Raw genomic sequence first — 51,150 nt, 5'->3', positions numbered from 1 at the left:
TCCAGAGAGCAAAGTAAGTGCACTATATGCTTACCGCTGGCCAATCGAATGGCTCAGATCACACTGTCAGCGGTAACTTAAAAGAAAGCTACAGGAAAATTGATACTGAGATTTCAAAACCATGACTAGAAAGAGACTGTCAACAAATACAGCAAAGAGATGCTGTTTTTATGTGTGAGCTCATGTTTAAATTCTTACTCAGCACTGTCAACACTTTGTATTCAACACTTTTATAAATCATAAAATGTGGGTTCTTCCTATTTCCACTCAGAGCTACAACAAGCACTGCAGCAGTAATGAATGAGTAGGAAAGTGTATCTACAGGCTTGCTTTTGTCACAATTGTCGTAGTGGAGAGAAGACCAAGGCGCAGCGGGAATGTGGATACTCATCTTTCTTTAATGAAAAAAAACACGCAAAGCATGCACAGGGAAAACAATAAACAATACCCACGACGACAGGAACAGTTTGCAGGCATACAAACGCAGTGCAAAAAACAATTACCCAGAAACACACAGACAAACACACCCTACTAATATAGGACTCCCAATCAAAGGCCAAAACACAAAGACCTCTGCCACGCCCTAACCAAAACTAATACAATTACTCCCTCTGCTGGTCAGGACGTGACAGTACCCCCCCCCTAAAGGTGCAGACCCCGGAATGCACCTAAAAAAAAAGAAAACACAAAAAATCCCCAATACCCCAACAAAACCAATAAACAATATCCCCTAAACAATAAGGGAGGGAAGGGAGGGTGGCTGCCGTCAACGACGGCACTGTGCTACACCCTCCCTCCCCAACCCACCTATCCTGGAGGTGGCTCAGGTGCGGGACGTGGACCTCTCTCCACCTTCGGCGTCGCCCACTTCGGTGGCGCCGATAGCTGCGCCGGGCAGACGGGCCACTCGGGCTGACCCTGGCAGACGGACCGCTCTGGCTGGGCCGGAGGACAGGCGGGCCGCTCTGGCTGGGCCGGAGGACAGGCGGGCCGCTCGGGCTGGGCCGGAGGACAGGCGGGCCGCTCGGGCTGGGCCGGAGGACAGGCGGGCCGCTCTGGCGGCTCCGGGCAGTCGGGCCGCTCTGGCGGCTCCGGGCAGTCGGGCCGCTCTGGCGGCTCAGGGCAGTCGGGCCGCTCTGGCGGCTCCGGACTGGCGGGCAGCTCTGGCGACTCCTGACTGGCGGGCAGCTCTGGCGACTCCTGACTGGCGGGCAGCTCTGGCGACTCCTGACTGGCGGGCAGCTCTGGCGACTCCTGACTGGCGGGCAGCTATGGCGACTCCTGACTGGCGGGCAGCTCTGGCGACTCTTGACTGGCGGGCAGCTCTGGCGACTCTTGACTGGCGGGCAGCTCTGGCGACTCCTGACTGGCGGGCAGCTCTGGTGACTCCTGACTGGCGGGCAGCTCTGGCGACTCCTGACTGGCGGGCAGCTCTGGCGACTCTTGACTGGCGGGCAGCTCTGGCGACTCTTGACTGGCGGGCAGCTCTGGTGACTCTTGACTGGCGAGGCTGGGCTGACGCACTAGACGCCTGATGCGTGGGGTTGGCACCGGACGTGCCAGCCTGGAGACACGCACCTCTATGCTAGTGCGTATAGCGGGAAACACCGGACCGTAGAGGCGCACTGGCGGTCTTGAGCGCAGGGTTGGCATCACTCCTTCAGGCTCGATGCTTACTTCGCCCTGGCACATGCGGGGCGCTGGTACTGTGCCTACCGGCCTGAAAATCCCAGGCCTCACCACAGCCCCAACCCCAAAGCACGGGACCTGTCCAGTCTGTCTCTGCCCTACAAGGGTACGGGGAGCTGGCCTGGGGCTCCAATCTCGCCCCGCCAAACAGCCCTTGTGCCCCCCCCAAAAAAATTATTGGGGCTGCCTCTCGGATTCCCTTAGCTCCCTTAACTTGTCCTCCCAGAATCTTCGCTCCTTCTGCCAAGTCCATCCATCAACGCTGTTCTCCTGTGGCTCCCTCCTCCTCCGCTGCTTGGTCCTTTTGTGGTGGGTAATTCTGTCACATTTGTCGTAGTGGAGAGAAGACCAAGGCTCAGCGGGAATGTGGATACTCATCTTTCTTTAATGAAAAAAACACGCAAAGCATCCACAGGAAAAACAATAAACAATACTCATGACGACAGGAACAGTTTGCAGGCATACAAACGCAGTGCAAAAACAATTACCCACAAACACACAGACAAACATACCCTACTAATATAGGACTCCCGATCAAAGGCAACTCAACACACCTGCCTTCAATTGGGAGTCCCACCCCAATTAACTCTACATAGAAAACCAAAGCTAGACAGAACGTAGACACACATACCAAAACACAAAGACCTCTGCCACGCCCTGACCGAAACGAATACAATTACTCCCTCTGCTGGTCAGGACGTGACAGCTTTATTGTTATTATTAGCGTTGTGGGTCGTTTTTAATATTGGAAATATTTAGCTTTCTCTGTTCATAGGAGTAACAACATGAATTTGTGCATGAGGCAGAAATAATGCTGTGCGACTCGAGTTTCGCAAGTGCCACCCTTACGAAAAAAGACTGCAGTCAGAAGTGCAGTATAACATCCAAAATAACACAGTTTTTTTACTGCAGAAACTTTGCAGTGTAACGGCAGTTCAACTACTGCATCCAAAATACCACAGTCGACTGCAGTTAATGCAGTTTTACTGCAGTTTCAAAACTGCAATCTTTTTGTAAGGGCAGTGGAGTAAAGGTAAAGTGGAGGGATGTTGAGAAGCAAATCCTCAGTCTGCTGCTCTCTCCCATCGCTGAGACTGACCATCAGATGCATACACCATCAGCCCAGTAAAATAAAATAAAAAGCTAATTATATAAATGTGTGACCAGTAACCGAAAAGTTGCTGGATCGAATCCCCGAGCTGACAAGGTAAAAATCTGTTGTTCTGCCCACTGTTCCCCGGGTGCCGAAGACGTGGATGTCGATTAATGCAGCCCCCCGCACCTCTCTGATTCAGAGGGGTTGGGTTAAATGTGGAAGACACATTTCAGTTGAAGGCATTCAGTTGTACAACTGACTAGGTATCCCACTTTCCTTTTCAGTACTGTTTTAAATTGGTTAATGTTGCATAGGCTTACATTTTTTAAGTCATGTTAAAAAAAGTTGTAGATCTGAGTGGTAGATCTCGGCTTGCATTTTGACTCAAAGTGATCTTGACTCAGAAAAGGTTGGTGACCACAGTTCTAGAGTTTTCCCTTTTAACACTATCAACGTTTCCCTTTACTGTGGGGCAATTGTGATTGAATCAACGCAATATTATCCACTTTCAGCATACTGAAACAAAACAAACTATGCAAGAGATTTTGTTGTAGGCAGAACGCATCGGAGTAGGATTCTATTGCATTGACACACACTATTCAGCCCGTATTCTACACAGATTGGTGCGACATAAGCAATCAGAGCTGCAGTAGGTCTATATGCAAATAGACCATTGCATATAAGCCTACTGCATTGTCTATATTATATGGATCTGCATTGTCTATATTATATGGATCTGTGCCATTTACTTTGAACTGGACTGTGCTTACAACATGGACTGTGTTTACAGCACGAGCGGTTGTGAGTAGATGCACTTGTTTTGCGATCAAAGCGAGAGCTGCATGTAGCCACGTGTGCACACCTTGTTCATATAATTTGCTAGTCAGTGAGTTATTAGCCCTGTTATAGATCATTTGTAGTCAGCAATAGGGGAGTGATTTCTCCCTGCAAGAGCATAAAACGTATACATTTCTAGACATCTTTGAAAAGCAAGTCAGGTAAAGAGCTTTTTTTTGTCTTCAAGGGGCAGTGTTGTATTTTGAGAGAGGCTTGATTAAGCTAAGTAGCCATGGGTAGCATAATTTGTCTGATTGTCTGTAATAATGGTATGGGAATAACAATGCATTTTATTTTGTAAAGTGGTTTCTTGCTCAAACAACACAACAACATTTTTAGTCACCTCCTTGTCTGAAGGACAAGTGGATAAACAGGTTAATGTCAAGTCATGTGTAGCGTGGTTCGTTCTGCGTTGTGTACTTTTATTTAGGACACTGCCACAACTGGAATTCGGATGGTTGAATCATTTTTATTCGACCTGCACACGAAGAGACAACACACAATATGTTAGCCCTCGGTGCAGTCACAGCTCTCGGGCACCTTGCTAGTTGAAGGTCCGGCAAAAGAGAACAATAAAAGGGTACGTAAGTACGGATAACCCGCGATGGACCAAACCAAAATATACAAACTTTTACAAGTAGGTGTATTTACAATATAGATATCAAAAAAAAATTGTACACCGAAAAATAACATTAACTATGCTGCTGTAATTAAATAAAGAAAACACATTGAATTATTATTATTGTTATTAACTTATTAACATCCCCTCTTGACCTGGCCTACTTGAACTGTCCTTGTGTGCAACTTGGTGCATAATCTAGGGGAACAACATCACTCTACTACACATGCATGTTTCATGGAATGTAGGCCTACATTGAACACCACACATTGGCTGCAACTGTAGGCTGAATGATAGAACAGCTATTTCCATGTTAAAATGTTATGGAATGCATTCCTTCCATTGTTTTTGATGGTAGGCCACTCTGGTAGGCCTACATTATGATCAAATAGCGACAGTAGCCTACATGGCCACTGTTAAAACTGTAACTTAATTAAAGCGGGTAAAGCCTCAATGTTCACAGTAAACGCGTGTTGGAAGTTGCACAGAATTTTCACAATGTTCAAGTTTGCGCTCAGCAGACCTGAAATTTGCTCTGTGCCAAACATTTTGAGCGACCATTGAGTACTACTACTTTTACAGATCCACTGCCCAACCATGCAATTTATAAACTTGATCTCCACGGTAAAAAGCATATAGACATTATCTCCAAAATGTGCAAGATTGTTGCAATATTGAAATGAGATTTCCACTGTGTCCAATAGTAATGAATGTGTCAGGAGGAGACAGACAGGCTGCTTGTATCAGCCAGCTGAAATCATATATCAGCATCATTTTTATGGATATACAAAGAAATGCCAATAGAAAAACACGTCAAATGAAATGAAATGCAGCTAGTTTGCTGTCTTTCCATCTTCAGTCTGAAGTGATTGTGTTGTAGTTGGATAGCTAGCATGGGGGGAAGTTTTGTTTGCCATAACAAACTGCAAAGTTCTTGAACTATCAACCAGCGTTTGGTTAGTTTTGCTTTACATGGCAGTCTATATGAATTGAACTAATGACCAGAGAACGCATGGAATTCCAATGTTCGTGAATGTAGCGTCACGTTTTGTTAAATTGATGGTTCGGGAAAAAATCTTACTTTTTAATGCTGGTAACCCATTGTATAAAATAAATAATATACTCCAGTCCATGTGTTATGACATTTTTATCATGGCTTTGCCTCACGGCTATGACCACATCACAGCCATGATAAAAATGTCATAACACATGGGCTGTTATGTATTATTACTTAAATAGCCTACACTTTCCTCATTCTGAACTTCTAACACAAGTAGGACGGGTGTGGCTTCCTTATAATGACCGCAGAGCAGCCACACATGGATTTGACAGCTCAAACCACCAGCTACTGTATGTCACGTCCTGACCAGTAATAGGGGTTATTTGTTATTATAGTTTGGTCAGGATGTGGCAGGGGGTGTTTGTTTCATGTGGTTTGGGCTATGTATTTAGGTAGAGGGGTGTTTGGTTTATGTGGTTCGGGGTTTGTTAGTCTATGTTCTATGTTAGTATATTTTCTATGTTCTATCTAGTCTTTTGTATTTCTATGTGTAATTAATTGGGGTTGGACCTTCAATTGGAGGCAGATGGTTATTGTTGCCTCTGATTGAGGGTCCTATAATTAGGAGTTTGTTTTTCATGTTTTTTTTGGGGGGGGGAGATTGTGCTTGTTTAGCTGTGTGCCTGTCACGTCCTGACCAGTATAAGGGTTATTTGTTATTGTAGTTTGGTCAGGACGTGGCAAAGGGTATTTGTTTTATGTGGTTCAGGGTGGTGGTTTATTTAGTAGGGCGTTTGATTTATTATTTCCGGGTTTTTGGGTAATGTTCTATGTTTGTATTTCTATGTGGTCTCTGGTCTTTTGTATTTCTATGTCTGGTTTATTGGGGTTGGACTCTCAATTGGAGGCAGGTGTTTTCTCGTTGCCTCTGATTGGGAGTCCTATATATGTGTATGTGTTTGGTTTAGTGTTTGTGGGAGATTGTTTCTTGTTTTGCATGTGTGAGCCTGACAAGACTGTTTTGTTGTTCGTGAGTTCTTCGTTTTGTTGTTTTTGGTGTTCTCTTTATTTAAAATAAATGATAAGATGAGCATCCACATTCCTGCTGCGTTTTGGTCCTCTATCCCCGACGACAACCGTTACAGTGCCTGACAAGACTGTCCAGGTCGTTTGTGTCTTGTATACGTTTATTGTGTTTTTCCTTCTTCACCAAATAAAAAGAAGATGAGTATATATTTTCCCGCTGCGTCTTGGTCTTTACCCTACGACACCCGTGACAGAATCTCCCACCAACCACGGACCAAGCAGCGGAGAAGGGAGCAGCAACAGTGCCCAGTAGAATCATGGACATGGGAGGAAATTCTGGACGGGGCTGGACCTTGGCACCAAGCTGGGGAATATCGTCGCCCACTGGAGGAGATAGAGGCAGCCAAGGCAGAGAGGCGCTGGTATGAAGCTGTGTACGCGCCGATGGGGAAGCACGAGAGGCACCCCCAATAAAAAAAAATTGGGGGGGCACACGGGTAGTTTGGCTGGGCCAAGGGTGAGCCCTAAGCCAGCTCCCCGTGCTTATTATGGGAAGCAACTGGAGGGGAGAGCGCCGGAGTATGCGGAAGTGCGCACGATCTCGCCTATGCGCACGCACAGTCTGGTGCGAGCGATCCCAGCCCCTCGCAAGTGCCGTGCTAGAGTAGGCATCCAGCCTGGAAGGAGGATGCCTGCACAACGCATCTGGCCACCAGTGCGCCTCCTAGGCCCAGGCTACCCTACGCCTACTCTACGCACGGCAACCATCAGACCTCTCCACAGCTCAGTTAGCCCTGTACCAGCACTCCGCATGTGCAGGGCTGCTATTTCCATCCAGCCAGGACGGGTTGTGCATGAGGTACGCTCCAGACCTCCAGTGCTTACCCATTTCCCGGTGTATCCAGTTCCTGCTGCTCGTGCTGACCCTGAGGTGTGTAGTCTGGCGTCTCCTAAACCAGCACCACGCACCAGGCTTCCAGTGCGTCAGCCCAGTCCAACTCGTCCTGTTCCTGCTCCCCGCACTAGCCCTGAGGTGCGTGTCCCCAGTCTGGTACCTCCACTACCAGCCCCACGCATTAGGCTTCCAGTGCATCAGCCCAGTCCAGAGTGTCCGGCAACAGTACCTCGTCCAGAGTGTCCGGCAACAGTACCTCGTCCAGAGTGTCCGGCAACAGTACCTCGTCCAGAGTGTCCGGCAACAGTACCTCGTCCAGAGTGTCCGGCAACAGTACCTCGTCCAGAGTGTCCGGCAACAGTACCTCGTCCAGAGTGTCCGGCAACAGTACCTCGTCCAGAGTGTCCGGCAACAGTACCTCGTCCAGAGTGTCCGGCAACAGTGTCTAGTCTGGCACCGAGTGAGACGGCCTACTGTCCGGCACCGAGTGAGACGGCCTACTGTCCGGCACCGAGTGAGACGGCCTACTGTCCGGCACCGAGTTAGACGGCCTACTGTCCGGCACCGAGTGAGACGGCCTACAGTCCGGCACCGAGTGAGTCGGCCTACAGTCCGGCACCGAGTGAGTCGGCCTACAGTCCGGCACCGAGTGAGTCGGCCTACAGTCCAGAGCTCCCAGAGCCCAGTCCAGGGTCTTCAGTGACTGGCCTCAGGCAGAGGTATGCAGTGGGGGTGGTTTGGTCCGGTAGGGGATTAAGGCCTGAGCCTAAGCCACCTCCACTGTAGGAGGTTTGGGGAGGGGGGGGTGTAGCACAGGAGCCGTCGGTGACGGCAGCCACCCTCCCTTCCCTCCCTTTAGATTTGGGATTTATTTTTGGGGGGTTATTTTTGGTTATTTGTGTGAGGTGCATCCGGGATCTGCACCTTTGTGGGGGGGGGGTACTGTCACGTCCTGTTTTTTATTATAGTTTGGTCAGGACGTGGCAGGGGGTGTTTGTTTCATGTGGTTTGGGCTATGTATTTAGGTAGAGGGGTGTTTGGTTTATGTGGTTCGGGGTTTGTTAGTCTATGTTAGTATATTTTCTATGTTCTATCTAGTCTTTTGTATTTCTATGTGTAGTTAATTGGGGTTGGACCTTCAATTGGAGGCAGCTGGTTATTGTTGCCTCTGAGGGTCCTATAATTAGGAGTTTGTTTTTCATGGGTTTTTGTGGGAGATTGTGCTTGTTTAGCTGTGTGCCTGACAAGACTGTCCAGTTCATTTGTGTCTTGTATACGTTTATTGTGTTTTTCCTTCTTCACCAAATAAAAAGAAGATGAGTATGTATTTTCCTGCTGCGTCTTGGTCTTTACCCTACGACACCCGTGACACTGTATGTGGAGCCTATGGAACGCCGTTTGGGTCTTTGCGTGTCAAAAAAGATACACATCAAATAACACTATTTGACCGTTAAATAAGCTTTTAATTTGACACGTCAAATAACACAGTTATATTATAGAATGTTGTGTGTATGGAAGGCCAAAAGGTTCAAATCGTGTCACCCGTAACACGTCTTAACACTTGTAATTATCATTTTTCACTTGCTTTTTTCAAGTGTCAAACGTCATTTTTTGTACACGTGTTCTTTACCCCTGTCCATTGTGCATTTACAGGTGATTAGAACGCTTGTTATTGTCATTTTTACACGCGTTCATTAAACCTATTCAGTGTGCATTTACAGGTGATTATAACGCTTGTCTGTCTAGAGTCTCGCTCCAGAGACTGGGGGGTCCGACCCCCGCCCGTAGCCACTTCATCCAGCCAGCTCCCTGTCCCAAGGAGAAGGGGGGAGAGGGCTCAGTCAGGGCCACCAGGGGACGCCACTACATTCAGCCAGCTCCCTGCAAGGGCTGGGGCAACCCAGGGGGCGCTACTTCATCCAGCCAGCTCCCTGTTCCAGCTATAGAGAGAAATAGTAATGGCGTATTTTTGTAGGTATTAACTCCGCCATGGTTCATTCGACAGCCTATAGGGTAATAAATGGGTTTTTTGTAGTTTTTCTGTATTATTGCCAAAAAGGACTTATTTGGTAAATGCAGGCTTATTAAATGTTATATGTTTTGTTCTATGAGATAATCTTCATCAGCTAATGTCACATTTTGTGATTTTTTTTTTAAGCATTTATGCACGTAAAGCATTCATAATTGATAAAGGTCATGTTAAATGACTGATATTATCTCCTAGAAGGAAACTTATAAGATCTCCTAAGCCCATCTTAACCTGACCTTATTTTTTGCATTTTGTCATATTTCTACCATTATTACATTTACATTTGAGTAATTTAGCAGATGCTCTGGTAATATTTTACTAAATACATATACTGGGACATCTTTTAGCATTTTCCTCACAGTAACACTTTCAGTCTTTATTAGTCCTATTACACCTATTACACCTATTACACAATTATTTATATCGGTGGGTCCCCAGCGGGGTGGTTGAGCTAACGTGGGCTAATGTGATTAGCATGAGGTTGTAAGTAACAAGAAAATTTCCCAGGACATAAACATATCTGATATGGGCAGAAAGCTTAAATTCTTGTTAATCTAACAGCACTGTCCAATTTACAGTAGCTATTACAGTGAAAGAATGCCATGATATTGTTTGAGGAGAGTGCATAGTTATGAACTTGAAAATGTATTAATAAACCAATTAGGCACATTTCACCAGTCTTGATACAACATTTTGAACAGAAATGTAATGGTTCATTGAATTAGTCTAAATCTTTGCACATACACTGCTGCCATCTAGTGGCCAGAATATATATTGCACTTAGACTCCTAAGTGACATAATGGCCTTTCTCTTGCATTTAAAAGATGATGGAACAAAAAAAATGCATGTTTTTTCTTTGCATTATCTTTTACCAGATCTAATGTGTTATATTCTCATACATTCATTTCACATTTCCACAAACTTCAAAGTGTTTCCCTTCAAATGGTATCAAGAATATGCATATCCTTCCTTCAGGTCCTGAGCTACAGGCAGTTAGATTTGGGTATGTCATTTTAGGTGAACATTTTAAAAAAGGGTCCTTAAGAGGTTATTAATTTATGCCCTGAAAAATCTATTCAGTTCCTCCACATTTAAATAAATGTCGGCCAACTTGAAAACAGGCTGTTGTGACTGATTTTACATTAAATCTATGATGACTCTATGAAACTTTTCCAACGTGTCACGTTCTGACCTGTAAAGGTGTTATTTGTTAGTGTTTAGTTTGGTCAGGACGTGGCAGGGGGTATTTGTTTTATGTGATTCAGGGTGGTTGTGTGTATGTGTCCATGTAGAGAGGGGTATTTGATTTATTAGTCCAGGGTTTTGGTTATTGTTCCATGTTAGTTTATTTCTATGTTCTGTCTAGTCTTTTATAATTCTATGTTTAGTTAATTGGTGTTGGGGCCTTCAGTTGGAGGCAGCTGTCTATCGTTGCCTCTGATTGAAGGTCCTATAATTAGGGGTGTGTTTGTATTGTGGATTGTGGGTAGTTGTATTCTGTTTTGTGTTCTTCACCTGACAGAACTGTTAGTGTCGTTTTTGTAATTGTATACGTGTTTCATTTTGTTTCACCTTCAGTATTAAAAAAAAGATGAGTATACACTTCCATGTTGCGTCTTGGTCCTCCCCACACGACAATCGTTACACAATGGGGCTCCTTGTTCTGTGGGAAGTTTGGTGTAGTTATCATCTGTGGTACGATGCGATAATAAAGCACATCCCAGAGCTGCCCAACCTGTCTCATCAATATACCCCAAAATGCATACAGTGGGGGGAAAAAGTATTTGATCCCTTGCTGATTTTGTACGTTTGCCCACTTATAAAGAAATGATCAGTCTATCATTTTAATGGTAGGTTTATTTGAACAGTGAGAGACAGAATAACAACAAAAAAATCCAGAAAAACGCATGTCAAAAATGTTATAAAATGATTTGCATACAAAACTATATTGCATATCCTCAATCCTGTTGGTCCAAATAACCAATGCCATTTAGCTACCTCCTATAAGTGGTTATCATACCAAAACATAACCCACAGACATGGACCTTAATGAAAATTGTCATTAGACTTTGCCACAACAAAGTAGGAAAATGTGTGAAATGTGGCCCTCTGGGCCATGTACATCATTGTGTAATCCATATTTGGCTCGTGTTTTTTATGCAATTTTTATTGTTAACTCAGTGTTTGTTTTTACTGTGAGCAATAAAACCAAATTCTGTTGTCATTGATATCAGAAAAGTGTCAAACTGACTGACTGACTGCACTACACAGACTCCCTTTGATGACAAACAAATGCCATTCTAGAGCTCAATGCCACGAATACAGTTGATCTTTTTAATTTCTATACATCAACAATTTTGCCTCTGAAGTAACAAGATATGAGTCCATGTGAAAATAAATCCCTTCCATAATTTATTCATTATTTTATAAAACAATGTTCCTCCAGCCTTCATCTTGAATAGTGATGTCCTACTAATTCTAATGACACTCTAAAACAAACAGAATCCACTAGATGGTGGTGTTTTGACTAAAGTACCTACTTTTCCAAAACCCCATCTGATTCTTAGATTAATGTATTAATAGTCACTACCCTTTCCAAGACACAAAGCCTGGATGAAAATATTGTTTTTACAAAGGAATTAATAAACTGTTGAGGAAGCTGCAGTGGAGGAAGAAAAAAAAGCCCATTTATTCTGTAACAGAGTAATAAATCAAATCAGGCTTTATTTATATTGCACATTTCAGACATGAATGTAACACAATGCACTACACAGGAAAAAAACTATTTACTACACAAGAAACATAAGAGGATAAAAAACAAAAGAATAACAATTTAAAACTAAAGATTAAAAAAGCACCCTAAGGTAAATGCACCCCTGTCCAGTGTGTATTTACAGCTGATTAGAACGCTTATGGGCACTTTTACACGCGTTCATTACACCTGTTCAGTGTTCATTTACATGTGATTAAAACGTGTTTTATGGTCTTTTTAACACGCGTTCATTACACCTGTTCAGCCTATTGGGTAAGGAATGGACTTTTTGGAGTTGTTTCTGGATAATTGCCGAAAACAACTTATTTGGTAGCTAATGTCACATTTTGTGATTTCAAATAAATATTTACGTATTGAAAAAAAGCACATAAAGGCTTCATAATTCCTAAAGGTATTTTCTTACTTTAATTAGCTATCTATAATTTTTCCTTGTCTGAAGTATCAAGTTCTAAGTCCATGTGAAAAAAAATGTCCACCAGATATTGTTTTGAGAAAAGTACCTACTTTTCCAAAACCCCATTTGTTTGATAAATAAATTAAAGCAATACTAGTCACTATACTTTCCAAACCACAAAGGCTGAATTAAAATGTTTTCTAAAAAGGAATTTATAAACTGTTAAGGAGGCAGCGGAGGAAGGACCAGGGTGCCACATTTGAGAGAAATAAGCTTTTTTGTGCGTATGGAAAATGTCTGACATCTTTTATTTCAGCTCATGAAACATGAGACCAACACTTTACATGCAAACTGAGACGTCACAGCTCAAATTGGTAATCAATGTTTTGAGAATAGCTGGCTAGCCGTCTGTCCAGTACATAACATGCAAATATCTAATGTCATCTTAAGGCTACCTCTGCACCGTTTCTTTTGTCATTGATAGGCTGTACATTTACCTACTTATTCCCTGACATTGTCCAAGTTCTGATTTCTCATTAATTCTCCCTTCCTCCTCCAATGTATTCCATATTGTCCACTTCCTCACTAGACAGTAGCAACAAACTATTAAAAAACGGTGCTGATTTCATCAACATTTAAAAAAAGGTAGTAGACATTTCCACGATCATAGTCTAGCTCAAAAGGAATGAGACTGTTTCAGTATGTAAAAAGTAACAGTACAAAACACATTATTTTAGCAAACATAAAATAATAAGTGAGTTTTGACTGAACAGATATTTAATAAACATTTCAAAACAATACATTATACTATAGACCTGCTAAATTACTCACATCCAGGTAAAATACATTAGAAACAGAATAAACTAAAACAATTCTGTATTATTTCTGATGTAACAATTATTCATGAAGCAAACATTTTATGACTTGTTGAAGGCTGTCTGTTTTCCTCCCCCTCCTTCATCCATGTTGCTCGTTCAACATAGCATTTGGAGATTCCTGTGAACATCAACAGTCATAAACATGTCATTCTGAACAGCAACATCTTCCTAATAAGAATTTAGACTAGTTGACAATTCAACAGAATTCAGTCTTGTTCATGTTGATGATCGATACAACATGAGAAAGATAGCAAGCCATGGTATATCAGACCGTATACCACGGGTATGAGTCAATATTACTTATTTACTGTGGTAATAGCAACAGCAATTATTTTGAATAGCAATAAGGCACCTTGGGGGTTTGTGGTATATGGCCAATATACCACGGCTAAGGGCTGTATCCATGCACTGCGTGTTGCATTGTGCTAAGAACAGCCCTTAGCCGTGGCATATTGTTGATATACAACAAACCCCTGAGGTGCCTTATTGCTTAAATATAACACATACAGATTATGAGCATGTGAGGTTTCAAATAATAATGTTACTACTACTAGCTTGCCCTCTCCCTGCTTTTCCTGAACATGTTTATCTGATATAGCTGGTTGTTGTTCTAGCTTGCTCTTCCAAAGCAGGCTTTTCTCCTCCTCGCTCGTCTTCATATGCTTGACTACATGATCATCATGTTGTGGCTGTAACATGGACATTGCATTAGAACAACAACTAGATACACTCTTCGAAAAAAGGGTTCTTCAGCTGTCCCCATAGTATAACCCTTTTTGGTTCGAGGTAGAACCCTTTTGGGTTGGTTCTACTTGGAACCAACAAGGGTTCTTCAAAAAGTTATCCTATGGGGACAGCGGAATATCTTTTTAAGTTCTAGACAGCACCTTTTTTTCTAATAGTGTAACTTTATCAGATAGACATTTTCAGGAAAAGCAGCTAATTTAGCAAGCCAATAAAATGTCTATCATATATAAGTAGCTAGTCATTCTTGTTCAATAGGCTTTCCTCCGATCTCATCACTGGTCTGCAGATGCTTGAGTACTTGACATTTCCTGGACATTGCATAAGAACAACAATAACTAACAACTTTATCAGACAGACATTTTCAGGAAAAGCAGCTCATTTAGCAAGCCAATAAAATACATATTGCATTGGTTCAACCTTGAAATATAGCTACTCAAGATAGAGATCTTACCTTTTTATCTTTGTAGCAGTTTGCTCTCACCTCGTCTAGGCACTGCAACAGCCAGATCTTATTCCCCATTCTCTATTGTCTATATTCTGCAGGGAGCTAGCCTGTTCTAAAACATTAGCTAAATTGGCCAACTTTAGCACACAAATCTCAGCTTGCTAACTAGCAAAGCCAACCAATTACACAACAAATAATAACAAAGTAAACAATTATTTTCTAAACTAATATTAGTCTCAACCAAATGACAAGTACAAAGAACTGTTGCTCTGTTCCACAACGTAACAACCATTAGTTACAGGTTAGACAGAAGACTATTGCTAGCTAACTAGCCATGCTATTTCAATGAACATTTTGTAGTTGTAATGCTATGTGGAAAAATTAGTTTTAATTTCTTCCTCCATTTTTCTCACCAACGCCTTGCTGTAGCGTTTACGTTCTGTAAATGTAATTGACTAATTGTAACAATTTGATCCACATTTACAAACATCTCCCTCCCTGAGTAAGCGATTCATCGCAACAGGCCAGAAGTCGAAAAAAGTCAAACCCATGGAAATTGAGGTGGGAGGGGCTTACAATGTGGTACTTTCATAAGCATGAAACGTACCAGTTACTACACAGGCATTCAGAACGTGTGCAGTGGCACAATTTCATGCGTCTGAAAGTACAATATTCAAAACGTTCCAATCACCCGTAAATACACACTGAACAGGTGTAATGAACGTGTGTAAAAATGCCCATAACAAGCTTTCAAATCAAGACGATTTGAAACTCTTGGCCTTCTCCATACTGGACAGGTGGAAAATCACGTGTACATAAAAGTGACATTTGACACTTGAAAAAAGCAAGTGAAAAATGATAATTACAAGTGTTAAGACAATTTGAACCTTTTGGCCTTTCATATGTGTGCTCTGTATTCGCACGTGCAAGCCAAGCGCCACCACTATCAGTAGCACTGTCAAAGCTGTACAAAAAAGTAAGCAAAACACCGGCCACGAACGATGTGTTTACAATACCGCGTTGGTAATAAGGCCTTATTTGTTCGACCGCAACTTCTGGGGTACCTAGCTAGCAACAATTCAACCAGCCTGAAAACAATGACCAGTAGAAACTGCAGTCATTTTCATTATTCTTAGCAATGATTTAGGAATCCTTGTGGTAACCAGATGATCCCAATAATTTACGTAGCCTAGTTAACGATGCCCCCTCTGGTATGTTCTATTTTGCGAAGTGTCTGGGACTCGTTGTTTCCCTGTTTACTACTCAAATATATTTTACTTATTAATTCAAAGAAGAAATGAACTGCAATACACTGGTCTCAAATATATTAGCACAACTAGGCTACACAGAACCATCGCGGACCCACGGTAAAATGAGAGGCTTTTTAGCCTATTAAAACGAGTCCCAGTCCAACACTGGGGCGCGGCTTACGGAGCGCTCTATGAAGTAAGTGTCGTATTCCACCAGGTCGAGTTATCTTATTACACCGGACCCAAACCCGGATAAGAAGTGTGCCAACAAGTCAATCTGTCAAGGCAACGTTCATTTGCAAGATTGCAGAGTATATGCATTTAACGGCTTTTTGTTTTTGTGTAGATATCTGATCCAAATGATGAAGTAGCTAGCTAGCGACATAACGTTAACATAGTTGAGATCTAACTTGCCCTGATCATTACTCTCTGTCCCATTAGTTACATTACATTGCACATAAATCATTGGAAGAAGATTATTTTCTGTATGGGAGTGTTTTTGTTAAGAGCTCATCGCTCGGTCTGAACATTAACACGCATCGTTTTATATTTACTAAATGAAGTATTAAATAAAAAGTAACACTACAATTGCATAACAATAACGAGACTATATACAGGGTGTACCGAGTCAAGGTGCGGGGCGAAGGTACAGGTTAGTCAATGTAAATTGTACATGTAGGTAGGGGTAAAGTGAGTGTGCATAGATTTTAAATAGCGAGTAGCAGCAGTCTTTTATAGCTTGGGGGTAGAAGCTGTTAAGGAGCCTTTTGGACCTAAACTTGGCGCTCCGGTACCGCTTGACGTGCGGTAGCAGAGCGAACAGTCACGCTTAGATGGAGTTTTGGCTGCCAGAACCAGTCTACCTCTGAAAATAACATACGGTACCTAAATGAGTAGCGCTCGTCTCGTTAAGAGTCCACCTTGGGCTACTAAGTTAGCTAACTAGCCTGGTCTCTGTACACTGATATAGCTAGCTAGCCTTGTAGCTTGTGAAGAAATCATTGATGCAAGATCCTTGCCAAATTATGATCGTATGATCTTGCATCTCTGGAAAGAAACACTGATCTGAATTGCATGTAAGTGTTACAGCTGTGTTCATAGCTAGCTTCATTTGCCTTACCTGGTAACCTGGCCAATTATGTCACCATTCAATCATGTCTCTAGTAGACGTCACGTTCTGAAAAATCACTTTGTAATTATTTCGATCTTTCTTTCCACAGACAGACGTCAGAACATTCTAGGGTTGCTTCTCCTACTTAGGATGAGGTGTGTGACCCTAACAATTTAAGAGATCCAGCACTGAAACTTGTTGCACTGTGTGTTTACCGAGGAGACCTGTGGCAATGGAATCTCTACCACCAGAAAAATCAAAACTAGCCTGTCAAGTTCAGAATCCAGGGCAGATGCTTTGGAGCAGAATTTTGCTGGGATCCCTGCTTGTCTTCAGTTGCCTGGTAGCTTCTGTGTCATCTGAGGATTACTATAAGTTACTGAAGGTGTCCAGAGAAGCCACAACCAGAGAGATACGACAAGCCTTCAAAAAGCTGGCCCTGACCATGCATCCAGATAAAAACCCAGTGAGTAGCCTTCCCTATATCACACTGTAACGACCCTGGGTTTATAAGCGCGGATATCGACTCTGCCGTCGAGCTTTTGCGGCACAGTCGATAGCGTGCTGGACTTCGGGCTAGAAGGTCGAGGGTGCGAGACCTGCTCCCTGCTTGTTTCATTACATTGGTGTCAGAAGTGATCGGACCTTGCATCCACGATAGTGCGTGTGCTTGGCCGGTGAGCGCCTTCCTATAAGACGTTGAGTCGCAAGCTAGCGTAGGGATCTGCTCTTTGAAAGGAGGGAGTAGTGTAATGACCCTGGGCTTATAAATTCGGATATCGGCTCTGCCGCTCGATTATGCTTTTGCGGCACAGTCGATAGCGCGCTGGACTTCGGGCTAGAAGGTCGAGGGTTTAAGACCTGCTCCCTGCCTGTTTCATTACAATATATTAAATGATCAAAGTTTATTGGTCACGTACACAGATTTGCAGATGTGCATTCAAAAAGTATTCAGACCTTCACCTTTTCCATGTTTTGTACCGTTACAGCCTTATTCTACAATTAATACATTTTTCCCCCTCATCAATCTACACACAATCAAAGCAAATTGTATTTGTCACATACGTCGAATACAACAGGTGTAGACCATACAGTGAAATCCTTACTTACGAGCCCTTAACCAACAATGCAGTTTTAAGAAAAATAAGTTTTAAGTAAAACATTTATTAAAGAGCAGCAGTAAAATAACAGTAAGTAGGCTATATACAGGGGGTACCGTTAGAGTCAATGTGCGGGTGCACAGGTTAGTCGAGGTAATATGTACATGAAGGTAGAGTTATTAAAGTGATTATGCATAGATAATAACCAGAGTAGCAGCAACGTAAAGTTGGGGAGGGGGACGATGACGACAATGCAAATAGTCTGGGTAGCCATTTCATTAGCTGTTCAGGAGTCTTATGGCTTGGGGGCAGAAGCTGTTAAGAAGCCTTTTGGACCTAGACTTGGCGCTCTGCTACCGCTGCTACCGCTTGCTGTGCGGGGCCTTTCTCTGACACCGCCTGGTATAGAGCTCCTGGATGGCAGGAAGCTTGGCCCCAGTGATGTACTGGGCCGTACCCACTACCCTCTGTAGTGCCTTGCAGTCGGAGGCCGAGCAGTTGCCATACCAGGCAGTGACGCAACCAGTCAGGATGCTCTCGATGGTGCAGCTGTAGAACATTTTGAGCATCTGAGGACCCTTGCAAAATCTTTTCAGTCTCCTGAGGGGGAATAGGCTTTGTCGTTCCCTCTTCATGACTGTCTTGGTGTGTTTGGATCATGGTAGTTTGATGTGGACACCAATGAACTTGACTCAACCTGTTCCACTATAGTCCCGTCGATGAGAATGGGTGTGTGCTCGGTCCTCCTTTTCCTGTAGTCCACAATACTTACATAAGTATTCAATACCCCATAATGACAAAGGGAAAACATGTTTTTAGATTTTAGATTTTTAGAGAAGAATGGGACAAACTCCCCAAATACAGGGTTACCAAGCTTGTAGCATCATACCCATGAAGACTCAAGGCTGTAATCGCTGCAAAAGGTGCTTCAACAGTATTGAGTAAAGGGTGTGAATACTTATGTAAATGTGATATTTCTATATATAAATTAATTAGCAAACTTCTAAAAAAACAAACATTTTTTGCTTTGTCATTATGGAGTATTGTGTGTAGATTGAGGAGGGGGGGGAAAAAATCAATTTTAGAATAAGCCTGTAACCTAACTGTGGAAAAAGTCAAGGGGTCTGAATACTTCCTGAAGGCACTGTCTATCATAGAATACTGGTGATTTCCTAGCCTGGTCCCATATGTTTGCTGTCTTTCCAACTCCTATGATCATTGCCACGCCAAAACAGCACAAACGCATCTGGGACCAGGCTAGTGATTTTTCCACGAAGTCCAGAACGTGATTTATGTTCTCATTTTCCAGCATGATGAAACTGCCCACGACAAGTTCCTGAAAGTAACCCGGGCATATGAAGTTCTGAAGGATGACGATCTGAGAAAGAAGTATGACAAGTATGGCGAGAAGGGTCTGCAGGACGAGCAGCAGGGAGGAGGACGATATGAGAGCTGGAACTACTATAGAAATGAATTTGGTAAATGGTGTTTAAAGTAGTCTAAGAATGTAAACAATGACAAGATCTATGAAGAAAAGGCTACAGCTAACAACATGCAAATTGGTCAGTCATTTCCATCGGGACGTTGGTGTGACTTATCATCTTACGGTCTTTTTTTTTCTGCAGGTATCTACGATGACGACCTAGAGATTGTCACTTTAGATAGGGGAGACTTCGGTAAGTGATGTCACACTATTCCAAACCTTCAGAGCCAACTTTCCTTATTGTGGTATGTTTTGTTGCTGTGGTATTGACTGGATAGTTACTATCATAGATGCAGCAGTGAACTCTGGGGAACTCTGGTTTGTCAACTTCTACTTCCCTCGTTGTCATCACTGTCACGAGCTGGCTCCCATGGTAATACTTTCCTCACTCTAAAGGTGCAATCTGCAATATTTACTACTATTCACTGGTTTTCCTATACTTATTTAGCGTCCATTGAACAGTAGTAGATATTGCAGATTGTAAGTTTTTTTGTAAATTCTCTTTATTCATCCTTTGATAATTGTTATCCATGTTTAATATTTCAACATGATGTTATGTTACTTATTGTGTTTTGTGTGTGTCCGCAGTGGAGGGAGTTTGCTAAGGAGATGGATGGAGTGATCAGGATAGGAGCAGTGAACTGCGGAGACAACAACAGACTGTGTCGCAGCAAAGGCATCAACAGCTACCCCAGCCTCTACATTTACAAGGCTGGAATGGTAGGAGGAACATCATTGCTTCCTTTAGGATGGCTCTTTCCTGTATCACTTAGCCTGGTTAAACCAGACTGACTGCTGCGCTCACCATTGTTTGGGCGCATCATTCTATGTGGTTTAACCTCTAAACGTGGGGTCGTTCAACTAAGCTAACATATGGACTTGTTATAAGATGGTCATACCATGGATCATTTAGCTATTTCATTTTGAATTTATAAAAATGAACAAATGTGATATTGAATTCGGCCTTTACTGCTATAGCCAATAGAAACACATTGAATAACGCCTTCATAAATGGAAAACAGTCAAAAATAAGTCCTAAGGAATAAGGTATTTAAGTGTGTCTTATATCTAGGAGATATAAGAAAGCTCAGAAAATGTGTGTTTTTTGGGCACATTTAACTAATTTCTTTGTCACAAAACGAACTCCATACTTCCATAAACATTTTTACACTGGTGCTGGGTTACCTTCAGACGAGTCCAGTGACACTTGTGGGGCTCATAGAGAAAAACGGAGAGAAGAATCCCATCTTTCCATAGTGGTCATACGGTTCTTACGCTACAGACGTTTTCGTTAGACTGATTTTCAGGGCGTCTCATGGTCTGACAAACACTGCTGTAGCTTGGCCAGAAGCGGAAGGCTGACATAGGCAGATGCGGTGGATTGAGACAGACCATGCAAAAAAAAACATATCTGTAGCTTAAACTGACAGATTTTGATGGTTTTTGTTACGTTACTTAGATTGACACGCAGGTGTGTCCGTAGACTCTTAAAGTGGTTTAACCAGGCTACATATCACCGATCATGGTGTTAGGAACAACACTCTAAAACTGACCACTTTCTGTCTTCTAATAGAATCCAGAGAAATACTTTGGAGATAGGTCCAAGGAGAGTTTGAATAAGTTTGGCATGCAGTTTGTGAAGAGCAGAGTTACAGAGCTGTGGCAAGGCAATGTCTTCACTGAGATTGAGGCAGCGTTTTCATCGGGAGTTGGATGGCTGATCACCTTCTGTTCTGACTCAGGAGGTAAACCACAGGCTGTTAAAGGGAAACTTTGGGATTTTGGCAATGAAGCGCTTTATCTACTTCCCCAGAGTCAGATTAACTCGATACCATTTTTATATCTCTACGTGCCGTTTGAAGAAAGTTGCTAACTCGTGTTAGTGCAATGACTGGAAGTCTATGGGAACAGCTAGCATAGCTGTTCCTGTAGACTTCGTCATTGCACTAAAGCTAGTTATCATTGGCTCGCAAAACTGCCTCTAACTTTCTTCAAACTGGATGCAGAGACAAATTGTATCCATGAGTTAATTTGACTCTGAAGTAGATAAACGGCCTCTTTGCCTGCATCCCTTTAAGGGTTATGTTCAGATGCTTTGTCATGTTTACAAATAAACAGTCGGAATTGGTGAAACCAATATCTCACAAATGAACTTGGTATGACTGCTTTTCTATATAGTTAAAATACTGTCTGTTTTGATATCTGTTCATAGACTGTCTAGAGTCACAGACGAGGCAAAAATTAGCAGGAATGTTGGTAAGTCCTCATTGAACCCATGCTGTATGTTTACCTTCCCATGAACATACTTTATTATTTTGACTTATGTCTCTTCTCTCGTGTCCTGATCAGGAGGGTTTAGTGAATGTGGGCTGGATGGACTGCTCTACACAGCCTGAGTTGTGTGACAGCTTTGAGGTGACCACCAGCACAACAGCCTTCTTCCCCCCCGGCAGGTCATTGAAGAGCAAGGGCAGCATGCTGGTAAGAGAGGCCCATGCTTTTGTTTTTACTGTGCGCAAACAAAACTAGGTACGCTATGAAATGTATTTGTAAGTGAGCTGGAGAATCCTAGGATGGGTTTATGAAGAATCCTCACCATCGCTAAGATAATTTATGAAAATGTTCTATCGAGATGCTATGATTGAATCGTAACTGTTGTGAAAGCACAGTTTTACAATAAACATTGGTTTCATCACAACAGTTTCTGCAGAGTTTGGACACCAGAGAGATCTATGGAGAGGTGATGCAGTGTCTGCCTGACCTGGTGGCTCTTACTAAGGACACCTTTAAGGTGCAGTAATAATACATCTAATGTACAGTAAAAATTGTCATGGGGGGGGTGGTTGTTAGGTCTTAGTGCTGTGCCTGTGTAGTCCAATCTGTGAGAGGCAGACTCGGCCACAGTTGTCACATTTGTAGGCTGGCTCGGATGTTTGAGTTGTGCCCTGTTCTTTTTTTCCTTTTTTGTAATAATAAGCCTACATACTAATTAGTTGCAGATATTTGATATGAAATAATCTATTCTCTGACATGATTTCAGTTGGTAACATGCCTGTAGTGGTGAAGCTGAAATATTTAGGAAGAATAGTTATTCTATTGTTCCATTCTACTGTGTTCTATTCTACATGTGTCTCCAGAGTAAACTGGCCCATCGGTGGCTGGTCAGTTTTTCCTTTGGACAGAAGACCACAGCGTCTCATGAGTATAAGAAGCTCAAGGCTCTTCTGAAGGGGGCCCACATACATGTAAGGTGTAGCTTGGAATCTACACTGAATATCGCTCTATCGTTTCACTATTGATTCACGTCACTGTTTGTCTGGATACTTTGTTTAAAACGGATGGTACTTTGTGCTTTTTCTCAGGTGGGAAAGGTGGACTGCCTTACTGAGTCAGAACTGTGTGGCTCCCTCTACATTCAAAAGCCCTGCATCGCGGTCTTTAAAGGCCTTGGGATTCATGACTTTGAGATACACCATGGTAAGTCCATGTTTTATTCAAATACGTGAAGTTTGTATTTTTCTAATTCACTTGGCATACCTTTTCACCCATTGTACAGTATACACCTATGTACATTTATTTATTGTGGTTTTTATCAAGTGCTTGCTGAGTAATATTTCCAATGTATTCATTATAAATGGCAAATAAACTTGCAACACTGTTTCTGCTCTTCCAGGGAAGGATGTGCTATATAACATTGTAGCGTTTGCTAAGGAGAGTGTCAGCGCCCATGTCACCACTCTCAGACCAGAGAACTTCCCCAGTGATGGAAAGGAGCCCTGGATAGTTGACTTCTTTGCTCCTGTAAGTATCAGCCTAATGTTAGTGACTAATACTGTACTTGCTTATCAATGTTCACAGTTGACTACATGTTTGAAAAGATAGGTGTGGCTATACTAAAATAATAATCGGTTGGTGACTAACATTAATCCCTGAAAGTAAACAGACATTGTGTAAATTGGACTAGAGCCAGTTGATTTGGCAGATCCATTGGATTTGGTCCATTAATAAATACTAACACTGTTTCCTTGTAGTGGTGTCCGCCCTGTCGGGCTCTCCTCCCTGAGCTGAGGAAAGCCTCGATCCAGCTGTTTGGTCAGATGAAGTTTGGAACACTGGACTGTACCGTGCACGAGGGCCTTTGCAGCGTGGTGAGTGTCTGGAGAACATACCAAACGTGAACCCAAAACCAAGAGATGTGGTATTCTTCTGTATATTTCATGATATAGGCCTAGATGTATCAAATCAAATGTATTGGTCACATACACATGGTTAGCAGATGTTAATGCGAGTGTAGCAAAATGCTTGTGCTTCTAGTTCCGACAGTGCAGTAATAAATAACAACTACCCAGGGGCGAAAATCTGATATCAACTTTGGAGGGGACAATTACATGAAATGTTCTCAAGAGCAATTCCTGAGGGGGACACCAAAAGTAATGCTGTAACACATAGCCTACGTTGTAATATGGTAAATGTATCTTGAGGAACCAAAGAAACAAGGTGTTTGCCGTACTCCTAACTACCGGTAGGTACCCAAAACTACACAACTAATCACAACAGCAATACCATTGCCTTTAACAAATCTTAGTTCAGTCACCAGTTTAAGTTGAGAGTGGGGGTATCCATGGCATTTTCTAATTATGTTCCTATTTTACAAGTCAAAAAAAATTGAGAACCTTTCATAATGTTGCCAAACAAAGACTCAACAAACTTACCTGAGACTCCCTGTCTCTGCCAGTCTGTCCCTGCATATCTGTCCCCAGCTCTGCTGTCTGTGTGCCATCTGTTGCCTGCTCTGCCTAATGACATCATTGTGAAACATTTCCATTAGAATTTCATTTCTTTCTTATGAACATTTTATCAACTAGTCTTTGAGATATTAGGCTACTAGGGTTCTTACTTTGCGTTTTGGTGTACTGAAAAATACTCTGATGTCCGTCTTTTTTCTGCCATTTTTCTACCTGGCTGGCTACACACACACACACACACACACACACACACACACACACAGTGTGCAGGTTATTTACAGTAGGAGATGGGCTTCTACCATCTTCTATCATTCTATATGGGCTTCGATCTAAAAGGTAGCTAGCAAATGTGAAACGGATTGCAGTGACAAGAGTTGACAGCTGTATGAGTTCACCATTTACACAACATATGCTGCAACCTTTTGTCATTTTAATCGTTTGTTTCATATTGGCTAGCTTCCAACAATAGCTGAATTTGCAAAGCTAGCGAGCACCAATTCCGTTTCAGTGGTGTTTGCTATAATCTTTGCTACCCGGGTTAAATAAAGGTGAAATAAAATAAATAAATAAAAGTTCCCTTGCGACAATTTAGCTTTTGCAACGAGACCATTAAATATATTTAAGACAATGGTAGAACAGAGTGTAGTTCTGTTCAGTTTGGACTTCAGTTTATCACTAACCTTATCACAGGGACTTTGAAGCACTAATTTACAGTAGATACGAACCCTCTGTTACCTTGCCAACTAAGGAACTGGCAGTGGATCAAACCATTGTGAGGCAAAGGGTGGGGGGGCGCAATCTTTTGAAACTTAAAAACGAGCTATTAAGTGTCTATAATCAGCACAATTGCTTTCATTGCATATTAGTAATATTATTTAAATTACATGTTATGTTTACAGTGATATATTGGGGGGGACAAATCATATTGTTCCCAGGATGGGGGGGGTCGTGTCCCCCCGTCCCCCCTGGGATTTCCGCCCCTGCAACTACCTAATACACACATCTAAAGGGATGGAATAAGAATATGTACATATAAATATATGGATGAGCGATGGCCGAGCAGCATAGGCAAGGTGCAATATATGGTATAAGGTACAGTATATACATATGAGATGCGTAATGTAAGATATGTTAACATTATTAAAGTGGCATTGGTTAAAGTGACCAGTGATCCATTTATTAAAAGTGGCCAGTGATTTGAGTCTATGTAGGCAGCAGGCTCTCTGTGTTAGTGATGGCTGTTTAACAGTCTGATGGCCTTGAGATAGAAGCTGTTTTTCAGTCTCTCGGTCCCAGCTTTGATGCACCTGTACTGACCTCGCCTTCTGGATGGTAACGTGGTGAACAGGCTGTTGCTCGGGTGGTTGTTGTCCTTGATGATCTTTTTGGCCTTCCTGTGACATCGGGTGGTGTAGGTGTCTTGGAAGGCAGGCAGTTTGCCCCCGGTGATGCGTGGTGCAAACCGAACCACCCTCTGGAGAGTCTTGCGGTTGAGGGCGGTGCAGTTGCCGTACCAGGCGGTGATACAGCCCGACAGGTTGCTCTCAATTGTTCATCTGTAAAAGTTTGTCAGGGTTTTCGGTGACAAGCCAAATTTCTTCAGCATCCTGAGGTTGAAGAGGTGCTGTTGCGCCTTCACCACACTATCTGAAATGGTCCACTCACACAGTTTGTCAGTGATGTGTAGGCCGAGGAACTTAACTTTCAACCTTCTCCACTGTGGTACCGTGAATGTGGATATGGGGGTGGTCCCTCTGCTGTTTCCTGAAGTCCACGTTCATCTCCTTCATTTTGTTGCTGTTGAGTGAGGTTGTTTTCATGACACCACACACACCAAGTGCCCTCACCTCCTCCCTGTAGGCTGTCTTGTCGTTGTTGGTAATCAAGCCTACTACTGTTGTCTGCAAACTTGATGATTGAGTTTGAGGCGTGCATGGCCACGCAGTCATGGGTGAACAGGGAGTACAGGAGGGGGCTGAGCACGCACCCTTGTGGGGCGCCAGTGTTGAGGGTCAGCAAAGTGGAGATGTTGTTTCACCACCTGGGGGTGGCCCATCAAAGTCCAGGACCCAATTGCACACGGTGGGGTTGAGACCCAGGGCCTCTAGCTTAATGATGAGCTTGGAGGGTAATATGGTTTTGAATGCTGAGCTGTAGTCAATTGACAGCATTCTTACATAGGTACTCCTCTTGTCCAGATTGGATAGGGCATTGTGATGGCGATTGCATCATCTGTGGACCTGTTCAGTATGCAAATTGAAGTGGGTCTAGGGTGGCAGGTAAGGTGACGGTAATATGATCCTTGACTAGTCTCTCAAAGCACTTCATGATGACAGAAGTAAGTGCTATGGGGCAGTAGTCATTTAGTTCAGTTGTTTGCATTCTTGGGTACAGGAACAATGGTGGCCATCTTGAAGCATGTGGGGACAGCAGACTGGCATGGGGAGCGATTGAATATGTCCGTAAACACACCAGCCAGCTGGTCTGCGCATGCTCTGAGGACACGGCTAGGGATGCCGTCTGGGCCAGCAGCCTTCCAAGGGTTAACACGTTTAAATGTCTTACTCGCGTCGGCCACGGAGAAGGAGGAGGCGGCGCAGTCCTTGTTAGTGGGCCGTGTGGTTGGCACTTTATTTTCCTCAAAGCGGTCAAAGAAGGTGTTTAGTTTGTCAGGAGCAAGACGGTGTCCGTGACGTGGCTGGTTTTCTTTTTGTAGTCCGTGATTGCCTGTAGACCCTGCCACAAGTCTCGTAAAGGTTACTTTTCAACTTTGCCTACTCCTGAGCATTCCTACTACTTAGAAAAACGTAATATTTTTAATGTGGGGCTATGACAGTCCATTGCAAATTAGTCTGACGTAATCACTCTTATATCTCCACCACTAATGAGGTGGGTGTGCATTTCGCATCGGAGCTTCTCAAAGTCAGGGGGCTTGGTTGACAGTGTGCACCTCTGCTGTCCCATCCAACCTGGATCAATATTTGGTTTTAATGCAGATGAGGGTACTGAATCCAGCTTCACACAGATATGAGCTGGCGAAGGGTAGCCTACCTTGAGTTTATAGTGCTTTTAAGACCACTGGGAACCCAGAAAAATATGAGGTCAAATCATGACGTCAGTGATCTTTAGGTCGGAGTTGTAGAAAGAGACCTGAGTTCCTGAATTGGAATTCCGAGTTGGAGGATCGTTCAAATTAGAGGTCGACCGTTTAAGATTTTTCAACGGCGATACCAATTAATCGGCCGTTTTAATTATTATTATTTTTTAGATAGATATCTACATCTCAGCAAAAAAAGAAGAAGAAAAAAAGAAACTGTCAACTGCGTTTAGTTTCAGCAAACTTAACATGTGTAAATATTTGTATGAACATAACAAGATTCAACTGAGACATAAACTGAACAAGTTCCACAGACATGTGACTAACAGAAATGGAATAATGTGTCCCTGAACAAGGGGGGGGTCAAAAATCTAAATTAACAGTCTATCTGGCATGGCCACCAGCTGCATGAAGTACTGCAGTGTATCATCTCCTCATGGACTGCACCAGATTTGGCAGTTCTTGCTGTGATATGTTACCCCGCTCTTCCACCAAGGCACCTGCAAGTTCCCAGACATTTCTTGGGGGAATGGCCCTAGCACTCACCCTCCGATCCAACAGGTCCAAGATGTGCTCAATGGGATTGAGATCCGGGCTCTTCGCTGGTCATGGCAGAACACTGACATTCCAGTCTTTCAGGAAATCACGCACATAACGAGCAGTATGGCTGGTGGCATTGTCATGCTGGAGGGTCATGTCAGGATGAGCCTGCAGGAAGGGTACCACATGAGGGAGGAGGATGTCTTCCCTGTAACGCACAGCGTTGAGATTGCCTGCAATGACAATAAGCTCAGTCCGATGATGCTGTGACACACTGCCCCAGACCATAATGGACCCTCCACCTCCAAATCGATCCCGCTCCAGAGTACAGGCCGCTGTATAACGCTCATTCCTTTGATGATAAACGTGAATCCGACCATCACCCCTGGTGAGACAAAACCGCGACTCGTCAGTGAAGAGCACTTTTTGCCAGTCCTGTCTGGTCCAGCGACGGTGGGTTTGTGCCCATAGGCGACGTTGCCGGTGATGTCTGGTGAGGACCTGCCTTACAACAGGCATACGAGCCCTAATTCCAGCCGCTCTCAGCCTATTGCAGACCGTCTGAGCACTGATGGAGGGATTGTGCGTTCGTGGTGTAACTTGGGCAGTTGTTGTTTGCATCCTGTACCTGTCCCGCAGGTGTGATGTTCGGATGTACCGATCCTGTGCAGGTGTTACACATTTTGCATTTACATTTTAGTAATTTAGCAGACGCTCTTATCCAGAGCGACTTACAGTAGTGAATGCATACATTTCATACATTTGTCTCCGTACCACGTGGCATACACGTGGTATGCCACTGCGAGGACGTTCAGCTGTCCGTCCTGTCTCCCTGTAGCGCTGTCTTAAGCGTCTCACAGTACGGACATTGTGATTTATTGCCCTGGCCACATCTGCAGTCCCCATGCCTCCTTGCAGCATGCCTAAGGCATGTTCACATTAGATGAGCAGGGACCCTGGGCATCTTTCTTTTGGTGTTTTTCAGAGTCCGTAGAAAGGCCTCTTTAGTGTCCTAAGTTTTCATAACATTGACCTTAATTGCCTACCGTCTGTAAGCTGTTAGTGTCTTAACGACCGCTGCACAGGTGCATGTTCATTAATTGTTCATGGTTCATTGAATAAGCATGGGAAACAGTGTTTAAACCATTTACATTGAAAATGCGTCAAATTCCAAATAACTTCACAGATCATCTTTGAAAGAGAGGGTGCTGAAAAAGGGACGTTTCTTTTTTTGCTGTAATGACAATTACAACGATACTGAATGAACACTTATATTAACTTAATACAATCTATTTAGTCTCAAATAAATAATGAAACATGCTGAATTTGGTTTAAATAATGCAAAAACATAGTGTTGGATTAGAAAGTAAAAGTGCAATATGTGCCATGTAAAAAAGCTAATGTTTAAGTTCCTTGCTCAGAACATGAGAACATATGAAAGCTGGTGGTTCAATATTCCCAGTTCTTCAATATTCCCACTTAAGAAGTTTTAGGTTGTAGTTATTACAGGAATTATGACGCGTCGACTTTTTCTCTCTATACCATTTGTATTTCATATACCTTTGACTGTTGGATGTTCTAATAGCACTTTAGTATTGCCAGCCTAATCTCAGGAGTTGATAGGCTTGAAGTCATAAACAGCGCTGTGAAGCAAGCATTGCTAAGAGCTGCTGGCAAACACAGTAAAGTTTGAGTGAATGCTTATGATCCTGCTGCCGCCTTCCACTGCTCAGTCAGACTGCTCTTTCAAATCAGACTTAATTATAATAAACACAGAAATACGAGCCGTTGATCATTAATATGGTCAAATCCGGAAACTATAATTTTGAAAACAAAACGTTTATTCTTTCCGTGAAATACGGAACCGTTCCATATTTTATTGAATGGGCAGCAACCCTAAGTCTAAACATTGCTGTTACATTGCACAACCTTCAATGTTATGTCATAATGGAAAATTAGTTCGCAACGAGCCAGGCGGCCCAAACTGTTGCATATACCCTGACTCTGCATGCAATGAACGCGAGAAGTGACACAATTTCCCTAGTTTAATATTGCCTGCTAACATGAATTTATTTTTAACTAAATATGCAGGTTTTAAAAAATGTACGTCTGTGTATTGATTTTAAGAAGGGCATTGATGTTTATGGTTAGGCACATTTGTGCAATGATTGTGTTTTTTTCGCGTAAGAGCTTTTGTTAAATCATCCCCCGTTTGGCAAAGTAGGCTGTGATTCGATGATAAATTAACAGGCACTGCATTGATTATATGCAACGCAGGACAAGCTAGTTAACTACACATGGTTGACGATATTACTAGGTTAACTAGTGATTATGTGAAGATTGTTTTTTATAAGATAAGTTTCATGCTAGCTAGCAACTTACCTTGGCTCCTTGCTGCACTCCCGTTTCTTGGTGGAATGCAATGTAATCGGCGTCCAAAAAATGCTGATTACCAATTGATATGAAAACTTGAAATCGGCCCTAATTAAGTGGCCATGCCGATTTTTAATCAGTCGACCTCTAGTTCAAATCGTTTCTTTTCAGAGTTCCCAGTTGTCTTGAATGCACTGATGTTGGAGATTTCAGAGTTCCCAGTTGTTTTGAACACTGCATTAATGTTCAGAGTGAGACGGCAGGGTATTCCTTTTGAGTCAGGAACCAAAACTCCTCTGTAGTGGATGTTCTTTTTATGGGCTCCTAATCAAATGTGTATATATATATATTTTTTGCATTGCTTTTAACTCATTTTGTACATAATGTTGCTGCTACTGTCTCTTACGACCGAAAAGAGCTTCTGGACATCAGAACAACGATTACTCACCTCAAACTAGATTTAATTGTTTCTTTAATGAGTCCGGCGCAAAGGATCTATTGCTTTGTCAAGACAAGGGCCAAATCCCCATCATCAGCGTAAAGAGAAGGGGGAGGAGGGCTGGGTGCCTTGTAAGAATTCGCAGACGAGAAGGTAAACCACCACTACCTTCAGGATTATTGGCCAATGTGCAGTCACTGGAAAACAAACTGGACCATCTACGATTTTAAGACTATATACAACGGGACATTAATAACTCTTATGTTTCACCGAGACGTGGCTGAACGACGACAGAGTTTTAAAATTTTTATTTCACTTTTATTTAACCTCTTGAGGATACCCTAGGATAGGGGGCGCCACAGCGCATTTTGAAAAAAAATCGTTCCCATTTTCAACGGCCTACTAATTAAACTCAGAAGATAGGGCATGCATATACTTATTATATATGGATAGAAAACACTCTAAAGTTTCTAAAACTGTTTGAATGGTGTCTGTGAGTATAACAGAACTCAAATGGCAGTCAAAACCCCGAGACCGATTGAAACAAGAAGTGGAATTCTGAATTGTGGACTTGACTTCTCATCTTTCCTTATTAATCACACCGTTAACCATGGTTCAGTGAGCACTTCCTATTGCTTCCACTAGATGTCGCCAGTCCTTTCACAGTGGTTTGAGCCTTATAGAGTCAAAACTCAGTGAATGACACGAGTTTGAAATTGGTCACAGGGGATGGGCCATCACCATTATGACGCCTGGCGGCCATGTCTGCCCCCACCTTTGGAAACGGTTTTAAAGGCCATGACATCATCCCCCTCGAATCTTATTGGCTCTCTTGGTGTTAGAGGCCCTGAAGATTTATTTTATACAACGTTTGACATGTTTGAACGAACCTACATGCGCGAGGATTGCTTTCATTATGAACTTCAGAGCTGCGCTTGGAGAGAGCCATAGGACGCGCTACCAACATCAGGCTAATGGAACGTGAAGTATGGACTTTTTGACCGAAAATACATCTGTTGTGGACCTGGGATGCTTTCTGATGAAGACAACTAAAGGTAGGCGATTATTGACAATATTATAGAAGATGAGATGGTTCATGCTGTTGCGTCCAAGATGGCGCCGAGCTCTGTATATTTGCTCATTTTCTGAGTATCTCATCTCCTTTTATCGCAAAGTGTGATTACCCAGTAAAGTTAATTTAAAATCTGGTATGACGGGTGTTCTCAAGAGATATTCATCTATAAATGTTAGATTGACAATATACATTTAAAAAATCGTTATAGTATAGCAATTTATTGAAACGTAGCATTGTTTACCGGGACGCTTTTGAGGGGAAATTAGGTAGTCAACGTCAGACAGAGATGTAAAATGCTGTTTTTATATATAAATATGACCTTTATTGAACAAAAGAATGCATGCATTGTATAACATGATGTCCTAGGGGTGCCATCTGATGAAGTTTGTAAAAGGTTAGTGCTACATTTAGCTGTTTATTGATTATATGTGATGCAAGTGGTTGGTCGGAAAATGGCTATGAAGCTGCTTTTTACGATGGACTCATCTAATATAATCTAATGATTTGCTTTTCCTGTAAAACCTTTTTGAAATCGGACGACGTGGGTCGATTCAGGAGAGGTGTATCTATAAAAAAAAAAAATATATATATATATTTTTTTTTTAAAATTATGATATTTTTTTAATGCTAATTGGCGATATGATTTTTCGCTGGATTTTGATCCCGCTAACGGGATAGGCCAGGTAGGCCAGTTGAGAACAAGTTCTCATTTACAACTGCGACCTGGCCAAGATAAAGCAAAGCAGTGTGACAACAACAGTTACACATGGGATTAACAAACGTACAGTCAATAACACAATATAAAAATGAAAAATCTATATACAGTGTGTGCAAATGTAGTAAGATCAGGGAGGTAAGGCAATAAATATGCCATAGTGGCGAAATAGAGGCTAACTGAAAATAGAGTTTTTCTTTAGTTTTACAATTTTCTACATTGTAGAATAATAGTGACGACATCAGCTATGAAATAAAACATATGGAATCATGTAGTAACCAAAAAAGTGTGTAACAAATCAAAATTATGAGATTCTTCAAAGTAGCCACCTTTTGCCTTGACAGCTTTGCACACTCTTGGCATTCTCTCAACCAGCTTCACCTGGAATGCTTTTCCAACAGTCTTGAAGGAGTTCCCACATATGCTGAGCACTTGTTGGCTGCTTTTCCTTCATTCTGTGGCCCAACTCATCCAAACTCAACTATCTCAATTGGGTTGAGGTCGGGTGATTGTGGAGGCCAGGTAATCTGATGCAGCACTCAATCACTCTCCTTCTTGGTCAAATATCCCTTACACGACCTGGAGGTGTGTGGATCATTGTCCTGTTGAAAAACAAATGATAGTCCCACTAAGCGCAAACCAGATGGGATGGTGTATCGCTGCAGAATGCCGTGATAGCCATGCTGGTTAAGTGTGCCTTGAATTCTAAATAAAGCACCCCCACACCATCACACCTCCATGCTTCATAGTGGAACCACACATGCAGAGATCATCCGTTCACCTACTCTGCGTCTCACAAAGACGACGGATGGAACCAAAAATCTCCAATTTGGACTCGTCAAACCAAAGGACAGATTTCCACCGGTTTAATGTCTATTGCTCGTGTTTCTTGGCCCAAATAAGTATTTTCTTCTATTTGGTGTCCTTTAATGGTGTTTTCTTTGCAGCAATTTGAACATGAAGGCCTCATTCACGCAGTCTCCTCTGAACACTTGACGTTGATGTCTGTTATTTGAACTCTGAAGCATTTATTTGGGCTGCAATTTGAGGTGCAGTTAACTCTAATGCACTTATCCTCTGCAGCAAAAGGTAACTCTAGGTCTTCCTTTCCTGTGGCGGTCCTCGTGAGAGCCAGTTTCATCATAGCGCTTGATGATTTTTACGACTGCACTTAAAGAAACTTTCAAAGTTCTTGAAATGTTCCGAATTGACCGACCTTCATGTCTTAAAGTAATGATGGACTGTCGTTTCTCTTTTACATATTTGAGTTGTTCAAGTCCATATTATGGCAAGGTCTTTTACCAAATAGGGCCATCTTCTGTATACCACCCCTACCTTGTCACTACACAACTGATTGGCGCAAACCCATTAAGGAAAGAAATTCCGCAAACTAACTTTTAACAAGGCACACCTGTTAATTGAAATGAATTCCAGGGGACTACCTCAGGAAGCTAGTTGAGAGAATGCCAAGTGTGCAAAGCTGTCAAGTCAAAGGGTGGCTACTTTGAAGAATTTCAAATATATTTTGATTTGTTTTAACACTTTTGGGTTACTACATGATTCCATATGTGTTATTTCATTGTTTTGTTGTCTAAAATGTAGACAATAGTAAAAAATAAACACCAGTAGGTGTCAACTTTTGACTGGTACTGTACGTCTGTTAAGATGAGGTGGTGGGTGTCTCTATTTGTCAATAAGGTGCGTGATGTCTAATATTAAAGTAGTCTCGCGGTATTGCTCGTGTAACCGATGTGAAATGGCTAGTTAGCGGTGGTGTGCGCTAATAGCATTTCAATCAGTGACGTCACTCGCTCTGAGACTTGAAGTAGGGTTCCCCCCTGCATTGCAAGGGCCGCGGCTTTTGTGGCGCGATGGGTAACGATGCTTTGTGGGGTGTTGATGTGTGCAAGGGTCCCTGGTTCGAGCCCAGGTTGGGACAAAGAGAGGGACGGAACCTACACTGTTACATTGATGCTGTTGACCCGGATCATTGGTTGCTGCGGAAAAGGAGGTCAAAGGGGGGGTGAGTGTAACCGATGTGAAATGGCTAGTTAGGTAGCGGTGGTGCGCGCTAATAGCGTTTCAATCAGTGACGTCACTCGCTCTGAGACTTGAAGTAGGGTTTCCCCTTGTGTTGCAAGGGCCGCGGCTTTTGTGGCGCGATGGGTAACGATGCTTCGTGGGTGTCAGTTGTTGATGTGTGCAAGGGTCCCTGGTTCGAGCCCGGGTTGGGGCGAAGAGAGGGACGGAACCTACACTGTTACACTCGCATGAGGTAGAATACCTCATGATGAGCAGTAGACCACACTATCTACCAAGAGTTTATCTATATTATTCATAGCCGTCTATTTACCACCACAAACCGATGCCGGCACTAAGACTGCGCTCAACGAGCTGTAAGGCCATAAGCAAACAAGAAAATGCTCATCCAGATGCAGCGCTCCTAATGGCTAGGCATTTTAATGCAGGGAAACTCATCTGTTTTACCTCATTTCTACCAGCATGTCTCCTGTGCAACTAGAGGCTAACTCGAGATCACATTTACTCCACACACTCATACAAAGCTCTCCCTTGCCCTCCATTTTGCAAATCTGACCATAACTCCATCCTCTTAATTCCCGTTTACAAGCAAAAACTCAAACACGAAGTTCCAGTGATGCGCTCAATACGTAAGTGGTTCGATTAAAGCAGACGCTAAGCTACTGGACTGTTTTGTTAGCACAGATTGGAATACACTATGTATACAAAAGTATATGGACACTCTTTCAAATTAGTGGATTTGGCAATTTCAGTCACATGCGTTGCATGGCTGGGTCCCCATTTTTATGCAATCTCCACAGACAAACATTGGCAGTAAAATGGCCATACTGAAGAGCTCAGTCACTTTCAACGTGGCATCGTCATAGGATGCCACCTTTCCAACAAGTCAGTTTGTCAAATTTCTGCCTTGCTAGAGCTGCCCCGGTCAACTGTAAGTGCTGTTCTTGTGAAGTGGTAAGGTCTCGGAGCAACAACGGCTCAGCTGCGACGTGGTAGGCCACACAAGCTCACAGAACAGGACTGCCGAGTGATGTAGCGCTTAAAAATCATCTGTCCTCGGTTGCAACACTCACTACTGAGTTCCAAACTGCCTCTGGAAGCAACATCAGCACAATAACTGTTTGTCAGGAGCTTCATGAAATGGGTTTCCATGGCCGAGCAGTCGCACACAAGCCGAAGATCACCATGCGCAATGCCAAGTGTCGGCTGGAGCGGTGTAAAGCTATTGGACTTTGGAGCAGTGGAAACATGTTCTCTGGAGTGAGGAATCACGCTTCACCATCTGGCAGTCTGACGGATGAATCTGGGTTTGGCGGATGCCAGGAGAATGCTACCTGCCCGACTGCATAGTGGAGGAATAATGGTCTGGGGCTGTTTTTCATGGCTAGGCCCCTTTGTGGCAACAGTTGGGGGAAGGCCCTTTTCTGCTTCAGCATGACCCCTTGCACAAAACGAGGTCCATACAGAAATAGTTTGAGATCGGTGTGGAAGAACTTGACTAGCTTACACAGCGCCCTGATCTCAACCCCATCGTACACCTTTGGGATGAATTGGAATGCCGACTGCGAGCCAGGCATAAACACCCAACATCAGTGCCCGACCTCGCTAATGCTCTTGTGGCTGAATGGAAGCCAGTCCCCGCAGCAGTGTTCCAACATCTAGTGGAAAGCCTTCCAGAAGAGTGGAGGGACGCTTATAAGAAATCCCGCTACGTCTTCCAACGAACCATCAAATGGGCAAAGCGGCAATGCAGGACTAAGCTCGAATCCTACTACACCGGCTCTGACGATCGTCAGAGGGGCAAACCCAGCCACGAGCTGCCCAGTGACCTACCCGACGAGCTAAATACCTTCGATGCTCGCTTCAAGGCAAGCAACACAACCATGCATGAGAGCACCAGCTGTTCCAGACGACTGTGGGATCACACGCTCTGTAGCCGATGTGAGAAACTGTTTTAAAAAGGTCTAACATTCACAAGGCCGCCAAACGGATTAACAAGACACGTACTCGGAGCATGCGCTGACCAACTAGCAAGTGTCTTCACTCACATTTTCAACGTCTCCCTGACCCAGTCTGTAATACCCACATGTTTCAAGCAGACCACCATAGTCCCCGTGCCCAAGAACACCAAGGTAACCTGTCTAAATGCATATTGCCCTGTATCACTCACATTTGTAGCCATGAAATGCTTTGAAAGGCTGGTCATGTTGCCCATCAACACCCACCATTATTCCAGACAACATGGACCCACTCCAGTTTGCATACCGCCCTGAGAATGCTGTTCATTGACTACAGATCAGCGTTCAACGCCAAGCTCATCACTAAGCTAAGAACCCTGGGATTAAACACATCCCTCGGCAATTGGATACTGAACTTTCTGACGGGCTGCCCCTCCGGTGGTTTGGGTAGGTAACACATCTACCACGCTGACCCTCAACACGGGGGCCCCTCAGGGGTGCGTGCTTAGCCCCCTTCTGTACTCCCTGTTCACCTACGTCTATGTGGCCCGACTCTTAACACATCATAAAGTTTGCTGATCGTGGTAGGCCTGATCAGACAATGATGCAGCCTACAGGGAAGAGGTCAGAGACCTGGCAGTGTCATTCTAGGACAAAAAACCCACCCTCAACAAGACAAAGTAGCTGATCGTGGACTACAGGAAACGGAGGGCCGAGCACGCCTCCAATCACATCAACGGGGCTGTAGTGGAGATGGTCGAGAACTTCCAAGTTCCTCGGCATCCACATCACTAAGGACCTGGTCCAAATACACTAAGTCATTAAGAGGGCATGACCCCCCCCCCCAAAAAAAAAACGTTCTACAGCCACAAGCAAGGCACTACAAAGGGTAGTGCGGTCAACCCAGTACATCATGGATGGCCGAGCTCCCTGCCATCCAGGACCTCTATACCAGGCGGTGTCAGAGGAAGGCCCTAAAAATTGTAAGACTCCAGCCACCCAAGTCAGTCTGTTCTCTCTGCTACCGCACGGCAAGTGATACAGGAGCACCAAGTCGAGGACCAAAAGGCTCCTGAACAGCTTCTACCGCTAATTAAGCAGCAACCCAGACTGTATGCCTTTCACCCCCTGCCTACACGTACATATTACCCGACTCAATCACCCCAACTACCTCGTACACCAATACATCACCTGGTAACGGTACTCCTTGTATAGGCCTTCTTATTGTTTCTATTTCTTTATCTAGTTACTTTTTAACTGCATTGTTGGGAAAGGGCTCATAAGTAATCATTTCACAGTGAAGTCTACACTTGTTGTATTCAGCGCATGTGACATTTTATGATTGAACTAAATAATATTTGTTTCTTTCAATGAACTTAGTATGACTTACACATATCGGCAAAGCCTTTGTCTTACTGCTTTCCACTGGGCTGTATGGCATACAGGCGTAGTAGGGCTATCATTCCTCTGGCTGTGTGGCGTATAGCTGTGCTAGGGCCATGATTCCAGCCCTGTCGTGTGTGTGTGTGTGTGTGTGTGTGTGTGTGGTGAGACACTGCAGGGCCTGTATCATGTCCTATCTAGTGATTTAATTTAATCCTTAGTCCTGTCTCTCCGCTGCAGCCCTTCAGCCTCTAAGTGATAACGTACAGATGGCAGTCAGTGCTTTTACATTTTAGTCATTTAGCAGATGCTCTTATCCAGATTGACTTACAGGAACAATTAGGGTTAAGTGCCTTACTCGAGGGCACATCGACAGATTTTTCACATAGTTGACTCAGTGTATCCAACCAGAGACCTTTCGGTTACTGGCCCAACGCTCATAAACACTAGGCTACCTGCCACCCCTATTAGTGTGAAGGACTGTGGGAACCCACTGCAGCGGAACCTGGTTAGGATAATTGAACAGTAAACGACTGAGAGACGGCCGGGTGTCGGCTTGTCCACCAATCACCACCCACTGGGGATTAAAACCTGGGACTACTACCCATCCAGACAATATCTGCTATCTGCCTGACATGGATGTAATATTGAATCATTGGTCTAAATCAGTAGCAGCAATGCCAATTCAGTATCCACAGGGATGTGACTTCTCCTGATTTTTAATCTGACATCCTCCATTGATATTTTGAAACTGGCCTTTCCCCTAGCCAAACTCGAGATGTTCGAGATTATTATTATTATATATATTTTTTTTAATACCTTTTTATTTAACTAGGCAAGTCAGATCATATCCCTGTGTATCAGCCAAATGTAAATGTGTTTCTGGTTATGCTGGATAACTAAAAGTAGCAGTAGCTACTACAGTAATGTAACGTATGTCCTATGTTCCTGTTTTCAGTATAATATCCATGCCTACCCGACCACGGTCATCTTTAACAAGTCCTCCATCCATGAGTACGAGGGACATCACTCTGCTGATGGAATCCTGGAGTTCATACAGGTGAGAAGTTACAATTAGCCTAGTTTGCAGTATGGTGCAGTCTCCTTGCGAGCCAGTGCTTATAGCACCAGAGAGGTTTAAAACGAAGACTCAATATATGGTTACTGTACCACTCAATGTATTTTTTATTTAACCTTTATTTAACTAGGCAAGTCAGTTAAGAACAAATTCTTATTTACAATGATGGCCTACACCGGCCAAACCCGGACGACGCTGGGCCAACTGTGCGCCACCCATTGGGACTCCCAATCACGGCCGGTTGTGATACCCTGGTTCAAATCCAGGCTGTGTCTGTAGTGACTCCTCAAACACTGGAATGCCTTGTCTTAGACCGCTGTGCCACTCGGGAGCCCAATTGACAAATCTTCTGAATTTTCAGCCCCTTTATACAATAGAGCCCTACTTTAGTGACACCTGATTCTCCCCCTTTTTCCAGGACTTGGTCAACCCCACGGTGGTGACCATGGACCAAGACAGCTTTGCAGAGCTGGTAAAGAGGAGGAAACACAGTGAGACCTGGATGGTGGATTTCTATGCCCCATGGTGTGGGCCCTGTCAGGCCTTGCTGCCTGAGTGGAGGAGGATGGCACGGGTAGGTACTGGTTCTATAGGGCAGGAGGCCCTGGGCAGTAGGATGGTGGATTACTATTGTTACAACCTGGCTCAAGATTGTAACAATGGGAAACCACAAACTGAGTAAAGGAATAACAAAATGAATTTATTACATAGATAAAGTAAACACACTCACAACAATAATCAGATGAGGCATGACAGTCAGTAAATTAGGTGTCAACTCCCAAAGCCACAATGAAACAACCAAAGGTATGCATGGAGAGAGGAATCTCTTGCTGAATGAGGAAACAGTGGCTTTATGCTACACCTGAGCTTTCACAGGTGTGCCCCATCAGCACTGATGACCCTCCCAGCTCCACCCACCTCTCCTACTCCACCCACCAATCTCCTGCAGGAAGTAAGCGCAGCAAAACCCAGTAGATGCTCCATGGTGTGGGCCCTGCCAGGCCCTGCTGCCTGAGTGGAGAAGGGTAGCTTGGATAGCTGGTAAGTAGGAGGCAGTAGGTTGTAGACAGGCTGGAGAGTAGGCTGTTGGCAGGAGGGAGTAGAGTAGGTACTTAGGTAGAAGGATGGTAGACGTCTATGCTCCCTGGTGTGGCTGGGTAGAGGAGGGCACAGGTAGGTAGTGGTTTGTAGGGTGGGTAAGGGTGGCACGAGTAGATATTTCGTAGTAGAGATTGGGGCTAGGCAATGGCCACTGGGCAGTAATCAGTAGGATGGTGGACCTTCTATGCCCCCTGGTATGGTCCCTGTCGTGCTGCCTGAGTGCCTGAGGAGAATGGCACGGATAGGTAGTGGACTGTAGGGTAGTAAGCTGTAGGCAGTAGCGAGTACTGGTATATCTACCCTGCTGCCAGAGTGGCGAATGGCACGGGTAGGTACAGTAGGCCCAGCAACAGAGCTTCCACTCATGTGTTCTCTGGATATCGGGTGCCTTGAATCTAGCAAAGATGTATAGAGATATGTGGTATGAGCATTATCACATTTAATTCTACGGTGGGTAGGTGTCATCAACAAATCCAACTAAATGCATTTGTCTCCAAGATTTTCTAAATTGTCGTCCACTATAGTGAAATAATTAGTATTCTGTCTGCTGATGTCTCCTCAGGCGCTCAATGGTATGATAAAGGTGGGGACGGTGGACTGTCAGAAACACCACTCCTTCTGCCAGGGAGAGGGGGTCAGAGGCTACCCTGAGATACGCCTCTACCCACAGAACGCCAACCGACGAGACGTATACCAGTATGTACCTTACTGTCCTTTCACAAGCGTTTCAGAGATGCTTGATTCAGACCCTAGTCTTACAGTTCCTGATCAAATTTTATTGGTCATATACACATTGTTAGCAGATGTTAATGCGAGTGTAGAGAAATGCTTATGCTTCTAGTTCCGACCTTGCAGTAATATCTAACACGTAATCTAACAACTTCACAACAGCTACCTTATACACACAAGTGTAAAGGAATGAATATGTACATATAAATATATGGATGAGCGATGGCTGTGCTGCATAGGCAAGATGCAGTAGATGGTATAGAGTACAGTATATACAGGTGAAGTCGGAAGTTTACATACACTTAGGTTGGAGTCATTAAAACTCGTTTTTCAACCACTCCACAAATTTCTTGTTATCAAACTATAGTTTTGGCAAGTCGGTTAGGACATCTACTTTGTGCATGACACAAGTCATTTTTCCAACAATTGTTTACAGACAGATTATTTCACTTATAATTCACTGTATCACAATTCCAGTGGGTCAGAAGTTTACATACGCTAAGTTGACTGTGCCTTTAAACAACTTGGAAAATTCCAGAAAATGATGTCATGGCTTTTGATAGGCTAATTTGACATCCATTTGAGTCAATTGGAGGTGTACCTGTGGCTGTATTTCAAGGACTACCTTCAAACTCAGTGCCTCTTTGCTTGATATCAAGGGTAAATCAAAAGAAATCAGAAAAAAATGGTGGACCTCCACAAGTCTGGTTCATCCTTGAGAGCAATTTCCAAACGCCTGAAGGTTCATCAGTACAAACAATAGTACGCAAGTATAAACACAATGGGACCACGCAGCCGTCCTACCGCTCAAGAAGGAGACACATTCTGTCTCCTAGAGATGAACTTACTTTGCTGCGAAAAGTGCAAATCAATCCCAGAACAACAGCAAAGGACCTTGTGAAGATGCTGGAGGAAACGGGTACAAAGTATCTATATCCACAGTAAAACGAGTCCTATATCAATTTAACCTGAAAGGCCGTTCAACAAGGAAGAAGCCACTACTCCAAAACTACCATTAAAAAGCCAGACTACGGTTTGCAACTGTACATGAGGACAAAGATCGTACTTTTTGGAGAAATGTCCTCTGGTCTGATGAATATATTGGATATATTGAAGCAACATCTCAAGACATCAGTCAGGAAGTTAAAGCTTGGTAGCAAATGGGTCTTCCAAATGGACAATGACCCCAAGCATACTTCCAAAGTTGTGGCAAAATGGCTTAAGGACAACAAGGTATTGGAGTAAGTCAAGGTAAGTAAAGGTATTGGAGTGGCCATCACAAAGCCCTGACCTCAATCCCATGAATTTGTGGGCAGAACTGAAAAGGTGTGTGTGAGCAAGGAGGCCTACAAACCTGACTCAGTTACACCAGCTCTGTCAGGAGGAATGGGCCATAATTCACCCAACTTATTTTGGGAAGCTTGTGGAACGCTACCCGAAACGTTTGACCCAAGTTAAATAATTTAAAGGCAATGCTACCAAATACTATGCACACTTCTGACCCACTGGGAATGTGATGAAAGAAATAAAAGCTAAAATAAATCATTCTCTCTACTATTATTCTGACATTTCACATCTTTAAAATAAAGTGGTGATCCTAACTGACCTAAGACAGGGAATTTTTACTAGCATTAAATGTCAGGAATTGTGAAAAACTGAGTTTAAATGTATTTGGCTAAGGTGTATGTAAACTTCCGACTTCAACTGTACATATGAGATGAGTAGGGTATGTAAACAGTATATGAAGTGTCATTGTTTAAAGTGACTAGTGATACATTTATTACATCCAGTTTTTAATTATTAAAGTGGCTAGAGATTTCAGTCAGTGTATTGGCAGCAGCCACTCAATGTTAGTGATGGCTGTTTAACAGTCTGATAGCCTTGACATAGAAGCTGTTTTTCAGTCTCTCGGTCGCAGCTTTGATGCACCTGTACTGACCTCACCTTCTGGATGGTAGCGTGGTGAACAGGCCGTGGCTCAGGTGGTTGTTTTTCGTTGATGATCTTTTTGGCCTTCCTGTGACATTGGGTGGTGTAGGTGTCCTGGAGGGCAGGTAGTTTTCCCCGGTGATGCGTTGTGCAGACCTCACTACCCTCTGGAGAGCCTTGTGGTTGTGGGCGGAGAAGTTGCCGTACCAGGCGGTGATACAGCCCGACAGGATGCTCTCAATTGTTCATCTGCAAAAGTTTCTTCACCACGCTGTCTGTGTGGGTGGACCATTTCAGTTTGTCCATGATGTGTACGTCGAGGAACATAACTTTCCACCTTCTCCACTACTGTCCCGTCGATGTGGATAGGGGGGTGCTCCCTCTGCTGTTTCCTGAAGACCACGATCATCTCCTTTGTTTTGTTGACGTTGAGTGAGGTTGTTTTCCTGACACCACACTCCGAGGGCCCTCACCTCCTCCCTGTAGGCCGTCTCGTCGTTGTTGGTAATCAAGCCTACCACTAGGCTTTACATGTTGTACAGGTCACATTCTGTATACTTTATATTACGCTTTCATGTTTTAAAGTTTACATGTTGCTTACATACTGTAAAGTTTACCTTAAGTTATGTTGTAAATACGAGTACTGTTTTTATTTCTCTCACCAGGAGTTACAACGGCTGGCATCGAGATGCTCACTCTCTCAAAGTCTGGGCTATGGGGGTATGTTCTCTCCAGTGTGTTTCTGATGTTAGCCTGTCCTAGCCTTTTAACAATCATTATTAGAGGAATATTTGTATCTGATTTGAATTCAACAAAGGAATTTATGCAGTCTGTCTTTGTCTTAGCACTCTTCCAAGAGCGTCAGTGGATCTGACTCCAGAGGACTTCAGGAACAAGGTGATGGGAGGGAAGGATCACTGGGTGGTGGACTTCTATGCTCCGTGGTGTGGAACATGCCAGCACTTTGCCCCAGAGTTTGAGGTCCTCGCTCGGGTAAGATATCCTCTCCACTCCCACCATCTCTCAAACACTTTTATTTATTTATTTTTTATTTTTTTCTGGGCCCATTTTCATAAAGCGTCCGAGTAGGGAGTGGTGATTTGGGATCAGGTCCCCCTTGTCCATGTAAGCTAATTATGATATAAATGGATAAACTGGTCTACTCTGAGACACTTCATGAATACAGCCCCTATTCGTGTTTGTGAAGCGGCTGTATTTTCGATGCTAGAGCGAAGTTATTGTTTCTGCCTCTACTCATACTGTACTTCCAGCGCTAGGCTGGTAACAGTGGGGTGTCTTGTGTGGCTCTGCTCTGAATAATGTAAGGGTTCTGAAGTGTCTGAGTCACTAGGCGGCAATGTTTTTGTCTGTGCACAAATGGCACATTATTCACTATTTGTTTAGATGCTTATTGTTTGATAGCCGTTAGTTTAAACAATAATCCACTTTTTTTGTATTTTTGTTAGGTTCCCCATTAGCTGTTGCAGCTACTGTTGCAGCAGCTACTCTTCCTGTGGTCCACATGAAACATGACATAATACAGATAATTAATAGACAAGAACAGCTCAAGGACAGAACTACATGCATTGTCTTTGGAAAGTATTCAGACCCCTTGACTTTTTACACAATTTGTTGCTTTAGTCTTATTATAAAATGGATTAAATCGTTTGTCCCTCATCAATCTGCATACAATACCCCATAATGAAAAAGCAAAAACTGTTTTTTTTATACATTTTTGCAAATGTATTACAAAAAAATGATATCACTAAGTATTTGGACCCCTTACTCAGTCCTTTGAAGCACCTTTGGCAGTGATTACAGCATTGAGTCTTCATGGGTATGACGCTACAAGCTTGGCACACCTGTATTTGGGGAGTTTCTACCATTCTTCTCTGCAGATCTTCTCAAGCTCTGTCAGGTTGGATGGGGAGTGTTGCTGCACAGCTATTTTCAGGTCTCTCCAGAGATGTTCGATCGGGTTCAAGTCCGGGCTGGGCCACTTAAGGACATTCAGAGACTTGTCCCGAAGCCACTCCTGCGTTGTCTTGGCTGTGTGCTTAGGGTCATTGTCCTGTTGGAAGGTGAACCTTCGCCCCCCGTCTGAGGTCCTGAGTGCTCTGGAGCAGGTTTTCATCAAGAATCTCTCTCTGCACTTTGCTCTGTTCATCTTTGCCTCGATCCTGACTAGTCTCCCAGTCTCTGCCGCTGAAAAACATCCCCACAGCATTATGCTGCCACCACCATGCACCATCATGTTTTGGCGGATGCATTGTCAGGGATGGTGCCAGGTTTCCTCCTTATGTGATGCTTGGCATTCAGGCCAAAGAGTTCAATCTTGGTTTCATCAGACCAGATAATCTTGTTTCTCATGGTCTGAGAGTCTTAAGGTGTCTTTTGGCAAACTCCAAGTGGGTTAGGGTTAGTTCCATCTAGCCAAGCTACCATAAAGGACTAATTGGTGGAGTGCTGCAGAGATTGTCCTTCTGAAAGTTTCTCCACAGAGGAACTCTAGAGCTCTGTCAGAGTGACCATCGGGTGCTTGGTCACCTCCCTGATTGCTCAGTTTGGCCGGGCAGCCAGCTCTAGGAAGAGTCTTGGTGGTTCCAAACTTCTTCCATTTTTAAGAATAATTGAGGCCACTGTGTTCTTGGACCTTTAATGCTGCAGAAATGTTTTGGTACCCCTCCCTAGATCTGTGCCTAAGACAAAATCCTGTCTCGGAGCGCTATGGACAATTCCTTCGACCCCATGGCTTGGTTTTTGCTCTGACATGCACTGTCAACTGTGGGACCTTATATCGACAGGTGTGTGTGTGTGTGTGTCCCTTTCCAAATCATCATGTTCAATCAATTGAATTCACCACAGGTGGACTCCAATCAAGTTGTAGAAACATCTTAAGGATGATCAATGGAAACAGGATGCACCTGAGCTCAATTACAAGTCTCAGCAAGGGGTCTAAATACTTATCTACAGTGAGGGGGGGAAAAGTATTTGATCCCCTGCTGATTTTGTACGTTTGCCCACTGACAAAGAAATGATCAGTCTAATTTTAATGGTAGGTTTATTTGAACAGTGAGAGACAGAATAACAACAAAAAAATCCAGAAAAACGCATGTCAAAAATACTTATTTCCCTCATTAAAATGCAAATCATTTTATAACATTTTTGCCATGTTTTTATTTTTTTTGTTATCCTGTCTCTCACTGTTTAAATAAACCTACCATTAAAATGATAGACTGATCATTTCTTTGTCAGTGGGCAAACGTACAAAATCAGCAGGGGATCAAATACTTTTTTCCCTCATTGTAAATAAGGTGTTTTTATTTTTAATGCATTTGCAAAAAAAATCTGCTTTGCGCTTTGTCATTGCGGTATTGTGTGTTTTAGAATAAGGCTGTAATATAACAAAATGCAGAAAAAGTAAGGTCTGAATACTTTCCAAAGGCACAGTGAATTATTTTTTTTTAAGCACATGTAGGCTACTTATCAATAAATACACACACACCATCTAGGTCAAATAGGGGAGAGGCATTGTGCTGTGAATTATTATTTTTTTAAATCCAGGTTTGCTGTTTATTTGAGCAGTATGAGATGGAACAAAGTTCCATGCAATAAGTCTCTATATACTGTACACTTTCTTGAATTTGTTCTGGATTTGGGGACTGTGGAAAGACCCCTGGTGGCATGTCTGGTAGGGTAAGTGTGTGTCAGAGCTGTGTAAGTTGACTATGCAAACAATTTGGGATTTTCAACACATTTGTGTTTATTATAAAAAGTGATGCGGTCAGTTTCTCCTCAACTCTTAGCCAAGAGAGACTGGCATGCATAGTATTTGTATCAGCGCTCTGACAACAATGAAGAGCAAGACGTGGCGCTCTGTTCTGGGCCAGCTGCAGTTTAACTACGTATTTCCTTGCAGCGCTCGACCACACGACTGGACAATAATCAAGATTAGGCTAAACTAGACCCTGCACAACTTGCTTTTTGGAGTGTGGTGTCAAAAAAGCAGAGCATCTCTTCATTACAGACATACCTATCCCCACCTATACAACTATTGTCATGGTCAAAACAGATTCAATCGAATGTAACGCCAAGTAATTTAGTCTCCTCAACTTGTTCAACATTATCAGATTCAGCTGAGGTCTAGAACTTAGGGAATGATTTGTACCAAATACAATGATTTTCTGGACCAGTTTATTACTGCCCCCCCCCCCATTCCAAAACAGACTGCAACTCTTTGTTAAGGGTTTCAGTGACTTCATTAGCTGTGGTTGCTGATGCGTATATAGTTGAATCATCAGCATACCTGGACACATGCTTTGTTTAATGCCAGTGGCAGGTCATTGGTAAAAGTAGAAAAGAGTAGAGACCCTAGAGAGCTGCGGTTTGAGTTAGCGGATGGAAATGGTTTTGGCTGTCTCCCTATGGGCCCTGGTCGAAAGTAGAGCACTACAGGGAATAGGGTCATGTTTTATAATGCAGACTTTGTCTTTGTCAAGATGGTGACAGGAAGCTTGAGGGCAGGGAAAGTAGACTGTCAGGCCCACTATCAAACCTGTCAGTCAGCTGGAATCACAGCCTATCCCAGCGTCCGATTCTACCCACACCTGGGCACCAAGAAGGTAAGAGACTCCTGATTTATTTTTATTTTTATGTGTTAGCTATTTATCCAGGTAAGTTATTGAGAAGTGAACACAATGTGCAATGATAGTTTGTTTTCGTCATAGCAGCTTATTGTTCTCTTACATCTTCCTGTCCTTGTTAGACTGGAAATCAAGCTACAAGTTAGACATTTGATTACTATGTATCAGAAGTTCCAGTAGAAGGATATTCTTGTTTTATCTCTGATTTTGTTCGAGGACCTCTTTCCTAAAGTTGTTTACCATTTTATATTTCTGGAGAGGCCCAGTCAGTCCCCCAGAGTAGAGGTCTTCATGGATCCAATCAGTACCCTAATCCCCGAGACCCAATCTGGGACCCGCGCAGGTCCGGCTCGAATTCAAAATAATGTCACGGTTCTGTGTTGGATCTGATATGATTGTCTCGGTATTTGTAATTTTAACTGACTTGTCCGGATGGGCCCGTACATATCCGATCGAGACTTCTGCAGTAGAGTGAAATTGTATCATTTATACTGCTCTTGCTTGCACGAGAGTGGAGCGTGGCGTATGTAGCTGCTTGTTGGCCAGTCATAAGTCATCAATACGGCAATAGGCTACAGTCATATAGCCTCCATGTGTGGCAAAAGTTAGGAGATATCTAATCAATGGAAGATGGAATTAAAAGTTCAAGGAGAATGATAGGCTACAACAACCAAGAGACCAGCGGAGGCTGCAGAGGGGAGGACGACTCATAAAAATGGCTGGAATGGAGTCAATGGAGCGGTATCAACCACATGGAAACCACGTCTTTGTTTAATACCATTCCATTGTCTCCATTCCAGCCATTATGAGCCGTCCTCCACCCCAGCAGCCTCCACTGCAAGAGACAGCAGGTTGGCTGCAACTTAATATTCTGAATGGAGTTGTTATTTGTAACTGTAGGATGAGAAAGCGTATGCACTGCAGCTTCACTTAGCTTAACTAGCTTCTCCCAGGTATGATGCAGACAAACGGTACTACGTAATCCTATTTGATAATACATTTCCTAGCTATGGCAGCTATTAGTTTACTTTAGCACGAGTCGTCTTGATTGGTTGCTTGTCTCTCCATCACTGCTCAGTTTGGTCCCTCCACTGCCTGCTAGAGCAGTACTTCTCTCGCGTGATCAGCTCCAGTTTAGTAAAGTAGCTTAAATTTATTTTCTGCTGCTTGTCTTACTCTGATCGGACCGGGTCTCAATCCCGGTCCGACCAGGTCTATCCTGAACGGGTCTAGTTGTCCTCTGGTCCATTTGGACAGGGGCTCTATATTTAAAACAATTATTTATGCATATTGGGTCCGAGTGAGAAATCCCCAGGTACATTTCGGAATGGGTCCAACTGTTTGGACCCGTGAAGACCTCTCTACCTCAGAGCACTGTACCCTAACTTCTCTGTCTCCATCCCACCCTCATCCTTTCATCTATCCCTCTATCCACCCGTCCCTATATCATCCCTCCCGCCGTCCTCCAGCATGACCAGGGAGGGGAGCACGTCAACAGCCGGGATGCTACTAACATCGCCAACCTCCTCCGTCAGAGGCTCCAGCAGCTATCTCCATGGTTACATGGCAAGGCCGCCAACTTCAAGGTAAGCTTCTTACGCGGTTCAGTAACTCTGCGATCACCATGTTGCTTTTTAATCTTAGTAGCTACCTCTTGCCTTTTGCAGTCAAGCAGAGTGATATTATTCTCTGGCATAGACTTTTAAGTGATAGTTTGGCTTCTGGGCTCTGGACTTTCTGGGCTCTGGACTTACTGGCTTAGCTAATTCAGCCAAGACAACTGCTAATAGTCTGATTGAAGTGACTATGGATTGTGTTGGCTCAGTGTATCAAACTGCAATATGAGCATATTTTCTCAACATGACTTTGTCGCAGTATATTCGTGAAGGTTCACCACCACAAATGTAATCCAAATGGATCATGTTGTAATATTTGAATAGTATGTTAACTATGAACTTTTCTTTCTTTCTGCAGGATGAATTGTGAGTTCAAGAGGGTCTATTCGAGAGATCCAAGATTCACTGAGATGCTTTTCCTTAAGGGAAATGTAAACAACGAACAGTCAAACCTACACACTTAACAAACATACTCTGAGAAGAGAGGTTTACTGCCAAAGAACATTTGCAAAGAAGACGTTATCGAGCAGTTATCTCAGTATTGTCGGTCTGTCAAAACAAGATGTATTTAATTTCTCTAAACTGATTCAATGATTAGGAAAGACTGACTCACTGTCCTGTCGGAAATGTTAATAGTTATAGAGGTGGAATGTGTCTGTACGGTAGGTGCTGACCTGCCTGGTATCTGAATGTACTGTCTGATGTAGGTTCGTGACAACATATTTTATTTATGATGATACAAAACGGCAGTTTCAGTTTACAATGGGCTTGCCAACTCGTGTTGATTCAACTTTAACCATTTGAGTGTAGAGAACAGTGTTTTATTCATTCTGTGAAGTGACCACACTGTACTGAATGTGGTGTTGGTATGTTTGTCTGCTGAAAGTAACCTAATTGTTCAGTATCCAACCTCTGTAAACAGTTTAGAAAAAGGAACCCTGTACACTTAAAAAAAATGAACATGAAATATGTTGCCAATACCCTCCACATCATTCACTCCACATCATAAATGTATCTGTTACGGTTTACCGTCCTTGAAGTGTGGATGGGAATCATTTGGTTAGTTGTGGGATGATGCAGTCTTGCAAAAGTTTATTTTCAACTCAAAAATAAAATGCTGTCCTTGGATGATGTTTGAGAACTTGTGATCTTAAATGCCAATAGTGTCCCCTTTAAGACACTCCAAAGAGGTATCCTTCTCTTTTCCTTTCAAGTTGTTTTGCCCAGACCCTTGTATGGAATAAATGTCATGTTTTTTAAACCTTACATTTTGTTTGTTAAATGGCATTTTGACTATCAGTTCCCAAAGTATCCACTAGATGGAAGCAGAACAGTGTTAGTCTTAAGCTTAGCTCAGGTTTCAAGTTTTACAGTGAAAGGCCTTTCTTTCAAGTACAGGGAAAGGCCTTTCTTGCTAGCTCTAACCCCAACAATTTAGTAATTAATAACACTGTAATACTAAAAATAAGAACTTTAAAGGTGAGTAAGCATACTAAATACAGGGTCTGTTCCAGTACCATATTTACAATGTGCAGGGAGAGGTAGATATCAAATTGTATTTGTCACATGTGCCGAATACAACCGTAGGCCTCACTGTGAAACGCTTACTTGCAAGCCCTTAACCTACAATGCGGTTAAGAAAATATTTACAAAATAAAAATGAACAATACTGAGGCTATAGGCGGGGTACCGGTACCGAGTCAATGTGTGGGGGGCACAGGTTAGTCAAGGCGAGTAGCAGCAGTGTAGAATCAAAGGGGGAGGGGTGTATGTAAATAGTCCGCTTGACCATTTGATTAATTGCTCAGCAGTCTTATGGCTTGGGGTTAGAACCTGTTAAGGAGCCTTTTGAACATAGACTTGGCGTGCCGGTACTGCTTGCTGTGCGCGCGCAGAGAGAACAGTCTGACTTGGGTGACTGGAGTCTTTGACAATTTTTTTGGGGCCTTCCTCTGACACTAGGTCCTGGATGGCAAGAAGCTTGGTGGTACACACTATCCTCCATAGTGCCTTACGGTCAAATGCTGAGCAGTTGCCATACCAGGCGGCGATGTAACTGTCATTATGCTCTTGATTGTCCAGCTGAATAACTTTTTGAGGATCTGGGGACCCATGCCAAATCTTTTCAGTCCTGAGGGGGGATAAGGTGTTATCGTGCTCTCTTCACAACTGTCTTGGTGTGTTTGGACCATGATAGTTTGTTGGTGATGTGGACACCAAGGAACTTGAAATTCTCAACCCGCTCCACTACAGCCCTGTCAAAGTGAATGGGGACATGTTCGGTCCTCCTTTTACTGTAGTCCACGATCATCTACT

General features: G+C 43.2%; 1 protein-coding gene and 1 long non-coding RNA gene across 6 annotated transcripts; one reads left to right on the top strand and one right to left on the bottom strand.

Annotated features, from left to right (window-relative positions):
• Nucleotides 1-12,646: 12,646 nt before the first annotated feature.
• LOC106586474 (uncharacterized) lies at nt 12,647-16,371 on the bottom strand. 2 transcript variants are annotated; one of them, XR_006761967.1, is made up of 2 exons: nt 14,436-16,371; nt 12,647-13,926 (listed from the first exon to the last, which is right to left on the bottom strand). It is a non-coding gene; the product is annotated as an uncharacterized lncRNA (long non-coding RNA). The 2 variants fall into 2 exon arrangements; XR_001324202.2 differs by having other exon boundaries at nt 12,647-13,355.
• On the top strand, nt 16,339-50,100 carry LOC106586473 (dnaJ homolog subfamily C member 10). 4 transcript variants are annotated; one of them, XR_006761964.1, is made up of 22 exons: nt 16,343-16,755; nt 16,900-17,256; nt 19,200-19,368; nt 19,516-19,566; nt 19,664-19,746; nt 19,962-20,093; nt 20,947-21,118; nt 21,586-21,629; nt 21,723-21,854; nt 22,075-22,164; nt 22,511-22,618; nt 22,736-22,850; nt 23,047-23,174; nt 23,405-23,521; nt 38,697-38,798; nt 39,235-39,390; nt 40,480-40,613; nt 43,241-43,295; nt 43,421-43,568; nt 47,075-47,197; nt 48,688-48,804; nt 49,193-50,100. XR_006761964.1 is itself a non-coding variant. In XM_045707546.1 (22 exons), exons 2-22 carry the CDS (start codon nt 17,023-17,025, stop codon nt 49,202-49,204), a joined length of 2,421 nt encoding a protein of 806 aa, XP_045563502.1. In that variant the 5' UTR covers nt 16,347-16,755; nt 16,900-17,022; the 3' UTR covers nt 49,205-50,100. The 4 variants fall into 4 exon arrangements, 1 of the variants encoding a protein (XP_045563502.1); XM_045707546.1 differs by having other exon boundaries at nt 16,347-16,755; nt 43,241-43,297; nt 43,424-43,568; XR_006761965.1 differs by lacking the exon at nt 16,343-16,755 and having other exon boundaries at nt 16,876-17,256.
• The last annotated feature ends 1,050 nt before the right edge of the window (nt 50,101-51,150 follow it).

Source organism: Salmo salar, chromosome ssa25, assembly GCF_905237065.1.
Source record: "Salmo salar chromosome ssa25, Ssal_v3.1, whole genome shotgun sequence".
Classification (NCBI taxonomy): Eukaryota; Metazoa; Chordata; class Actinopteri; order Salmoniformes; family Salmonidae; genus Salmo; species Salmo salar.
This window is presented reverse-complemented; position numbering and strand designations above follow the sequence as displayed.

Excerpts from the sequence above, each read along its gene's own strand:
- LOC106586473 (XM_045707546.1), top strand. The coding sequence starts at position 17,023 with ATGGAATCTCTACCACCAGAAAAATCAAAACTAGCCTGTCAAGTTCAG. Across the intron at positions 19,747-19,961 it reads GTCACGAGCTGGCTCCCATG|TGGAGGGAGTTTGCTAAGGA; the intron begins GTAATACTTTCC and ends GTGTGTCCGCAG. Across the intron at positions 43,569-47,074 it reads AGTTTGAGGTCCTCGCTCGG|ATGGTGACAGGAAGCTTGAG; the intron begins GTAAGATATCCT and ends GTCTTTGTCAAG.